This window comes from Anser anser (genome assembly GCF_964211835.1).
Source record: "Anser anser genome assembly, chromosome: Z".
In the NCBI taxonomy this organism is placed as follows: domain Eukaryota; kingdom Metazoa; phylum Chordata; class Aves; order Anseriformes; family Anatidae; genus Anser; species Anser anser.
The window spans coordinates 28,835,774-28,900,322 of NC_139723.1; the positions used below are offsets into that span (position 1 = coordinate 28,835,774).

Genomic DNA, 64,549 nt, shown 5'->3' on the forward strand with positions numbered 1-64,549 from the left:
GTAGCAAGTCTTTATCTTCAAATGCTGTAAATTGGTGTGCATTTAATCTTTATTCTTTTAGCATTGTATAGTAGCTACCATTTATGGAGAGTAGTAATGGCAAAACAGTGAAAAAGTGTTGCTGTTCATAAGCTCTGACTTGAAATAATTTGCAAGTCTGCTTTACTATTAAAGTAACTTTCATGTTTTTTTAAAATACATAAGCATTGAAATGGAAAGTGTAGTGAACTTGGGAACTTGTTTTGAAATATTGTTAACGGAGAATTTAGTGTATAGAATAAAAGCAATCAAAGTGAGAATTCACTGTGAATATTTTGAAGTAATTCACTGAAGAGGCACCCAAAGGAAACTGGTTTGTATGTTATGCTTTGTTGTATATACTTCATAATGGCTTTTTCAAATTCCTCAACCTTCCTAAGTGCAAGACCATGTTGAATTAAAGCTATATGCAAGAACATGGGTAAAATACTTGTTTCTTTTTTTTATTTTTCAAAAGTTTCTGTAAGTATGAAGAATGAGCCATATCTGAGAATCATCCAGTTTAGAAGGGATCTTGGCATGTCATCTACTCCAAGTTCCTCCTCTAAGCAAGGACGTCACTGACTTCAGACTACATTGTGCAGGCCCTTCTCTGTTTTTTAATTTCACCTTTTAATACATAAAAACAGCCTTTTTGAAGTTAAATTCAACTGATACCAACTAGAGTTGCCTTGAAGAAGTAACTAGGTGCATGTTGGAGACCAACAATGCAGATGTTTCTGTGAAATGAGGCAAGAATATTTTTCTAGGAATAAAATTTTAGGGAAGGCATTTTGTCATATGAAATGGAGGACATGCTGTTACGTATTCTGCAAGAGGGAAGATAGCGAATTCTCAGAAGATTACTATATATCTAATATAGAATATTAAATCAAACACTTATGCTTTTATTACCAAGAGTTTACAGCTCTAGTTCACATTGCCAGGCTGAGATCTGTAACCTTAAGCAGGGTGAGAAAGAGTGCTGTCAACTTTCTGCAGCTGTTCTGTGCTGGCAAAGCAATTTGCTTTGGGCTATTATTTTTGGCCCTCTTCCCATCAACTAGAATTAACATATTTTGATTCTTCATGTGGATGTGCTTTACCTTCCAAAAAACCTAATTCATTATGTTTTCAGAGTTGCAATTCTTGCCCATGCTAAAAAGGAAAATGAATGGGGGGGGGGGGGAGTCTCTTTTAGCCTTTTAATCATAAGTATATTATAAGTGTATTTCTATTTTCATTTGGTTCTTAAATCTAGGTTTAAGAGAACAGGTAAACGGTTTTAATCTCAAATGAGCAGTCATTCAGTGGCTTTAGCAGGATTTATTACTGAAAACTATAAAATACGGAATTGCTGTTGGAACTAAGCTTTTAAGTTTCAGGAATTTGAAACATTTGTGTGTGTTCTTTCTGTTACAAAGTTAATTACTTTTTTTGTATATTGTTTATCTTCATTTTTTTGAAGTGCTGATTTCAAGAAGATGAATACTTCTGAAGAATGACTCAATGTTCCCACCCAGTGAAGAATTTCTTGGCTTCTTACCTATACATCTTAAAAAGCAAATTTTGTTGTGAGGTAAAAGATAATAGATCAGGCAGGAAACTTTCAGAGGTTACGCCTGCTGGAAACCATTGCCTGTGTTGTTTCACAAACTGCCTTACTGATCAATCTTAATTTTTGGCTTTGTTGGAAGAGAGCTTTTTAGATGTAGTTTTGACGCTGGTACTACAAGTCATGGAAAAGTACTGTATTCTTCAGCAAGGTTTCAGCTAAACTCATTCCTTTTAGCAGATCTATTTTGCTGCATGTATGAGGTGATCTAGCTCTGTGTCCAATCTGTAGTACTTGAGATGTGGAGCATGTTTTACAGACCTGCAGAATTTGAGACTATCACATTACATACTTCTCTTAGCTCTTTTGGATCTAGCAGCAGGTTAATGGAAAGTACAGGACAGGTATGTAAACTAATGTTATTTTTGCTGCTTGTTCCGTCTGAGATGGTCCTTAAGTTGCATACAGTCTTTCAGCTAGTACACGAAAGCATAAATGAGGCTTGTTTTGCATTACTGTACAATTTCTTGTGTACAGTAAGATTTTTGTTGATATAATTAAGGGCTAGCAGTGGTCATTTTCAAACTGTTTACCCTTTCTATGAGTTTTAAGGAAAGTTACACTAAATTTTTAGACTAAATGTTTATTGCTGAGAGTTTCAAGAGCAGCACATAATGGCAGCATTCCCTCCCCTGTACAGGAGAAAAAGGTGCAAAACCTGAGTAAACCATTTGTCTTATTTTGTTTTAGGAGACATAATACAAATCTCCAGCAAGGATAGAATAAGGTAAGATCTTTATTTAATCAAGAACTGCTGTCATCTGTTTTAAAAGCAAATCCAATTTTAAGGAGTTGGGTAAAACTTCATACTTTCCGACTACTTTTTGATGGTGTAAAAACTATTTGCTCTTTATTCCTGTCTCTTCATAGACAGTTTGACAGATGATGAAAAAACCTGAGGGTGGGAAAGATGCAAAGTTGAAAATGGAATGTAAAAATTGCACAAAAATGCTGATTTAAGACAGGTGAAAATCAATGTTTGCAGTTTCACCTAATTAATAAAAGGTAGAAATGTCCAATGTCTGTTTCTTTAAAGTTTTAGGTTAAAATCACAAAACATTTTAAGCCCAACATACCTTTTTTTTTCCATGGTGGAAAAAGTTGAAATAACTGGCTTTTCCATATGGAACAAGCACCTACATTTTCCCTTATAATCAAAGCACCCTTTCAGTGAATGTAAATACCAACATATAACAGTATATCAGTCTAATACTGCAGTTACTGTTGGTTTTCTTTTTTTTTTTGTAAAAATGTTAATGAGTTGGCTGCAGTACACACTGCCTCTCGCAGCTTGTTCTGGATGAGATATTTTGTCTTCCCTCCCTGCACTTTGAAAACGGGAGAGAATATGACCTGTGCCCACCAACATAATAAAAGCATGAAGGATTGCGTAGCTGTTATCTGAAGTTCTGACTCTTGCTCTTGTTTCAGTTTCACACTTTGTATTAAAATGTGTCCTGGATGAAAGGACGTGTTGGGCAGGACTTTACTCCTTTACTCCTCTCTCATCTGGGGCCTTGCATCTTTGCCCAAGCAATTTTTGCAAGTATCAGTCAGGCTGTAGTGGGTTTATGTGGCAAGGTTTGGGTAGTGGGGGGCCGTTCTTCTGTGAGAAGAATCCAGAAGCTGCCCCACATTAGATAAGGGGCCTGCCGCTGTCCAGAGCCGATCCAATAAGCAATGTTGTTTGTGCCTCTGGGAGAGCAGTTTTAAGAAAGGGAAAAAAAAAAAATGCTGTGGAACAGCAGCTAGGAGAGCAAGGAGTAAGAAACATCCTTGCAGACCCCAAGGCAGATGCAGAAGGAGGGAGGGCAGGAAGTGCTCCAGGCATGCAGCAGCAGTTCCCCTGCGGCCTGTGCAGGGAGAGGCCCCTGGTGGAGCAGGCTGTCCCCCTGCAGCCCGTGGGTCCCGCATGGAGCAGATCTCCACGCTGCAGCCCCCCCGTGGAGGAGCCCCCGGTGGAGCAGGTGGATGTGGCCTGGAGGAGGCTGCAGCCTGTGGAGAGCCCCCGCAGGAGCAGACCCCAGGCCGGAGCTGCAGCCCGTGGACAGGAGCCCACGCAGGAGCAGGGGGTCTGGGGGGAGCTGCCGCCCACCCGGGAGGGACCCGTGCTGGAGCAGTTTGCTCCTGAGGGATGGATGGACCCCGTGGTACGGAGCCGTGTGGGAGCAGTTCTTGAAGAGCTGCTGCCTGTGGGCAGCCCCCGCAGGCTCAGTTCGGGCAGGATGGCATCCCGTGGGAGGGACCCCATGTGGAGCAGGGGCAGAGAGTGACCGTGAAGGAGCGGCGGAGACGAAGCATCATGGACTGACCGCAGCCCCCATTCTCTGTTCTCCTGCGCTGCTCGGAGGGAGGAGGTGGAAGAAGGTGGATGGAGAAAAGGTGGTTTTGGTTTCTTTCCTTTGTTTCTCACTTCTCTAGCTTGTTGGGAATAGGCAATACATTTTACTATCTCCCTACTCTGTTTTTCCTGTAACAATAATTGTTGAGTAATCTTCCCTTCCTTATCTCAAAGCTTGAGCCCTTTTTGTTGTATCTTCTCCCCCTTTCTCTTTGAGGAGGGGGAATGAGAGAGCGGTTGTTGTGGAGCTCGGCTGCCCACCCGAGTAAAACCACCACACAGGCTTAAAAATTGTTGTTCCTGATTCTCAATTTTAGGGTTCATCCAGAAAAGCAGTAAACTTGCACTTACTGTAGCAGTGAGTATAATTCACTGAAATATTTGATCTCTGAAATGGATCTTGAATTTGTGTATGCAATACATGAGCTTTCAAGCAGGTTATGTAGAAAGAGTTAGGTGCCTTAGGATGTGTTCCAGAAGCACCAACATGCACAGTTGACCTAATTCCTGGCTCCTAGCTGACAGTAGTCGTATTCAGTGCTATTCAAAGTCTGTGACACGTTTGATGTCCATTCAGATGTGTTTTGTAGCCTGTACAGGCAAGGTTATTAGTCCTGAAAAACACAAACACAGGACTTTTAGAGAGCTTTATCCATAGCCTAACTTTATGTATACAAAATGAAACAAGGGAAAAAACAAACATGAAAGGACACTAAAAATTAACTGTGTGCTTACCAATGTGAGCCCCTTGACAAGGATGTGCATGTCACTTTAAGTTATTAGCACATAGTGGAGGAAGGAGGCAACTTCTCATGTAGCTACATGTTTCAGTAACTTAAATATGCCTTCAGCGTTTTCTTTCCAGATACCCAAAGGTCCAGATGAAGTCAAGTGCATGCAGTGAAACCACATGGTGGAAGTCTGTATGAAGCACATCATTGTTGTATGCCAAGTCATGGGCAGTAATGACCTAGAAAGAGGGACAGACAGTGAGTAAATTGAGTGGCCAACTCAGAAAATATGAACAATCTCTCTTCCTCCCTACAGACCTGCATGTCAGTTGTAGAGAAACTGGTTCAGCAGCTTAGAGGGAGAGTAAGTTTTCTCCTCTACCCAAAAAGGCCAGTGTCTAAGCTATTAGTAGTAAGTGTTCCTCTGCTCAAGAGAGAGGATATAGTGGGTACACACCGCGTGCAACTGTGTGGTTTTATCTGTTTGGTCATAGGGAGGATATGAGGATGGAAAATCTACCTCAATGCTAGAGGCATAGGTACATGAGTTGCAAGGAAAAACAAGGGTAATAGGAGGTTCTTCCAGGAAAATGGCTGCTCTAGTTTCCAGTGAGAGGTTCTGCAGAGAGAGTAGGTGGGCTTATCTTATTTCTGACCTTAATGAAGGGATGTCTGATTCACACTTAGAAGAACTGAGTAATGAATTTGGATGCAATGAACAGGACTAGAGGAGCAGTGCCTCCAGCCAAGTGGAGGTAAGGCATAATCAGGTTTATTGAACTGTGTGGATTCGATGGCCTGGCACATCAGACCCACAGAATTACAAGGCTCTAGTGGACACCTGTGCACAATGTACCCTGATGCCATCAAGCTGTAAAGGGGCAGAACCCATCTGTATTTCTGGAGTGGCAGATTCCCCCCTAAGTGGGAATGAGCAGTAGAAGCAGCCCATGGTGACTGGCCTGGAGGCTCTGTGTATCCTTGGCATAGACTGCCTCAGGAGAAGTTCCTTCAAGGACCCAAAAGGGTAACAGCAGGCTTTTGGCATTGCTGCCTTGGAGATGGAGTGAATTACACAGCTGTCTACCTTGTTGGGTCTCTCAGAGGACCCTTCTGTTGTGGGCTACTGAGGGTTGAAAAATAGCAGGTACCAATCACTACCACTACAGTACGCCAGTGGCAATACTGCACCAACCGAGACTGCCCGATTCCCGTCTGTGAGCTGGTTCATTGCCTGGAGAGTCAAGGAATGATCAGCAAGACTCGCTCACCCTTTAATAATCCCATATGGCCAGTGTGAAACCCTAACGGAGACTGGAGGGTAACAGTAGACTATCATGGCCTGAATGAAGATACGCCACCACTGAGTGCTGTCATGCCAGATGGGCTAGAACTTCACTATGAGCTGGAGTCAAAGGCAGCCAAGTGTTATGACAGGACTGACATCGCTAATGCATTTTTCTCAAACCCTTTGGCAGTGGCGTGCAGGCCACTGCTTGCTTTCACTTGAAGGGGCATCCAGTACACCTGGAACCTACTGCCCCAGGGTTGGACACACAGCCCTACCATTTGCCGTGGACTGATCCAGTCTGCTCTGGAACAGGGGGAAATTCCTGAACACCTGCAGTACATTGATGATATCAATGTGTGGGGTGACACAACAGAACTGTTTGAGAAAGGGAAGATAATAGTCCAAATATTTCTGATAGCCAGTTTTGTCACAAGATAAAGTAAGCTCAAGGGATGTGCACAGGAAGTTTTAGGAATAAAATGGCAAGACGGACATCATCAGATCCCGGTGGATGTGATCAGCAAAATAGCAGCTATGTTTCCACCAACTAGCAAAAAGAAAACACAAACTTTCTTAGGCGTTGTCAGCTTTTGGAGAATGCACATTCCAAATTAGTCTGATTGTAAACCCATTCTGTCAAGTGACCCGGAAGAAGAATGACTTCAAATGGGGCTCTGAGCAACAACAAGCCTTTGAACAAATTAAATAGGAAATAGTTCATGCAGTTCATGGGCCAGTTCAGGCATGACGATGCAAAAACATGCTCTACACAACAGCTGTAGAGAATGGCCCTACCTGGAGCCTTGGCAGAAAGCGTCGGGGGACACTGAACACCAGCCCCTAAGTGTTTGGAGTCTGGGATACAGAGGATCCAAGACCTGCTATACTCCAACTGAAAATGAGACATTGGCAACGTATGAAGGGGTTTGAGCTGCTTCAGAGGGGGTTGGTACTGAAGCACAGCTCCTCCTGGCAGCCCGACTGTCAGGGCTGGGCTGGATGTTCAAAGGGAGGGTCCCCTCTACACATCATGCAATTGGTGCTACGTGGAGTAAGTGGGTCACACTGATCACACAACAGGCTCGAATAGGAATCTCGTCAACCACAAATCTTGGAAGTGATGGTGGACTGGCCAGAAGGCAAAAATTTTGGAATATTGCGAGAGGAGAAGGTGATGCCTGCTGAAGAGGCTCCATTGTATAACAAGCTACCAGAAAATAAGAAGTAATATGCCCTGTTCACTGATGGGTCCTGCCGCATTGTGGGAAAGCATCAGAGGTGGAAGGCTGCTCATGGAATCCTACACCACAAGTCATAGAACTGCTGAAGGAAAAAGTGAAACAAGACAATGTGTAGAAGTGAAAAGCCGTCTGGATGGCTTTAGGTAGTGCAGAATGGGAAAAGTGGCCGGTGCTCTCTCTATATACTGACTCTGATGGTGGCAAATGCCCTGTGGAGGTGGTTACAGCAATGGAAGCCAAGCAACTGGCAGTGCAGGGGCAAACCCATCTGGGCTGCCACATTGTGGCAAGATATTGTCACCTGGGTAGAGAACCTGGCTATAAAAGTATGCCATGTAGATGCTCATGTACCCAAGAATCAGGCCGCTGAAGAGCATCAAAGCAACCGGCAGGTGGATCAGGCTGCTAAGACTGAAGTGGCTCGGGTGGATCTGGCCTAAACATAGGGGTGAATTATTTATAGCTTGGTGGGCCCATGACACCTCAGGCCATCAAGGCGGAGATGCAACATATAGATGGGCTCACGATCAAAGGGTGGACCTGACCATGGACACTATAGCACAGGTTATCCACAGATGTGAAACATGCTGCAAGCAAGCAAGCCAAGCAGCTAAAGCCTCTCTGGTATGGAGGACGATAGCTGAAATACAAATATGGGGAGGGTTGGCATACTGATTATATCGTGTTCCCACAAACCCACCACAGCAAGTGACTTGTGCTTACAATGGTTGAAGCAGCCACTGGATGTCTGGAAACATATTCTGTGCTCCATGCCATTGCCCGGAACACTATGCTGGGCCTTGAAAAGCAAGTCTCATGGTGACATGGCATCCCAGTAAGAACTGAGTCAGACAACGGGACTCATTTCTGAAACAACCTTATAGACACCTGGGCCAAAGAGCATTACATTGAGTGGGTGTATCACATCCCCTATCAGGCCACAGCCTCTGGGAAAATCAAATGATACAACAGACTGTTAAAGACTACACTGAGTGCAATGGGTGCTGAGACTTTCATACATTGGGATACTTGTTTAGCAAAGGTCACCTGGTTAGTCAGCACTAGGAATCTGCCAACCGAGCTGGGCCTGCCCAATCAAACCTGTCTTGTACTGTAGAGGGGGATAAATTCCCTGTAGTGCACATAAATAATGTGCTAGGAAGACAGTCTGAGTTATTCCTGCTTCGGGCAAAGGCAAACCCACCCATGGGATTGCTTTAACTCAAGAACCAGGGTGCACTTGGTAGGTAATGTGGTAGTATAGAAAAGTCTCATGTGTACATGAAGGAGATTTGATGTTGGGTGAGAATAGCCAATGATTCAAATCCAGGCTTGATTTATTACGTATAGGGATGGAGAATTCTTGCACTGTAAGAAAAGTGTCCTTAAAGAGTTGCCAGCTCTGTTCAGCTTCTTTGTCTCTAAGGACAGTGTTCTGGGGCATCTCATCCACTACGTATTTAAACAGCTACAGGTTCACTCTTTGGAAGTTCAGGGTCCTTACTTTGCTCCTTGACAGGCCCATATTCCTTGAGATCACAAACTCAACCAGGGCATGGTTACTGCAGCCCACACTGCCTCTGTTCTTAACCTCTTTAATGAGTTCATCTGCATTGGTGAACACCAGGTCCTGTAACACTTCTCCTCTTGTTGGTTTGTCCAATACCTGGACCAGGACATTATCCTGAATGCATTCCAGGGGTCTCCTGGATGGCTTACAGCCTGCTGTGTAGCTTTCCCAGCAGACAATGAGGTGGCTGAAGTTCCCCCATCAGGATGAGAGCGTGCAAGTGCGATGCTTCCTGTAGATGAAGCAAGAAGGCCCCATCCACAGTCTCCCCTTGATCAGCTGGCCTGTAGCAGACCCCAACGTCAAGGTGTCCTTTATTGGTCCTGTCCTTAACTTTTAGCCACAAGCTTCCAACTCAACCATGGCTGTTTCTCAGAGGCATCTCTTCACAATTAATCCATTCCCTAACATAGAGAGCAACAACCCCACTCCTCCTACCCTGCCTATCTCTTCTGAAAAGCTTGTAGCTTTCCATTGCAGTGTTCCAGTTATGTGATTCATCCCACCACATTTCTGCAATAGCAGTCAGGTCATAGTTTTCTAACTGCACACTGGTTTCCAACTCCTCCTGCTTGTTTTCCATGCCATATGCATTGGTGGAGAGACTTCAGCTGGGCTATCAGTTGCATAACCTTTTCAGAGGAACCCTTCCTAATTCTTCTGGGACAGAAGAGATATTTCCGTCTTGCTTCCTAAAATGTGGTGGTCCCAGGTTCACTTCCATCACTCAGAGGTACAACCTCTTCCCCCACCACATCTAGTTTAAATCCCTATTAATAAGCCCAGCCAGCTTGCTGCCCAGAACACTCTTGCCCCACCTGGTCAGGTGCTCCCCATCTGGTGTCAGCATGCCCAGTCTCTCAAAAATGCATCTGAGATCACAGAACCCAAAAAACCCTGAGTGAGGCACCAGCCACACAACCACTCATTGACCTGATCTGTTTTGTCTCTTTCTTCTTTGGTCCCAGTCTCCAACTGGGAGGATGGTTGGACCAGATGATCTTGGAGATCTTTTCCAACCTTTATGATTCTATGATAAAGGAGAGCACTATCTGTGCTCCCAATCCCTTCAACATCTTTCTGAGGGACATAAAGTCCCTTTTGATATTTTGGAGTTTCTTTGTTGCAGACTCATTTGACCCTGCATGTAAGAGTAAGAATGGGTGGTAGTTTCTGGCCCCACCAGGCTTCTTAGCCTCTTCATGATATCACAAATGCAGACCCAAGGCAGGCAGCAAACCTCTCTGGAGAGATTATCTGTATGGCAATGGGTGCCTCACTGCCTCTCAGCAAGGAGTCTCCAGTTACTAACACCCTACATGTTTTTTTGGTTTTCGTTTGTTTGTTTTCTTTTTGAAGATGATAAAGTCCTTGTAGTACATGTAAACAACATGCCAGGGAAGACAGTCTAGGTTATTCCTGCCTCAAGCAAAGGCAAACCTATCTGTGGGACTGCTTCTACTCAAGGACCTGGGAGCATTTGGTGGATAATGCAGAAGGATGGGGAAGTGTGATGTGTGGACTGGATGAAGATATTGTCGTGGTTCTGGCTGAGATAGTTAATTTTCTCCTTACTGGTTTGTATGTTGCTGTGGTTTGGATTTCAGAGAAAAATAACGCTGATAACACACCAATGTATTTAGTTGTTGCAGAGCAGTGCTCGCACAGAGCCAAGGCCTTTTTAGCTTCTGGTGCTGCCCTGACAGTGAGGAGGCTGGGGGTGCACCAGGAGCTGGGAGGGGAGACGCCTAGGATAACTGACCCAAAGAGTTCAAAGGGATGTCCCATACCATGTGGCATCATGGTGAATAATAAAACAGGGGGGTTGTCTGTGTGCAGGGGAGGAGGGCAGAGCTCAGGGATGGGCTGTGCGTCAGTTGGCGGGTGGTGATCAATTGCACTGTGCATTAGTTGTTTTGTATATCTCTTAATTTTTTTATTATCTCTTCCTTTTCTGTCCTATTAAACTGTCTTTATCTCAACCAACAACTTTTTTATTTTCTGATTCTCTCTCACATCCCACTGTGGAGGAGTGAGCAAATGGAGCAAATGGTTGTGTGTTGCTTAACTGCCTGCAGGGTTAAACCACAACACTTTCCACTGCAAGCAAAAAACTGGCAAAAAGGCTGCTATTGTAGAGATAATTATTGTGTAACCAATCTGACATGCTTTGAAATGTACTGAATTACATTTGGTTTGGCTAGTATAAAGAGAAGCAACTACACCAACTTTATAAAGCCTGCTATTACCAAGAAAATGAATGTGTCCTGCCAACATATATATTCTGTGGAAATTTACTTGCATGTTTTTCCCCTAATATGTTTGTGTCTGATAAATATTCTCTAATAATGATGTTTTCTTTGTTATGCCTTTCAGCCTTCAGAAATAGACTGCCACTGAAAATTGTCTCTCTGGGTACTCCATAAAAATGAGAATAGTTGTGTATTTTATACCAGCTTCAGCACTTCTCATTGGAAATGGTAACTGACCCTGCTTGGGAAACTAATGCTACTGCATCTACAGTAAGAGAACCATAAGCAATTTGGTCATCTCATGCATGGAGGCAAAAGTAAACCCTGACTGTGATGGTTCTGCTGTGGAGCATGCCTGCCTTTGCCTTCTCTGTAGCTGCAAGTTTTCAGTCTCCCTGTCAGTTTGTTTGTTTGTTTTGTGTGTGTGTGTGTGTTTCCTTCTCTTTCAAATGAAATGTCAATAGCTACTTTCCAAATTTTGAAATTATAGGTAGACTGTAGGGAGTTAGCAGATCGGTTATTCCATGTTTAATAATAATCTGGAGAATGATGTAAGGTGAATAGGAGAGATTTCCTGAGATTGTTACAAAGCTGTGGGATGCAGTAGATGAGGTGGTATGTGCTGACACTTCTCTCCCAGTGAGGCAGAACTACCAGAGGTACCTTTTCTGTAATTTGCACAGATCCTAAGTTTTTTGCCATCTCCTTCCTGCATACTCTACCGAGTCAGAAGTTTGTGGCCTGAGTTCTTTACTGCGTATATGCAGTTATCATTAGTAACATCGTACTTGTTCTGTTTCATGAGTGTCAGTTATATTTCCTTTCTCCTTGGAGGCGTACAGAATGGCTTGTTATCAGATTTTGACTCTAGCTTGAATTTTTAGGGGGGAAATAAGAACCTGAAGTGTTAATTTTGATTTTTATAATTAAGATCCCAGGAAAATCTCTGTAAGTCTCAGATTTATTGAGCTACTGACTTCAAGTAACTCTTCTTTTAGAGGGAGTATTTTGTACTCGACAGGAGACAATTTTCACACAGAAGAGTTTTTCTTCTTTTTCTAGGATTACTTTTTCATTTTCTGCCTGATTTTGTATACCATTTCTGTGCTTATTTATTTAACATCTTGTCTACCTTCTATTTTAGTTCATGCCTACCACCTTCTCCTCTATCCCGTCTTTTCTTTCTCTTTGTGTTTTTTATATTTGCCATGAAAGTCTTTGTCATATGTCTCTGGTGAGATCTCCAGCCCTCCACTCCAAGTGTTACATTTTCTTTGTGCTTTCATAGCCATGAAATGCCTCACCTGTGTTGTATGAACAAATAGCTGAAGGTCATTCTGGGTACTCAAACATTTTCACAATGCTGTCCATCACATGCATAGAGTATGTGCCAAAATTTATCACCAGAAGATGCAAATTGGACTTTGCATTGAGACAGTAATGTATGCTTTGCATTGGTGAACTCACAGGGTGAGGAATCTTCTCTTACCAGATCAGATGGATGAGCTTGAAAGTTATGTAGCTCAATTAGTCTGAAATATTGCTCTGTTGGCAGCTCTTGTTATATTTTCAACATATGCATATATATGTATATAAATATACAAACTATAACAGACATTTTGTAGAAATATAGTATCTGTGTAGGGATAGGTTTGCAGATGGTCAAACTTAAAATGTTTGTTTCCCATTCTTTGTAGTTTATGAAGCAATTTTCTAAAAGGTGCCCAGCTTTATATTTACAGGATTTTTCTGTGATGGTTTTTATTTTCACTGCTGAAGCTAATGAACCATTCATTAGGAAAGGAATTAGCATTTCAAGAACTGGCTCGTAGCCATCAAAGCATCTCATCTGGGATTATAAAGATTTGACTGTGGTATAGAAATACTTGCTGTGCCTAAGTGACAAAGGTTCCCATCTGCCAAAAGTCGTTATACTTGCACTTTATTCTTAAAATCAACAGAAAGGTGAAAGGTTACTTTTTGTGTGACTGCACCTGTGAAAACAAGCATATGGAATGGAGTTAGAATGCTGAGTTTTTGTTTTGGTCTGTAGTTGCTTTTTCAGATCTACATGAGTTTCCTGCGAGGGTATCTTTGTAATGCCTTTGTACTTTACAGAGTCTCTTTTGGCTTACTGCAGCTGGCAGGGTATTCATACATCTCTTACATTCTTGGCTTTGCTGAAGCAGTGTTGTCTGTCCTCCATGTCCATTTCACTTTTTCCCACTGTTGCCGAACACCTTACAGCTGGCTACTCTTCAAGTACCAGAAGCAGTATGTCTCCATTAACAGAGCACTTTGTCCAGGCTCAGTCACTGCTGGAGAATTACCAGGGCAACTATAATAGTATAGTCAAATTAGGTTATTAGGCTAAGCAGAGCAATGTTGCAATGTTGCTGATAATTTTTGGCAACTGTTTCTGGCTAATTATGACATGACTAGTAATTAGATTTAAAAGTGATTTTAGCCTTGGTGATTGGTTTGTTACATAGCTAGTAATAAATTATCAATGCTAAAATTGAGTGAGATGAAATATTGCTTTTTTTGTTAAAAAAATGACATTTTTATGCAACGACTATATAACAGGGTGATTTTGCATTACGAAAAAGAATGTTTTATCGCTCAGTTACCTCCAAGCTCTTCAATGTTTCATTAATATAAAGTTTTTTGTGCATCCAGTATGTGTGTGGTACTGCTTTGCTCAATTCTCCAGATATGCATACGTCATCACAGAATCATAGAGTGGCATGGGTGAGAAGGGACCTTAAAGGTTATCTAACTCGACCCCTCCTGCCATAGGCAGGGATGCCACCCACTAGATCAGGTTGGCCAAGGCCCCATCTAACCTGGCTTTGAACACCTCCAGGGATGGGGTACCCACAGCTTCTCTGGGCAACCTGTACCAGTGACTAGCTACTCTCTGAGTGAAGAATTTCCTCCTAATGTCTAGTCTAAATCTATTCTCTTTCAGTTTAAAACCATTCCCCTTTGTCCTGTCATTATCTACCTGAGTAAAAAGTCCTTCTCCATCCTTTTTTATAAGACTTCTTAAAGTATTGAAAGGCCACAATGAGTTCTCCCTGGAGCCTTCTCTTCTCCAGGCTGAACATCCTCAGCTCTCTCAGCCTGTCTTCACAGGAGAGGTGCTCCAGCACAGATCAGAGGTGATCCCATCATCTTTGTAACCCTTCTCTGGACTTGCTTTAACAGCCCCACATCTTTCTTTTTCTTGGGGACCCCAGACCTGGACACAGCACTCCAGGTGGAGCCTCACGAGGGCAGAGCAGAGGGGGACAATCCCCTCCCTTGACCTGCTGGCCACCCCTCTGTTGATGCAGCCCAGGATGCAGTTGGCCTTCTGGGCTGCAAGCACGCACTGCTAGCTCATGTAGTGGTTTTCATGTGGCAGAACCCCCCAAGTCCTTCTCTGCAGGGCTGCTCTCAATGAGTTCTTCTCCCAGTCTGTTCTCATGTCCAGGATTGCCCCAACCCAGGTGCAGCACCTTGCACTTGGACTTGTTGAACCTCATGCGGTTCACATGGGCCCACTTCTCCAGCCTGTCCAGCTCCCTTTGAATGGCATCTCTTCCTTCTTCAGTATCAACTGGACCAGTCAGCTTGGTGTCATCTGCAAACTTGCTCAGGGTGCACTCAATCCCATTGTCTATGTCACAGATGAAGATATTGAAAAGCACCTGTCCCAAGACCGACCCCTGAGGACACCATTCATCACCAGCCTCCGCCTGGACACAGAACCATTGACCACTACTTTGTGGGTGTGGCCATTGAGCCAAGTCCTTGTCCACCCTTCAAATCCATATCTTTCCAATTTAGAGATTAGGATGTTGTGTGGGACCATGTCAAAAAAAAGTCTTACAGAAGGACAGGTAGATGATATCAGTTGGTCTTCCCTTGCCAACTGATGCAGTCGCTCTGTCGTAGAAGGCCACCAGATTGGTCAGTCATGATTTACCCTTGGTGAAGCCATGCTGGCTGTCCCATATCTCCTCCTTGTCCTGCATGTGCCTTAACATTGTCTCCAGGAGGTTTGTTCCATGATCTTTCCAGGCACAGAGGTGAGGCTCATCAGTCTGTAAATGGTCTTCCCTTCACAGTATCACACAGTATCACAGATTTCTAGGTTGGAAGAGACCTCAAGATCATCGAGTCCAACCTTCGACCTAACACTAAGTACTCCACTAAACCATATCGCTAAGCTCTACATCTAAACGTCTTTTAAAGACCTCCAGGGATGGTGACTCCACCACCTCCCTGGGCAGCCCGTTCCAATGCTTAATAACCCTTTCGGTAAAGAAGTACTTCCTAACATCCAACCTAAAACTCCCCTGTCGCAACTTCCGCCCATTCCCCCTCGTCCTGTCACCAGGCACGTAGGAGAACAGACCAACCCCCACCTCTCTACAGCCTCCTTTAAGGTAACTGTAGAGAGCGATAAGGTCGCCCCTGAGCCTCCTCTTCTCCAGGCTGAACAAGCCCAGCTCCCTCAGCCGCTCCTCATAAGACTTGTTCTCCAGACCCCTCACCAGCTTGGTCGCCCTTCTCTGGACTCGCTCGAGCACGTCCATGTCCTTCCTGTAGCGAGGGGCCCAAAACTGAACACAGTACTAAAGGTGCGGCCTCACCAGAGCTGAGTACAGGGGCACAATCACTTCCCTAGACCTGCTGGCCACACTGCTTCTTATACAGGCCAGGATGCTGTTGGCCTTCTTGGCCACCTGGGCACACTGCTGGCTCATATTAAGCCGACTATCAACCAATACTCCCAGGTCCTTCTCGGCCAGGCAGCTTTCCAGCCACTCATCTCCCAGCCTGTAGCTCTGCTTGGGGTTGTTGCGCCCCAGGTGCAGGACCCGGCACTTGGCCTTGTTGAACTTCATACAGTTGACCTCAGCCCATCGCTCCAGCCTATCCAGATCCTCCTGCAGAGCCTTCCTGCCCTCGAGCAGATCGACACACGCACTTAGCTTGGTGTCATCTGCAAACTTACTGAGGGTGCACTGGACGCCCTCATCCAGATCATCGATAAAGATATTAAAGAGGGCCGGCCCCAGTACCGAGCCCTGGGGGACACCACTAGTGACCGGCCTCCAACCAGATTTGACTCCATTCACCACAACTCTCTGGGCCCGGCTATCCAGCCAGTTTCTAACCCAGCGAAGCGTACACCAGTCCAAGCCCCGAGCAGCCAGTTTCTTGAGGAGAATGTTGTGGGGAACTGTGTCAAAAGCCTTACTGAGGTCAAGGTAAACCACATCCACAGCCTTTCCCTCATCCACCAAGCGCGTCACTTGGTCATAGAAGGAGATCAGGTTCGTCAAGCAGGACCTGCCTTTCATAAACCCATGCTGACTGGGCCTGATCGCCTGCTTGCCCTGCAAGTGCCGCGTGATGACCCTCAAGATAATCTGCTCCATGAGCTTTCCTGGCACTGAGGTCAAACTGACAGGCCTATAGTTGCCCGGGTCTGCCCTGCAGCCCTTCTTATAGATGGGCGTCACATTGGCTAGCCGTCAGTCAACTGGGACCTCCCCCGATAGCCAGGACTGCCGATAAATGATGGTAAGCGGCTCGGCCAGCTCCTCCGCCAGTTCTTTCAGTACCCTCGGGTGCATCCCATCCGGCCCCATCGACTTGCGCACATCCAAGTTCTGTAGCAGGTCGCCAACCATTTCCTCATGGATAGCGAAGGCCACATCCTGCTCCCCATCCCCTTCCACCAGCTCAAGGCACTGGGTATCCAGAGAACAACCGGTATTGCCGCTGAAGACTGAGGCAAAGGCGGCATTAAGCACCTCAGCCTTTTCCTCATCCTTAGTAACTAGGTTTCCCCTCGCATCCAGTAAAGGATGGAGATTCTCCTTAGTCCTCCGTTTCGCGTTGATATATTTGTAAAAGGATTTTTTGTTGTCTTTAACGGCAGTAGCCAGGTTGAGCTCCAGATGAGCTTTGGCCTTTCTAATTTTCTCCCTGCACAGCCTCGCTACATCCTTGTAGTCCTCCTCAGTGGCCCGCCCTTTTTTCCAAAGATTATAAACCCTCTTTTTTCTGGTAAGCACAAGCCGCAACTCTCTGTTGAGCCAGGCTGGTCTTCTTCCACGCCGGCTCGTCTTTGGGCACGTGGGGACGGACCGCTCCTGTGCCATCACAATTTCCTTCTTGAGGAGCGCCCAGCCTTCCTGGACTCCTCTGCCCTTCAGAACCGCCTCCCAAGGGATTCGGCCAACCAGCGTCCTGAGCAGCTCAAAGTCAGCCCTCCGGAAGTCCAATACAGCAGTTTTACTGGTCCCCTTCCTGGCCTCGCCAAGAATAGAGAACTCTACCATTTCGTGGTCAGTCTGCCCAAGACAGTTTCTGACCACCACATCTCCCACCAGTCCTTCTCTGTTTGTGAAGAGAAGGTCTAGCGGGGCACCACCCCTGGTAGGTTCACTGACCAGCTGCGTCAGGAAGCTATCTCCCACGCTCTCCAGAAACCTCCTACACTGCTTTCTCCATGCCGTGTTGTGTTTCCAGGATATGTCCGGGAAGTTGAAGTCCCCCACGAGGACAAGCGCCGACGATTTTGCAACTTCTGTCAGTTGCCTATAAAACTCCTCATCCGTCTCCTCATCCTGGTTCGGCGGTCTATAACAGACCCCGACCAGGATGCTAGCCTTGCCAGCCTTCCTGCAGATCCTAACCCACAGGGATTCAACCTTATCATTCCCAGCCTGGAGTTCCACAACATCGAAAGATTCTCTAATGTAGAGAGCCACGCCACCACCCCCTCTGTGCTGCCTGTCCCTCCTGAAGAGCCGATAGCCAGGCATTGCAGCACTCCAGTCGTGGGAGCGGTCCCACCACGTCTCCGTGATGGCAACCAAGTCGTAGCCTGCCTGCTGCACAATGGCTTCCAGCTCCTCCTGTTTGTTACCCATGCTGCGTGCATTAGTGTAGATGCACTTCAGCTGGGCCATCGCCTTCTTCCCCGGCCTAGCCATTGTTTCCCCCGGCACAGCTCCAACAAGCCTTGTTTGAGCCCCGTCCCCCTTCTTACCTAGTTTAAAGCGCTCTCTATGAGCCCCGCCAGCTCCTGGCCTAGGATCCGTTTTCCCCTTGGAGATAGGGACCCGTCTGGGGCCATCAGGCCAGGTGCCAAGTAAAGCTCCCCATGATGAAAAAACCCAAAATTTCTGTGCTGGCACCAGCCTCTGAGCCACCTATTAACCACATGAGCTTTCCGTGTCCTCTCCGTGCCTCTCTCTTCCCCCGTAGGGATAGACGAAAACACCACCTGCACTCCTGCTCCCTCCACCAATCGTCCCAGCCCCCTATAGTCCTGTTTGATAGCCTTGAGGCTTCTCTTTTCAACATCATCACTACCAGCCTGGACTATCAAAAGCGGGTAATAGTCAGAGGGGCGAACCAGGTTTGGAAGCTTCCTGGTAATGTCTCTGACCCTGGCCCCAGGGAGGCAGCAGACTTCCCTATGTGTGGGGTCAGGCCGACAAATAGGGCCCTCCATTCCCCTGAGGAGGGAGTCGCCCACAACAATCACCCTTCTTTCTTTCTTGGTGGAGGCAGTCCTGAGGCGTGGAGTCAACTTCCTCACCTCAGGCATCCTCCTGGGTAGGCTTCCTACCTCATCCTCACCCACCGGTCTCTCAAGCTCCAGGGCCTCAAACCTATTGTTCAAGGGCACCTGGGAAGGCGGCACCGGAAGGGGAGGGCATCTCCTGCGAGGTCGAGCAGGGACCTGTCTCCATTCCTCCTCAACTCGCAGGTCCCCTCCCTCTGCCCGATGGCGACAGGGCAGGGGGTCCACCCCCCTTTGGAGCGTCTCACCCTGGTCCCCCTCCCTCCGGTCCTGCAGGGAGTCACTCCACCAGTCTATCTCCCGCTCGCACTCCCTGATATCCCTCAACCTCTGCACCTCCTCCTTGAGTTCCGCCACCATGCGGACCAGGTCGTCCACCTGCTCGCACCTCACGCAAGCAGTCTCTCTGCCTCCCGCCGATGGCAGCAAGAGGCTCAGACACTCCCCGCATCCGGAGACCTGAACTGCCGCGTGTTTGGACGGGCAGTCGGTCTGGGTGTGTACTGACTTCCTAGAGAAAACACCGTGCCTGGTGGAGACCATCGCAGCCCAGCTGACGGGAGAGTGCCGTTGGAGGAGTTGTCCCTATGGGCGGGTGTGAGCGCTCCGCCCTTCCTGCCCGCGCTAACTGCCGCGCTAACTGCCGCGTCACTCCCCCCGTGTCACTCCCTGTTTGCCGGCCCTGTTAACTGCCGCGTCACTCCCCCCGTGTCACTCCCTGTTTGCCGGCCCTGTTAACTGCCGCGTCACTCCCCCCGTGTCACTCCCTGTTTGCCGGCCCTGTTCGCCGCGCTCCCTAAGGGCTGCCTTTGAACGGCCGGGGGGAGGAGCTGTCGCTGACGCTGCTGGCTCCGCCTACGTCTCGTCAGCCTCCCTCACGAGGGCTGCCGGTGCCTGGCGGCTCCCTCACGTAGGCTCGATGCCCGAAAAATAGCCCTGCCTGTCCCGATCCCGCGCTCCGCTGCAGCACGCGTCTGCCCCGCAGCTGGTCGCCTCGGCAAGTCAACCGTTTTTAAAAATGGGAGTGATGTTTCCCTTTTTCCAGTCACCAGGGAAAGTGAGTCATCTTCCTAAGTCCTTTTCTGATTGACTTTTTCCTTTATTCTATTTGTGTGGTTTAGGATCTTACAAACAAGTAAGACAACAGTTTGAAAATAATACAGCTGTATTTTCTTTGACAAGCCTGCAGAGGTTGTTTGAAACATCACTGACTTTTCAAGCTGTTCCATAAATCTGGTAATTCTTTGAGACATGAAAAGAACAGTAGAGTTTCTGTTTAGATTTTTATTGATCTCCACCACCTCCAAAAAAAGAAACCCCTTACTAACAAGACTGGAGAGGAATACATGACTTAAGGTAGCTCTTTAGTTCCAAACATACACAATCTTCAATGTTTCCTGAGCTTGAAGACATGCTAAAAAGACACATGCTGAAATACAGTAAAAAGCTAAATTAAGATCTCAAGAACTAAAATAGTAACATTAAAATACATAAATAAATTTAAAACTCCATTGAAAAATGCTGCATAAGTGTATGTCATGAAAATCTGGAAATAGTGTTATTTGCTAATTTTATGAGCCTTTGTGTTTTATCACAAAGTAGTTAAACCCCCATATTAAGATCTGGCAGCACTCATTTAGGCTTCAATTTTAACAGAAGTGCTTGGAAAAGTGATGCATTTGCATCTATACCATAGCATTTTCAGCTTCTCTTGGTGGCTGTTGTAGTGCTTATCTGTATCCACCGAAAAGTTCTTCCAATCATGAGGTTTTTGTTGGAGCAAAGAGCTCTGGATATTTGACATCCTGAAAACTGAGCACCATTGTAAGCATGATAATATTCCACGTAACTTGAAAGCTTTTGTCCCTTTTCATCCTTTCCTTCTAGGCTAAATAATCCAGACAATTCAATGGTCACATACTGTTGAAATATGATCATGAACAGAGATCTGTATCGAATGGAAAGACTTTCCATCAACAATGTTTCTTAAATATTCAACATTTCTTTCCATGGTCAAGCTAAGAATTCGACTAGGAGCTTTTAAGAATGTCCAAACTTAAGATAATATAAAGTGTGTACAATTTTTGTCTTCAAGTGACTGAACTACCAGTGATACTGACTTGCAATTTTAAAAGTTGAACTTGAACTCTACCAAGAAGCTAGGAGAAAATAATGGATGAAATGTCTGGGAGGCAGTGTTCACAATATCCATTCTTTCCTGTTGCTGCTTATTGATATATCCTGGGTAATGCCCCAAAATCTCACTGAAATGCCAACTATGTTTGATGATAAGTTTTAGAGTCAACTTGTGTACTTGCACGCAGTCCTGCATAGGTTCCTTCATACAAAAGCTGCCACTTGAACTGGGTTTCAAAATTTCTATCAGACATCTTTGAACTGAGGCTAGCACTGGCAGATTCTTGCTCAGATTGCCTGTGAGTGAAGAAAAAAACTTTTTCTGGGAAAATCTTGACTGCTTTAGGAGACTGTGACCTGCTTTAATGATCTTAATTTGGGTGTGCTCTTGCTTGTGTTTCCTAGGGAGAGGAATTGTGATGCTACCTTGACCTTTCTTTAACAGATAAAAGAGTGAGTTCAGATCTTAGGCTGCTAGATGCAAAGTGATCAGGTCTGTTGCAGATTTTTCTGATTAATCCTTTTTGCATTTCTCCTCAATAATAAACTGAGAAGGATATATTTCAGTATTCCCTCTCTCTAATCTTCAGAATGGGCGCCAATGAACTGGGCGCTCAACTGCTTTATAGGGATATTGCCTGGATCTACTTGTCTACTAAAACTGCGTCCCATGTCCCTCCTCCTTGGTCTCTTATGCACAATTTGACTTCTCCTACATGTCAAGACTGGCTCCAAACTTCACAATGCTAGGTAGGCAGAGCAGGCAGGCAAAGCTGGGAGTGGTGGCCTTCACAGTAAAATGAAGAGCAAGGGTAAATTTCCAGACAGCTGTTTAGTGTTCGTCATTTTTATGGTCTTTGTGCTCTCAACTGCTTGGAGAGAGAGTCTGAAGGGGCACATTCCTGCTTGTTGAAATTACATCTTCCTTTTAGGTCTGTGTTTTTGTGATTATCCTGTAACTAGATTCAAAAAGAGATTGAGACAACTGTTTTGTGATGCCAGTCTGTTGCCCTTGGCTGAGCAGATAATTTCATTTTCTTTCTGCTAAAGTGCCAGTTTTAAGTGCCAGGCTGCCCAGGTAGGCATCCAGACAGGCCTTGAATATCTCCAGAGAAGGAGACTCCACAACCTCCCTGGGCAGCCTGTTCCAGTGCTCCATCACCCTCACCGTGAAGAAGTTCTTTCGCATGTTGGTGCGGAACTTCCTGTGCTCCATTTTGTGGCCATTACCCCTTGTCCTGTCCCCACAAACTACTGAAAAGAGGTTGGCCAAATCCCTCTGGCTCCCACAATTCAGGTATTTATAAACATTAATAAGATCCCCTCCCAGTCTTCTTTTCTCCAGGCTGAACAGACCCAGGTCTCCCAGCCTTTCTTCATAGGGAAGGTGCTTCAGGCCCTGTATCATCTTTGTGGCCCTCCACTGGACTCTTTCCAGGAGATCCCTGTCTTTTTTGTACCAGGGAACCCAGAACTGGACACAGTACTCCAGGTGAGGCCTGACCAGGGCAGAGTAGAGGGGGAGGATCACCTCCCTTGACCTGCTGGCCACACTCCTTTTAATGCACGCCAGGATCCCATTGGCCCTCTTGGCCATGAGGGCACACTGCTGGCTCATGGTCAACCTGTCATCCACCCGGAACCCCAGGTCCTTCTCCTCAGAGTTCCTCTCCAGCAGGTCATCCCCCAGTCTGTACTGATACGTGCGGTTGTTCCTTCCCAAGTGCAGGACTCTACACTTGCTCTTATTAAACCTCATTTGGTTTCTTCCTGCCCATCTCTCCAACCGGCCCAGGTCTTGCTGAATGGCAGCACAGCCTTCTGGCATGTCAGCCACTCCTCCCAGCTTTGTGTCATAGGCTTACTTGCTGAGGGCAGACACTATTCCCTCATCAAGGTCATCGATGAAGATGTAGAACAAGACCGGACCCAGCACCGACCCCTGGGGAACACCTCTAGTCACAGGTCTCCAGCCGGACTCTGTGCCGCCAATCACCACCCTCTGAGCTGGGCCAGTCAGCCAGTTCTCAACCCACCTTACCATCCACTCTATCCCACACTTTCTCAGCCTTGCTAGCAGGATGTTGTGGGAGACAGTATCAAAAGCCTTGCTAAAGTCAAGGTAGATGACATCCACTGCTCTCCCCCAATCTACCCAGCTGGTGATGCCATCATAGAAGGCAACGAGATTGGTCGAGCACGACTTCCCCTTGGTGAATCCATGCTGACTACTCCTCATAACATTCTTCTCTTCCAATTGCTTGGAGATGGCATCCAGAACAAGCTGTTCCAACACCTTTCCAGGGACAGAGGTGAGACTGACTGACCTGTAGTTTCCTGGATCCTCCTTCTTGCCCTTCTTGAAGACCGGAGTGACATTGGCTATCCTCCAGTCTTCAGGCACCTCTCCTGTTCTCCAGGACCTTTCAAAGATGGTAGAGAGCGGTTCGGCGATCACCTCTGCCAACTCCCTTAGCACACGTGGATGCATCCCATTGGGGCCCATGGATTTGAGTGCATTGATCCCATTCAGACGCTCCCGAACCACTCCCTCATCAACCAGGGGGGAGCCCTCCATTTCCCAGACCCTTTCTTCTCCCTCCAGGGTCGAGGAGTCCCAGGGGGGAGTCCTTGAAGCAAAGACTGAAGCAAAGAAAGCATTCAGTATCTCCACCTTCTCGGCGTCTCCCGTTACCAGGACACCCCCCTCGTTCAGCAAAGAACCCACATTATCCCTAGTCTTCCTTTTACTGTTTACATACTTTAAAAAAAAAAAAAAAACTTATTATTATCCTTTATCTTTTTTGCAAGCCTCATCTCTAGGTGGGCTTTAGCCTTCCTCGTCACATCCCTGCAGGCCCTGACAACACTTCTATACTCCTCCCAAAAGGACAGATCCTTTTTCCACATTTCATAGACCTTCCTCTTCCTTTTGATCTTGTTGATGATCTCCTTGCTCATCCACACAGGTTTCCTGCCCCCCTTCCCCAATTTCCTACTCTTAGGGATGCACCAATCCTGAGCTTGGAAGAAGTGCTGTTTAAGTGTTGCCCAGCTCTCACAAGCACCCTTGCTTTCTAGTAATCTAGCCCATGAGATACCCCCAAGCAGATCCCAGAAGAGGTCGAAGTTGGCTCTCCAAAAGTCCAGGGTAGCAATCCTGCTACTAGCCTTACTTCTTCCACCAAGTTCCATCTTGAACTCCACCATCTCATGGTCACTGTGTCCCAAGCTGCCCCCAACCTTCACATCCCTAACAAGCCCATCCTTGTTGGTAAGAACAAGGTCCAGAAGCACCCCCTGCCTCATCGGCTCCTCCACCACCTGCGTCAGAAAATTATCTTCAATGCATTGTAGGAACCGTTTGGACTGTGCGGTGCCTGGCCGAGTTGCTTACCCAACAGATGTCTGGATAATTGAAGTCCCCCATGAGAACCAGTGCCCAGGATCGTGAGGCTAGTACCAGCTGCTTGTAGAAGGCCTCGTCGACCTCCTCCTCCTGATCTGGGAGGGTTTCAAGAAAACTGTCTGGTCTGTTATGACTGTTGGCTAGTGCAATTTGTGAAAAGGGAGGCTGAAAACAACCATCAGCGCTCCAAAGGAGATGAAATGGCCTCAGCATCACTCTAGCAGGACCTGAATGCGATAGCAGTGGCACAGGCCTGAGCAGTGAGAGCGTGAGCCTGCACTACCGAGGCAGGGTCAGACAGGAGGCTGAAGCAGGGAGTGCTGTCTGAGTCCTGCACACCTTCCTGGTCACCAGCCTGGCAGCCTGGCATCAGGGGGACAGCCGAAAACTCCTGCGTGGGAGTGATACCCAGCTTCTGCAGGGATAAAGCTGCACCATGCACGTGGGTGGTGGGCTTGTTTCCACTTACCCTTGTGTAGGATCTCCCATTTACAGATACTGCAGAGCAAGCTGTACAGCCTGTCTTCTGACTTTTTTCTTTTTCTTTTTTTTTTTTTTCCTGCATTAAGCTTCTCTGTCTCATACTCCTTTTATGGTCATTTTTACCCCTGAATTTGTTTTGTAGGTGAATTGTTTTCAATGATACATTCTGGGCACAGCTAAATCAGCAAAGGAAGATCACGTTCTCCAAAGTCACAACTGACTCAAATAGTCCTTTGATATGTTACCCCTGTCTTGATTCCTGCTCTCTGTGGGCATCAATACTCATAGACACTGGCACTTTTACATTATGCTGGATGACATTCATTTTCCAGATTCCCTGACCAGAGAGTAGTGTGTCTTTTGTGTGTAAAACTTGATGATACAATTAGTGGTAGGACTTTTTGGAATTAATTTTTTAATAATTTGGAACCAATAAAATGGGAACTGAGAAGGTCCCCAAAACAGACCTAAGAGATGCTGAAAATATATCCAAAGACTTGTATTATTTTGGAAACACTGATGCTAACATTATATAGGTCAGTAGCATCTTTCTTTAATAAGAACAAGAAAAACTGATTTGAAGCCTGCATACTCATAGCTACCCATGTGATTACCTATAGAGGTAAACATAGTTTCACAGTTCATCATAATGTATGGGTAAAATACGAAACAGTAAGGACTAGCTTTTTCACAGATATCTTTGACAAGACAGCGCCTTACCCTCTGATATTCTTGAAGCGTACCTTTGAACTATGTTCAACAATCTTGAACAGAGATTCAATTGGTTGTCTCCAACAGAAATCTGCAGCTTCCATCCTATGTTGCTGTTTAGTCTGTAGCCTCTAGCAAGTACAGTGGTTTGTGAAAAAACACTGTATGGTATTCTCAAGGCCCTTTGAACCAGGCTGTAGTTATGGCAGCTTCTGAAAAATATGGATACCAGGCATGTCTACAAAGGCAGACAAAAGCAGGTGCTCAGGGAAGAATGGGGCAAGTGTTACTGATAAGTCCCGTAAGTATTTTCTCAACTTCTATCAATTAATTCTGGTTCTGCCTAAGCCAGAAGTGGCTTCTGTGGATTTCATAACCTTTGTTGAACTTCTCTCCCATGGACTAGTCTGTCACTTTGCATGTATGTACAATGGCGTATTCATATTTTCACTCCATATGCCATTTTTTAATTACATCACTGTTCTGAGGCAATCCCTGAATGTACAGATGAAGATGGTGGGCTTGGAGGACAGAATATCTGTGAAAGAATCTGTCAAAACATCAAGATGAGCCTATGTAGGTGCCAATGTACAACTTTTCTTTAGAGCTTTGCAACACCTTAAAAAAACAGTAGTAATGAATAAGAAAGAGATGCTCATATTGTGAATTTTATACAAAGCGTCCGGCCTCTACAAAGATAAAGCATACTGCTTGCAAGAACTTCTCATTGCTCCATCAAAAAACATAGAAATGACTTGCAAGTGGAGTTCTTGAAAGAAAACCCACCAATAACTACTAGAAATTGTGCAAGTTTGCTTCATTTTTGAATTGTGAGTCAATATATATATATATATATTTTTCTAATATATCAAAGTGGATCTGTCTGGTTCTATTTACAAAACAGTCCAAGGTTTCTAGGGGAAACAAACAAACAAACAAACAAAATAAGTCAGTAGCATCTTAAAATACAGTCAAATTATCTAGTGTTCCTAAATAAACTGATGAAAATATTGATACAGCAAACAGTTTATAGTGCATTGATTAATGTTAAGTCAACATGCTCTCATGAGTTTCTTACCTGGTGAAGGTCATATGATTCCTCAAGCAAAATTCCAAATGTAAATGCTACAGAAATCATCAGTCTGGTATTGAATTGCTAAGGCAAGTGACATACTCCCCTCTGCTCCCACTCCCTCCTATTCTAAAAACCTTTCTGAGTTAGCAGCATATTGACTGATGCAGATGACATCCAATGAATTAGAAGCTAGAATCACCCTGAAAATCAACAATAAATATATAAAAATGTAAAAAACAAACAAACAAAAACAACAACAACAGTATTTTATGCATTTGCCCAAACTTTTGCTAAAAATCATAATAGCATAATAATTTCAGGTCAGTCAAGGAGTGATAAGCAATTGGAAAGTTGCATATGACTACCATGTATACTCTTGTCCAAAGGTTTCTGTGAGCCAGAGTGTAGCTATTTCTCCCTCTCTCTCCCTCTCCCCCCCACCCCCCCTTAATCTCTTTTACTAATTGTATTCACATAAAGTAATTGCAGTAACTCCTCAGAATGTTTGCTCTTCTGGTTCTTCTCTTCTCTTCTCTTCTTGCCCTTCTCTCCAAGATACATAGTGAGAAACTTCGTTTCCTTAAAGTAATATACCTTATTAAACTTACTAGTGATTCAAGAAAAAGATCTCAAAGTTAGATTGTAGTGGATATTAAAAGGAACAAAATTTGAATGTGCAAGTATTTGTTAAAAAAAAAAAAGTGCTAGATTTCTGATTAATGTATAAGCCAGGCAAATTAATTTCAACACTACAAGAGGTTATTTCTAACAATGTGTCTTCTGGTAATTTAATTTTATTACATAGGATATTAGTAATAAAATTTTGGCACTGTTATGAGTATGTTTTAGAGTATTTACTCTAAAACCTTGCATCTTCCTTTTCAGGATAGGATTTGGAGAGTCTCCCTGGACTATTTTGTTATTTCCTTCTTAATTAAAACCTTTCAGCAAGTCATTATGTCACTTTTTCTCAGTCTTTCATATTTTTCCTAGTGGTGTCTTACCAAGACACCTTGCTGTCTTACTGATATATTTTCTATGTAAATTGTGAGATCAATGTAAAATCAGAAATGTCATATAACCCATAGCTGAAATTCAGTGTCTTCCCTTTCCATCAAAGATCAGAACTACGTGGGTTTCATTTCACTGAGCAGGATTGGGGGTTGAGTTCGGGGTTGTTTTTTGTTGTTTGTTTTTCTTTTCAATTCACTGAACTTCTGAAAATCATTGTGAGTAATATTGCAGACAAAAGAAGTGCTATGACAAAAGGTAACTTACCATAAAGCAAGCAAGCTACATATCCAGTGGAAGACAGGCCAATAGCAGAAGTATAAACCTTGCTGTTCTTGCATTTGGGACTACATTTTGAGCAGAGAACAGCTGCTTAAACATTAGAAGCACCAAAGACAACGTGACCTAAAGAAGTGGAAGAGCATCACACAGCAAGCAGACTGGCTGGATGCCTTCATGGGGAAGAGAACCAAAACTCCAGATAACACTACAATTTGGAAACAATATGTGAATCAATGAAGGGAGAATTTGTCTTAGTCTATTAGCCTTTGTCAGCCACACGGTAGTTGCTGTGTAGCCTTATCCTTCCACAGTGGTTACCCAAAACAGTACTGTGGTTTTGTCTCTGTTTCCCCAGCCAGCTGCTATGAATCCTGGCCATGACCAAGAGAGTTGTCTTGCTGACCAAGGCATGTTAGCTCAGCTCACCTATCTGGTCATATTTCTTTTTAAAACAGGATTTAATACCAATCAAGCAACTCTTCAGTGATGTCAGTAGCTTTGGCATGATAAGACTCAAAAATGTAGCATCTTTTACTCCATGGCTTGAGAGTTTTTTGTTAGTTTTTAAGTTGGAAGTTAAGAGGATTTATGCTTATTCATTGTTGTGGTTTAACCCGGCTGGCAGCTAAACACCACACAGCCGTTCGCTCACCCTCCCCCCTCCCTCTCTGGGATGGGGGAGAGAAACGGGAAAGTGAAGCCCGTGAGTTGAGATAAAGACAGTTTATTAAGACAGGAATATAATAATAACAATAATAATAATAATAGTGATAATGATAATAGTATTAATAATAATAATGTGTAAGAAAACAAGTGATGCACAATGCAATTGCTCACCACCCGCTGACTGATGCCCAGCCTATCCCCGAGCAGCCGGCCCCCCACCCCGGCCAGCCACCCCTATATGTTGTTTAGCATGACGTCAGATGGTATGGAATACCCCTTTGGCCAGTTTGGGTCAGCTGTCCTGGGTCTGTCCCCTCCCAGCTCCTGCTGCACCCCCAGCCTGCTCGCTGGCAGGACAGAGGGAGAAGCCGAAAAGTCCTTGGCCTGGTGTAAACACTGCTCTGCAACAATTAAAACATCAGCATGTTATCAGCGCTCTTCTCATCCTAATCCAAAACATAGCACCCTACCAGCTACTATGAGGAAAAATTAACTCTGTCCTAACTGGAACCAGGACAGATATCCACCCCTTATTCCATACCATTTATGTCATGCTCAGGTTACACTCTGTCCAATACATTCTAATTAATCACCATTTTCATCTATGATATATAGCAATTATGGTAGTGATGACATACAGTATTATATAATAATTAACATACTACAATTCAACTCATGGGCTATTCTCACCCAGTATCAAATCCCCTTGAGGTACACACCGGACTTCCCCATTCTTTTGCATTACCCACCAAGTGCATCCAGGTCCCTGAGCAAAAGCAATTCCACGAATGGGTTTGCCTTTTCCTGAGGCAGGAGTAGCCCAGACTGTTTTACCCAGCATGTTTCTTACGTGCACTACAGGAACTTTACCCCCTTCTACAGTGCGTAACAGGTTTGATTGGGCAGGTCCAGCTCGGTTGGCAGATCCCCTAGTATTGACTAACCAGGTGGCCTTTGCCAAATGTGTATCCCAATTTTTGAATGTCCCAGCACCCATTGCTTTCAGTGTAGTCTTCAACAGTCCATTGTATCGTTCAACTTTTCCAGAGGCTGGTGCGTGATAGGGGATGTGATACACCCACTCGATACCATGTTCTTTGGCCCAAGTGTCTATAAGGTTGTTTCGGAAATGAGTCCCGTTGTCTGACTCAATTCTCTCTGGGGTGCCATGTCGCCATAGGACTTGCTTTTCAAGGCCCAGGATAGTGTTCCGGGCGGTGGCATGGGGCACAGGATATGTTTCCAGCCATCCAGTGGTTACTTCCACCATTGTAAGTATGTGGCGCTTGCCGTTGCGGGTTTGAGGGAGTGTGATGTAATCAATCTGCCAGGCCTCTCCATATTTATATTTCAGCCATCGTCCTCCATACCAAAGAGGTTTTGACCGTTTGGCTTGCTTGATTGCAGCACATGTTTCACAGTCATGAATAACCTGTGCTATAGTGTCCATGGTCAGGTCCACCCCTCGATCACGAGCCCATCTGTAGGTTGCATCTCTACCTTGATGGCCTGAGGTGTCATGGGCCCATCGGGCTATAAATAATTCACCTTTATGTTGCCAGTCCAGGTCCACCTGAGCCACTTCAATCTTAGCAGCCTGATCCACCTGTTGGTTGTTTTGATGTTCTTCAGTAGCCCGATTCTTGGGCACATGAGCATCTACATGGCGTACCTTTACAACCAGGTTCTCTACCTGGGCAGCAATATCTTGCCACAATGCCGCAGCCCAGATGGGCTTGCCCCTGCGCTGCCAGTTGTTTTGCTTCCATTGCTGTAACCACCCCCACAGGGCATTTGCTACCATCCATGAATCAGTATAGAGATAGAGAACTGGCCACTTTTCTCGTTCAGCAATATCTAAAGCCAGCTGAATGGCTTTTACTTCTGCAAACTGACTCGATTCACCTTCTCCCTCAGCAGCTTCTGCAACTCGTCGTGTAGGACTCCATACAGCAGCTTTCCATCTCCGATGCTTTCCCACAATACGACAGGACCCGTCAGTGAACAAGGCATATTTCTTCTCATTTTCCGGTAGTTTGTTGTACAGTGGGGCTTCTTCAGCACGAACCACCTCCTCCTCTGATGATATCCCAAAGTATTTGCCTTCTGGCCAGTCCATAATCACCTCCAAGATTCCTGGGCGACTGGGGTTTCCTATTCGAGCCCGCTGAGTAATCAGTGCAACCCACTTGCTCCATGTAGCATCAGTTGCATGATGTGTAGAGGGGACCCTTCCTTTGAACATCCAGCCTAGTACCGGCAGTCGGGGTGCCAGGAAGAGCTGCGCTTCAGTACCGACCACTTCCGAAGCAGGTCGAACTCCTTCATATGCTGCCAATATCTCCTTTTCAGTTGGAGTATAGCGGGCTTCAGATCCTCTGTATCCCCGACTCCAAAACCCCAGGGGTCGACCTCGAGTTTCCCCAGGTTCTTTCTGCCAGAGGCTCCAGGTGGGACCATTCTCTCCGGCTGCGGTGTAGAGCACATTCTTTACATCTGGTCCTGTTCGGACTGGCCCGAGGGCTACTGCATGAACTATTTCCTGCTTAATTTGTTCAAAGGCTTGTCGTTGCTCAGGGCCCCATTCAAAAGCATTCTTCTTACGGGTTACTTGGTAGAGCGGGTTTACAATCAGACTGTAATTTGGAATATGCATTCTCCAGAACCCCACGACACCTAGGAAAGTTTGTGTTTCTTTTTTGCTAGTTGGTGGAGACATAGCTGTTATTTTGTTGATCACATCCATTGGGATTTGACGACGTCCATCTTGCCATTTTATTCCTAAAAACTGGATCTCTCGTGCAGGTCCTTTAACTTTATTCTGTTTTATGGCAAAACCGGCCTTCAGAAGGATTTGGACTATTTTCTTCCCTTTCTCGAAAACTTCTTCTGCAGTGTCACCCCACACAATGATGTCATCGATGTACTGCAGCTGTTCAGGAGCTTCCCCCTGCTCCAGCGCAGACTGGATCAGTCCATGGCAAATGGTAGGGCTATGTTTCCACCCCTGGGGCAGCCGATTCCAAGTATATTGGACTCCCCTCCAAGTGAAAGCAAACTGTGGCCTGCACTGTGCTGCTAGAGGGATGGAGAAAAATGCATTAGCGATATCAGTTGTGGCATACCACTTGGCTGCCTTTGATTCCAGTTCATACTGGAGTTCTAGCATGTCCGGCACTGCAGCACTCAGTGGTGGCGTGACTTCGTTCAGGCCACGATAGTCCACTGTTAGTCTCCACTCACCATTAGACTTTCGCACTGGCCATATGGGACTATTAAAAGGTGAATGAGTCTTGCTGATCACTCCTTGGCTCTCCAGTTGACGAATTAGCTTATGGATGGGACTCAGGGAGTCTCGGTTGGTGCGATATTGCCGCCGGTGCACAGTTGTGGTAGCGATCGGCACTTGCTGTTCTTCAACCCTCAGCAACCCCACAACAGAAGGGTCCTCTGAGAGACCAGGCAAGGTAGACAACTGTTTAATGTCCTCTGTCTCCAAGGCAGCTATGCCAAAAGCCCAGCGGAACCCTTTTGGGTCCTTGAAATATCCTCTTCTAAGATAGTCTATGCCAAGGATGCACGGAGCATCTGGGCCAGTCACAATACGGTGCTTTTGCCACTCATTACCGGTTAGACTTACTTCAGCCTCCAATACAGTTAACTGCTGGGATCCCCCTGTCACACCATAAATACAGATGGGCTCTGGCCCTTTATAGCTTGATGGCATTAGAGTACATTGTGCACCGGTGTCTACCAAAGCCTTATACTTCTGTGCGTCTGACGTGCCAGGCCATCGAATCCACACAGTCCAATAAACTCGATTGTCCCTTTCCTCCCCCTGGCTGGAGGCAGGGCCCCTCTAGTCCTGGTCAGAATCTTCATTTCTGTGTTTAAAGGACTGCCTGCTGGAAGTTGGAGCAGCAAACTTTTCAGAGAACTCCTTTTTCCCAATTGTTTTCTTTTGCAATTCACGTACCCGTGCCTCTAGGGTCGCAGTAGATTTTCCATCCCATTTTCTCATGTCCTCTCCATGGTCACGTAGGTAAAACCACAGGGTGGCGCGGTGTGTGTGCCCACCATATTGTCTTCCTTGCACAGATGAACGTTTACCCCTAATAGCTGAGACACTGGTTTGTACAGGTGGGGAGGAAAATAATCTCTCTTCAAGTTGGTGGATCTTTTCAGAAAGTTTCTCCAAAGTATTCTCTTTTAGCTGGTGGACACTGGTTCGTTCAGGTGAAGGGGAAGATAATCTTTCTTCAAGTTGGTGGATCTTTTCAGAAAGTTTCTCCAAAGCATTCTCTTTTAGCTGGTGGACACTGATTCGTTCAGGTGGAGGGGAAGATAAATTCTCTTTAAGTTGGTGGACCTCTTCAGAGAGTTTCTCCACAGCTGAGACACAGGCCTTTAGGGAAGAGGAGAGATTTCCTTCGTACTGCCGGAGTATTTTAATCACTTCATTCACTGTGGGATTCTCCTCCGCTTTCCAGGCTAGTGTTGCCAATGAGCTGGCATATGATGATGGTGCACTCTGTACAAACTTCCGCCACATGGGTAGTGTACACCGGACTGCATCTTTATCTGCGGATGTTTGTGCGTCGTCTAGGTCCTTATAAATTACTTCCCGTACGGCCAATTCCCTCAGGTACTGAATTCCCTTCTCCATGGTGGTCCATTTGCTTGGTAGACATACAAGTTCTTCCTTGAAGGGATACCTTTCCTGCACAGCTGACAGGAGACGCCTCCAGAGGCTGCGAGGTCGTGCTCCATCTCCAATTGTTTTGTCAATGCATGCGTCCCTAGCAAGGGATCCCAGCCGCCTGGCTTCCTTGCCCTCTAATTCCACATAATTGGCTCCCGTGTCCCAGCACCGGAGCAGCCAGGTGACAAGCTGCTCGCCTATACAGCGACCAAAATCTTTTCGCACATCTCGTAGCTCACGCTGGTATAGAGTCCGGGTAGTTACTGTTGATTTTTCGACATCCTCATCCTCATCTTCAGTCTCCTGCACCTTTGATGGCTGGTGTAGAGTCCGGGTAGTTACTGTTGATTTTTCGACATCCTCATCCTCATCTTCAGTCTCCTGCACCTTTGATGGCCCAGCCTCGTCTTCACTATGCCCAGCCTTAGCAGAAGACTGTCTGCGTTCTAAACGACCTGAGCCTCTATACCATTTTTTCACCTTGTCTACAGGGGCAACTTGCACTGCTACAGCTCGTTTCTCTAACCCAGACACAGGGTCTGCCACAGGGGTTGGAATACCCTCTGCGGGGTCAACTTGCACTGCTACAGCTCGTTTCTCTGACCCAGACACAGGAGTGGGAGCAGCTGCAGGAGCTGGAGCTGCTGCAGGGGCTGGAGTGGCTGCGGGAGCTGGAGCTGGAGCGGCTGCAGGGGCTGGAGCTGGAGTGGCTGCAGGAGCTGGAGCAGCTGCAGGAGCTGGAACTGGAGCGGCTGCAGGAGCTGGAGCTAGGTTGCTATTAGCATCAATTGCAGCTCGATAGGCACAAGCCAGACCCCAGCACGCTACAGTGGTTTGTGTCACTTTGGAACTGCCAGAGTCATGACACCTTTTTTTCAAGCATTCTGCCAGCTTTTTAGGATTTTGCAGTTGTTCAGGGGTGAATGTCCAAAACACTGGAGGTGACCACTGCTCTAGAAACCTGCCCATATCCTCCCACACTCCCTGCCACTCGCAACTATCCCGCCTCAAGACAGATCTCCGGATGAGATTCCTAAGTAGTTGTTTAACCCTCAACAAAACCGGAAGCGCATTCAGGAGACATAACAACAAGAGCAGGCTGGTCTGAGTATCCCAAGGATATTCAACATCTCGGAGAACCACCATAACTAGCTCGGGGGATAAGAGGGTGGTGGTGAAGGAGAAAGGGAGAGTGAACAGGTAGGGAAACATGTCTTCCCCTGTCCCCTTCACAGATTGGCTCCCTAACGAAAACAGGCAATAGGTGTAATTGCTAATAGTTTCCGAGATACGGGTTCCAAAGTATAGAGTCGACGACAGTGCTGAGTACAAATACCAGGTTAAAGTCGTGACCAGATATTTCATCATTTCATAAGCCATTGTTACACCGCACAGTACCATAACAATCTTAAACCAGGGCCCGGAAAGGATAAACAGTGCAAGAGGGAGCACATACAGAAAGTAACGCACCATAAAACTCAATTTGGAATACAGGTACAGCAGACTGGAGATTAAGGCAATCAACATCGTGACTAGCAACTATTAAGCAGGTCCAATACTTATACCAATTTTAGTTTAACACACTCTGGTCAAATCTGTCGATATCTCAACCCTTCGTGCTCCACGTTGGGCGCCAAAAGGGCTGTTGTGGTTTAACCCGGCTGGCAGCTAAACACCACACAGCCGTTCGCTCACCCTCCCCCCTCCCTCTCTGGGATGGGGGAGAGAAACGGGAAAGTGAAGCCCGTGAGTTGAGATAAAGACAGTTTATTAAGACAGGAATATAATAATAACAATAATAATAATAATAGTGATAATGATAATAGTATTAATAATAATAATGTGTAAGAAAACAAGTGATGCACAATGCAATTGCTCACCACCCGCTGACCGATGCCCAGCCTATCCCCGAGCAGCCGGCCCCCCACCCCGGCCAGCCACCCCTATATATTGTTTAGCATGACGTCAGATGGTATGGAATACCCCTTTGGCCAGTTTGGGTCAGCTGTCCTGGGTCTGTCCCCTCCCAGCTCCTGCTGCACCCCCAGCCTGCTCGCTGGCAGGACAGAGCGAGAAGCCGAAAAGTCCTTGGCCTGGTGTAAACACTGCTCTGCAACAATTAAAACATCAGCATGTTATCAGCGCTCTTCTCATCCTAATCCAAAACATAGCACCCTACCAGCTACTATGAGGGAAAATTAACTCTGTCCTAACTGGAACCAGGACATTCATTAAGTGAAGTGAATAATCCAATCTAAATGTTATAGTCCTGTAAACTAGAAAAAATAATGAAAGGTGTAAGTATGACAGCTGAATTCAATAGCAGTGTATTGCTAGAAATTTTTTTTTTAATTTATTTATTAGGTTGTATTTTAAAAATTTAGAATTGCTGATAAACTAGATTTTAGCCACTCATTTACACAATTAATTACAATAGAAAAAGAGGTCTTGTGTTACAACAGCAGACATGGACTCATCTCTCTGGATTCCCTGTCTGACACTTCAGAAACCACAGCAATTTCTCCACGTGTTGTGTGTCCCCACAAACAAGTGGCAGCTGGCTGGATGTACCAGTGTGGCCCTGGAATGAGGGCATGCTTCTCCTCGGCCCTCAGCTTGTGGAGGGCACGCCAACCAGGTGGTGGTGGGTCAGTCTCCCAGGGCAAGTGAGTTGCTAGTGTGCTAGTGCACCTCAATACACTGCATGTCAGGAAGATGTTTGTGTACACATCTAATTCCCATGCATTGCTCTATCTGCATGCTGCAGGCAGCGAAAAGCTCGGCTCTTGTTCTATTCTATTCTATTCTATTCTATTCTATTCTATTCTATTCTATTCTATTCTATTCTATTCTATTCTATTCTATTCTATTCTATTCTTTCATGCATTACACACAGATGTTCTATCCTTCTCTGAAGAGCCGATGGATGTGGTGGATGATGTCATTTGCTCTTAGCACCTCTTCTCCCCAGTCCCAGAGGATGTGTTTTTTCCATCTTCTCTGTCTTTATCACCTCCTATTCAGTGACTGCCCCTTGTCACTCCTGAAGGCTGGTGGTGGTGGCATATTGCAATAGTTTTTGCATGCTGCAGCCTGCCCAGATTGCCAGATCAATGAAGGCAAGATGCTGGATTCCACGTCTACTGTAAAAAGTCCTAGTTGTTTTTTGGGGTCCTTGGAAGGAAGTGAGGAGCTGTAGACAAAAGAGAAGAAGGAGCTAAAAAAAAAAAAAAGAGAGAATGAGAGAGAGAGAGAGAGAGAGAGAGAGAGAGAGAGAGAGAACCAATACGTTTTATTAAAGTCTGGTGAGTGTTTGTGCCCTGAGAGCAAAAGAGGCAGTTCCGTCTTTTTCTACTGCCTTGGCAGTGCTCTGCAGGCAGACCTTGTTATTCTGGAACAGTTGCTTGCATAACAAAGACAGTCATGGAAGTCACCTTGCATTCATGGCATATTTTTATGCTGGTAAAATACAAATATGGTGATATTTGAAGAGTGGGAATCCACGTGGAGCCTTGGTACCCTAGAGGTATCAGCTGTGGTGGAGGTGTTGATGCCACAGTTTATTCTCTTAAGGCAGCAGTAGTCTTCCTGAAGGATCCTGGAGGCAATGTTCAATGTGCACACCAATTGCAATGATGCCAGGCTGCATGAGCAAGCCTTTACCAGGCAAGGTTATAACCTGTGGTCAGGCGTGGCGTAAGACTGACAGGCAAGAGAAGTGGCTTAGATGCTGAGGGACATTCAGACATCTAAATGCAGAGGCCAGTCAGCTGCACACATCAAGTGCATGGCTGAGTGTGGGAAATGAATCACGGGTGCTCCTCTATGGGCTCTGTAGTGTGTAATACAATGAGGTGATTCTGGTCATTGAATCATGGAATCATAGAATCACAGAATATCCCAAGTTGGAAGGGACTCATAAGGATCATCAAGTCCAACTCCTGGCTCCACACAGGTCTACCCAAAAATTCAGACCATGTGACTAAGAGGACAGTCCAAACACTTCTTTAAAAAGCTGTTTCATTTCAACTGTCCTGATACAGTTAAAGCAGTACAACCTCCACACTGTAGTGATTATAGGACATGATTATTTTCCTACAGAAGTTCTGGTATAGCTTCAGCTTCACAGGACAAAAAAGAGACTGTGCTGTTGTAGCTGTACATGCAGCTAGAAGTGGGGTGTTTCTGCTGCCTTTCACCAAAGGCAGTTCTCATGCATGTTGTTCTGGACTCCTTTAGTCAGTCCTCATGGGGGCTAGTTTCCTAGGCATTGGAAAAGTTTTGTTTTTTTTCCCCCTCTTGTTGACTCCTAGATTTTTTTTCTTAAGAATTTGGAGCAATTTTAAGTCTAGTTCCAAGTGGCACATGTTATCAATAAAAAATCGTAATATAAATTTATACACAATAACCAAAGCATTGGTGATAATAAATAAATTTATCTTTTAGCTGAGAGCCTTGCAATCTGTTAATTTTTATCTTTAGCATTTGTTTATGAACAATCTTAGGAACTATTTTTGAGAAGCTGACAGCAAGCACTTCTCAGCCTCATGCTGTCCCACACAGAAAATATGAAGTTTTGTTTTGTCTTTTTTTGGCATTTATAACATAACTATGTGGTTATTAAGGGAGCACTTTTGTAATTATTTTGAATTAAAACATCCTGGGTACTGAGCCAGAGCTTCAGAAGTCCTTTTTATTGTACGCTAACATTTCACCATTACTGTTTTGCTCACGTTACTATTTGATCACATTGCTTTGTGTGTTTTGGAAGAACTGAAAGGAAAAAAAGGTCACTAAAATAATCCCAAATTATGCAGTTATCAGAAATCGTTTATCGTATAAAATGTACTCCCATGTGTCTTTTTTAAGTGCATAATAGTCCTTCTGAAAAATCTTAATTAAAAAAAAATGTTGCAGGTCTTTAAAAACTCGTTTATTAAAATTAAGACACTTTAGGGTTAAAAATCTGAATTAAAAAACCAAAATTAAATAAATAAATAAAAAGTCGAACACCTGAGATGGAGATAGTGAGAACTATGGAGAATATTTTTATTAATAATAAAAAAAATAGATTTCATTTGGTTAATGCTTCTGACAGAATGATCTGACAAAGGGAGTCGTTCTAAAAAACGCTGCACAGTAGAGTTCTGTTCAAAAATAAGAAATACCTGAAGTAACCTTCCAAAGTGTCTGTTGGAATTCTCCAAGGGCAAAGCAGAAATCAGAAATTTTCTAAATGAAACAAAAACACAAACTGAAACAGAACAACAGAATGAGTACTAATAGAGTGCAGTTTTCAATATCTGACGTCTTTGAGAAAAGATTTCTTCAAGCAATATGTAAAATTGTTCAGAATTTGAAGCAAACTGGAATTACACTTTCATCCTGGTGATTACTTAAAATGTTAATTGTGAAAAAATGCTGATGCTAATTCTGTATGAATTAAACTAGCCACTCAAAACTGCTATAAAAGAATCTTCTGTGTAAATATCAAGTTCTGACCATTTGAATCTTATTTTATATCCCATGCAAGATTCAGGAGTTGTATGTAAGTTTACATGTAGAAGGTGTTACCAGATGGAAACAGAACTTTAAGACAGAAATCTTTTTTATTTTGTGTGAGCGATCTGATTGTTAAAGGTGGTGTCTGCTTTCCTAATGTGTTAGCAAAGCTACTTCTGGGACCATTTTTAAATAATTAGTGAAAAACTGATAAAAATGTGCAATGAGTATATTTCTTTAGATGAAAGTGTCTCTTTTTCACTAAAAAACAATTTTGGAATTCTGCCTGGTTCTATTACCATATAATCTTGGAAGTTTTTATAATGGAAAACCTACCTACCCCAGAAGTACACATATATAAACATACATATATATATATATATATATCAGTAACTGATTAATAAATATATATATATATGTTTTACAGGTGCTAGGGTTTAATATTTTGTATTTTGACGCTCTTCGAGAGAAAGGACAAAGGACAAAATTTCAGATTTCACCATTTGGCAGGCAGGAATTTTAGTATAGGAAAAGGGTTACTTTGTTGAAACATCAGCATTTTGTCATCTAAGCTTGCCCAGAGCAGTAAACATTTCGAAATCTGTGAGACTGAGGCTTTCCCTGCCCATGCTGTGCCAAACAGGGATATGAGGAACCACAAGCATCTACCTGTTTGAGCTCACTCTACTCTTCTGGGCTCTGGACAAAAACATGTTACAAAGTCATTTCACAGCTTTGCAGAGACCAGCATCATACTCAAGCATTCATCCTGTAACCTTCTGGGAGCCACTACAATTGGTGGCACAGAGGATATGGACCCAGCAAGGTGCACGACTGGCACTCAGCACTTTGTGGCTGTTGCAGAAAATGCAGGAATCTGCTCTGGCAGGTGATAGGGATGCATCACTTTGATGAAGCTAGCAAAGTATTCACAGAGTTATGGTAATTCTTGTGAGACCTTTCACAACCAGCCACAAAATAAAGTCAGCACTGTAGACCGGATGAGTGAAACTTCACAACATGATCAAGCTGTAATTCTTAGGGGACTGGCAGCCAGCCACACTGAATAAATACATCAGGACTTGGAATTACACAACACGAGCACAAATCTGTGGGTGGAATCCAGTGCATGGGACTAAAACAAGGATTAGGTTAAATGGACACCTGCATGTTGGATGTTTACACCAGAAAAAAAGAAAAAAAAAAAAAAGAAAGAAAAAAATGCGGAAAATAAAAAGCATCTCAGACTGATTTTTAATATCTTGGTAGAGTGACAAATTTCAGCTTTCATGCTCCTTATCTGAATATGTTTAGGTTTCCCTTCAGAATCAGGACAGAGATCAGAGATACCACGCTGTGAGGGTGAGTAAGTTTCTCCCTGGCAAGTGTGTGTTTCCTTTCTCTCATTTCTCATTCATTTCTCTCATGTGAGTTGAGCATGTTGTGATTGTTTGATTGACTTTTCACTTAGTTTTCATCATAGACTATTGTGAAAAAGAACAAAACCCTTATCTCCTGAACTGCTCATGTGAAACAGTGCCTTTTTCTTATCTGCTGAAATCTGCTTGGTATTAAATGGTGGCTTACAGTGTCACCAGTGCTTATGTGTGCACAATATATGTGTTTAGATGTCCAGCTGCTATTCCGGCAAGCTCTCTGTCTGAACCACTCCCACAAAAATCATCTCCCAGCCATGTTGTCATAACCCAGCATATTGACCTTTTTTTTCTTATTCAGATGTTTACTGAAGCACTCCTACCCAGTTCTGTGGACAATTATTTTTGTTCTACAACATGATTCACTGACAATAAATATAAATGTGTCATAGGTCTGTTCTGAGGAAATCGCCTCATTATCCGGTTCTCTTTAAGAGATCGTAAAATCCTTTTACCCGTTCAATGGTTCATTGCCCTTTTTATAAATAATAAGATAACAAGGCAAATTTGGAAATATAAGCAAAGTGGCTATGGTAAAAAAACTGAGAATCCTAGTTTAAAGTTAGAGCCAGTATGTATAAATATCTGCTGAAAGACTTTCACTTTTGAAGTCTCTGAACAAAGCTTGGATGCAAAGCTGAGAGAAAAAGCCATGTTGTGTAATTAAAGGTTTTTATTGCAAATTGAAAAAGAGAAACAAGTCCAGACCAAGCCAGTCTTAGTAGTGATAACAGTAGCTGCCATGACCTAGTACTAAACCAGGAATGACACACTGCATTTTTTAAATGCTGGTGATGATTAGAAGTGAGTCAGTACATGACAGTATTTGTACTGATATTGAATTACCAAGTAATTACATTTCACAAAACCAATAGGCAAGTAAAGAAGCATATGATAGTAATACATTTTAATCTGAAAAATTCAGAAATACAGATTCTGCTGGATTTTAAACATCTCTTAAAGGTCATAATGACAAAGAGTCAGCAGAGGTGACAGAAAGTGACTCATGGAGTGTGACTCGACCTATTTCAGCTCTGAAAGCAAATGACTTCTGTAGATTCCACATGTTATGCTTCCAGGTATCTTGTGTTTTCTACATTTTTTCTGGCTGTAAGTTTTCCCACGTGGAAAATGGTAATTGTTGCTCAATGCTCTTATCACAGGACTGGTAAGGCGTTATATTTGAAAAAGGTTAATAACTCATTGTTAATAAGAAATAACATGTCTATGTTAACACACAAATATGCACACATCTATACTCACTGTTTGACAGGGAAAAAGGCTCTGGTGAGACCCTATAACAACCTTCCAGTGATTAAAGGGGACCAACAGGATACACAGGGAGGAACTCTGTACCAGAGAGCATACTGATAGGAGAAAGGGTAGTGGTTTTAAACTGCAATAGAGTAGTATTAGCTTAGATATAAGGAAGGAATATTTCATCCTGCTTATTGTATTTTAGTATCTTTTGTTTTAAGACTATGTGCATATAGAGTATTTGAAGATCAAGGCGAATTTCAGTTTCTCTTCTCTCTTTTTTTTTGTTTTTGTTTTTGTTATTTGGTTTGTTTGATTTTTGTTTTTTTCCTTTGCCTAAAGATAGAGTATTTTGGGCTGAAAAAGCAAAAGATATGTTTTCAACCAGAACTATTATTGTGTGACTATTTGTACAGTGCAGTGAGCATGTGAAGTAACTGCTTGATATGGGATCTCAGACAGCAGGGTCCCTTCCAGTCCTACAGACTGCAGCTTTGCTGCTTCTTCATCTTTTCCAAGCACAAATACAGGCTGGATGATGAATGGATAGGGAGTAGCTCCAAAATTTTAACAAAACAACACAAAGGCATAGCTTGTCAACACCCTGCTTCAGTCAGGCATGGCAAGAAACTGTTTTGTTGCGAGCTGTTCCTAGGATTAAAATTAGGGTGCTCCCCATAGCGAATGTGATATAGCAGTATTATTATTACTTAGCTTTGAGCTTATCTTCTCATTCAGTCACTAGTGATCTAGATCATCTACTTTTTTTACTTATTCCTGTGAGAAAAAGTCTTACAAATTCATCTCTCTCTTTGCAGTTGCCTTTAATTACACTGGCAATGTCAAACACAAAGCAAGTTTTGTCCCTGATCCTGTTATATTTAACAGAAATATGTTCCTGTTAAAACATTGTATGATTCTGTGATTGTATGAAAAATGAGTGCTCGGGTCGCTCCCAGGGAGGTGTTATTCGGGTGACCAACTGACAGACACAGTGTGTAAGTGCTGTCAGGCTCCCTTGAGCAAGTGGGCTTAGGAAGGAGAGAGTCTGGCAGAAGCTACCAGTCAGCCCTATATTCTTCTGCAGTGGAACAAACATCGGAAGATTTTTATTTCTCCTGTTTTTTCCTAGTTCTTTGGGAGCCCAAGAGGATAGCACAATTTCTCTTGAAACTTTGAAATTAGGGTTTTAATTTTCTATGATGTAATCCTCAAATAAGAGGCAACGTGTCTTGATGTCCATGAATCTGTTCACCTTTGGCAAGCAACTTGGCAACCATCACCCACAGTCAATTAAGGAAGTGTCTTAAGTTAAGCAGCCTTTACCTCTCTAAGCCACAAAACCTCAAGCAATGAACCCCAGGAATGTCAAGGAGCAGAAGGAAGCTGGAGTTTTTGTAAGAACTCGTAGAAACGTTCTCTGGGTTGGCTGGAAATGTAATGAAATACCTAGATCATATAATAGGCAGGGAGGTCTTTAGTAAGCACAACCTTACTTGTGAGCAATACCTTGAAAATAAATTCTCAGTATGTAGCCTCAGGACAATGGGAGAGATAAATGTAGACGAAGAAATTAATAATCCTTTTAGGGGGTGGATAATTGTCCTTTTCCTCCCAATACATTGTAAAAGCTACCTTATAAAACCTTTCTTAGAGTCAATACATAGAAGTAATGATTTTTTACAAAAGATAAATTGGACAGGCGAAATATATTTGGGTGGGAGCAGTAAAGAGGAAGGACAATTTATTCAGAAATCTGAGCAAAGTCTGTAGAGAAAAAGAGAAATCAGACATATTAATGCATAAGAAATGGTGAATATTTTTTATGCTGCTACAAGACCCATGTTTTAAAACAGGCTTCCAAAGTGCTTTTGGCTTGCAAAAATTAAGTGTGTGGTTGTCCTACAGAACTTGTTTTCCTGTTTATTCCACCACATTACAATTCTGAGATACCCTTTAGAAGAAACACGTTATACAGTGCTCTTGCAGTTATATTTGTAATAGATTTCATGAAGGAAATGTTTAAAATCTTTTTTTCCTGTAATAATTTCATAAAGTAAACTCTACTAACAGTCATGTTCCAGAAGAATAGACATTATTTATCCCCTTGATAAGGAGAATAACATTTGGCTTAGATTAGGAAAAGAGGAAGATTAGAAAATGTTTATTATGCAGCTGATAGTCATTATTCGTGTTGCTGTGATAAGAAGTCCCTTGGCTGGATTTGACAGGTAGATCTATCAGCATTTTCCTCTTAAAGCAAGTGAGCACTCTGATACCTCCAAGCTCAGTTTTGCTAGAACTCAAGCTGGAGAAGATTTTAACTACAGATGCCTTGAAGTGTGAGAGACTGGAAGCACTGGCTTTGCAAGTGAGTCTCCACACCTGTGTCTTCAAAGGACAGGTTGTTCCCAACCCATATGTCCTTACATCCAACAGGGATTTCTTCTCCTTGTTTGTGCTGTCACTGTTTTCTTCCAGGCAGACTCTGCATCCCATGGACAACGGATCATGGAGCAAGATACTGTTGGAGCATTTGTCCTCAGGTTGATCCTTCTGAAGAGTGAGCCTTTGGCAGCGCAGAAGCCACATGACTTCCAGGTAATTCATATGCTTGATTTGTCCCAGGAGGGCAGAACGAAGTGCTGCAAAAATCATAAACCATAAGATCCACAGGCCAGGGAGCTCCCCCTTGTGTGTCAAGACATTCCTTGTCCTCTAGTGGTGTGTTAAATATTTTATTTTATTCTTCCTTTCCTCCTCCTTTTTGCTTCAGTAGCTGAGAGATATTAGCTCTTTTGATGGTGATAATCAATTTTTTGTTTTCTAGTAGTTGCCTGTTACACCCTGCACTGCCAGGCCAGCTCAGATGCAGTGCATTTTGTTAAGCTAGACAACCTGTGTGCAACTTTCATGCTCCCAGAGCCTCCCAAAGCAAGAGAAGGAAGGAAAGCTCCTGCTTTCGTTGAATGCTGGGAGAAATTACTACAGCAGGCATGTTAGCAAAGGGCTCATCGGATTTGATGACCTGCTGCAGCCCCCTGCTGAGAAGATAAGGAAGGTGAGTCTAAGCTGCAACTGATGGGAACTGAAGGTGTTAGCCCTGTGGGTCCTGCAGAAAGGAGTGCTCTGTGCTCTGTTTTATGGAATATATTTGCTGCTACATGTTGCAGGAAGGTTGATTTTATCAGCTGGCTCTGGCAGCAACTATTGGACCAAGTCCTCTGTGGAGACAGCTGGAGGATCGCTTTCTCTGTGGAGGGGAGTGAGGTGTTTTTATGGTGATCTTTGCTGAGATCAAAGTGTTCCCAGGAAAACACAGAAACTGAATTTTAGATGAATTTGTAGCAAAATGTAGAGTGCCTGTGAAGCTCGTGTGCCTCTGACTCGGTTAGCAGCTAAAGGTTGGTTTTCTCAACAGCAAATCATTACTCACGTGCCTCAGATCTGGTTTGCATCTGAGGTAAGCTGCTTGAATTAAATGCTTGAATTAAATGAAATGGGGGAGAAAGGTTCCCTTCAGAATGCTTAACCCAATGTTGATATGCAGCCATTTAAACTCCTTACAGCTTGAGTATTTCTTCCCCAGACAGCAGTTTGCACTCCTTTGTAACTGTTTCTTAGAGAGAAGTGTTTACTTAACCTGTGTCTATAGACCATTTGCAAAGAAATGTGCAGTTGTAGACAGGAAGGATTATGAGAAAAAAATGGGCTTTGCAGGCAAGGGGTTAGTTCAGCAGACCAGCAGGCAACTAACAGGGCAGCAGGGCTCAGAGTTTAGTGTGTCCCTCTGGTGCTGGCTCCCTGTGCAACCAGCAGGGTAGCTAGGTGGGAGGGCTTTTATTAAGGCATATCACCTAGCCTATACATTTCAGAATTAAGTAATATACTTTGCTGATCTCATTTTAACTTGATTTTTATTAAATACAATGTGCATGTTTAAACTAAATTACCTTAATTTGATCAAAATTTTTGAGAGTTAAACACTTTCCAGAGGCCAAACCATCAGCCAAACCATCTAAGATCCTGATGGGCCTGACTCATCAGCCTCTGAGTCACATGCTGTTACAGTTCATGTTTACATTGTATTGGAAAGTTGTGCAAGGTCTTTTGTTGCTTTGCTGACTTTTAATGTAATTAATCAGTTGGGGGGATTGTGGAGCAGGTGCCATGAAATTAACCAATGCTCTGAGGACAGACAACATGGAGAATATCTGATGTCAAACACCTGGGAGGAAAGACGTGTTGCACATACCAGCAAGCAGTCACACAATTTTCACAGCAATCAAATGTTTTCCACAGCCTGTTTTCTTTTCCTTGGGAAATCAGTCTGCAACTGTGATTTCAAAGTCCCTTCAATGTATGTGGTTAATTTTTCTCTTCTTTGCACTAGAGGCATTAAGGATATGACTGCTTGGCTAATTACTCATGATGTTCTATTTACTTTTAAACCAGGGCAGAAATAGATATTTCTTCAATGTCCAAAAAGCACATAGGGCCACTTTAATATGGTTCCAACATTAAAAAAAAAAAAAAAGGTTCTAGTGACAAAATACATACAAAATATAGTCTGAGAAGTTCCTTTTAAGACCTCAGCATCTTGAAATGGTAGGTGTAACTGTTCATACTTCAAAGACAAGATTCTTCCAACAGTAATAATTTCTGTTGATACCCAAACACTGCATTGATTTATGATACAAATTGTAAAATAAATTAAAAAAAAAATGGTTAACAGTTGGCTTGTATACAGGGTTTTTTTTATTTCAATCTGTGTAGAGCTTAGGTTTGCAGGGAATTTAATATGGTCAGCTTTGTTTTACTACAGATGTCACAAAAAGTCAAATTTAAAGAAAACTAAGACAAAATGTGATTTCCTTTTCCAGACTTAAGATCTTGGATAAAGTTTGTTAATCAGGGCTAAAACAGTGGCTAATATACCTCTGACTCCTCTACGAAATATAGAGTATAGAATAATAAAGTATGAAGAATATGGAAAAAAAATCACATTTGAAGAGTATACTATATTATTGTATGAAAAGTACAGCTTGAAATGCTTTTCATTTTGATGCAGGAGATTTAGAAGCAAGCACTCAAAGAACTTTTCTCCTTCCTTATGAGGAAACTTCCTTATGAGGACTCTGAAAACTGCTCCATATCATCTGTTTAAAAAGAAAAAAAAAAAAAAAACTTGTGACAAGAAAAATGTCAGATATAGGGAACCAAATATCCACGTTCTATTGAAAAAAAAATAAAAAAATAAAAATTCAAGTATCTCTTTAAATTAAGGTAAATAAATGATCTTAGCAATTTGATCTAACTTTTTTTTTTCATGTTCAAGACAAAGTGCTGAGAATGGACTGTTACATGTGCTGAATGTCTTCCTTTAATGAGAACTCTCAGCAGTTCATAAGATCATAAGAGGAAACTTTTTTACTGTGGGGGTATTGATCAAATACTGAATACCTGGAGAAACTGTGGCATTCCTGGAGATATTCAAAACTCACCTGGATACAGCCCTGGGCAACCTGCTGTAGTAGCATGGAAATTGGACTAGATGGTCTCCAGCAGAGCCTGGCAGCCTCAGCCATGATGTGATTCAGTTATAATTAGGAAAATATTATTTTGTCCTTTGGTTGTAACACCAAGAGTGATACTGATCTTGACAATAAAATGAGAAATTTTGCTTGATTTTTTTCATCTCCTTGTGTACATTGATAGAGATGAAAAACACACACACTGCTTCTTTGATAGAGTTTTCCTCTCTCCTTATTTTGACACTCACATTAATTTCTTATTTCTTCAAACTATTCCATCAGTGTACAATGATTCTCCATATTTAATCACTGATGTAATGCATTTTGTCCCTATCTCCAACCTCTTTTGCAACTTGTCATTTGTGACATTGTAGAAGTGTTTTATCCATGTATATAGTACAAATGTGCACCCAGCACCATCTAGGACCAATTGCTGCAATTCTGACAAGAATAGTTGCTGTTAGTATATTATTATACATTATACACTGTTATAAGAGGAAGATGACAGGATAAAGCTTTTTGTTTACGCAAAGCTTTTTGTTAAAGAAGTGGTGGAGAAGGCTTTGATGCTTTGATCCTGAAAATGGCAACTTAAGAGTACAGTATAATCATACTGTGCAGGAAGAAAATCCCTACTTTTGTTCAGAGCAAGAACTTGGGGTCATCAAAGAAAGTCAATAGGAGCCAAGTTTAAAGAAAGTAAGTGGAGGTGGTTCTTCATGCAATGGTTAAGCATTTCTTGTTCTGATAAATGAAAGTTACTGTTGCATATACTGACTCTTTCAAAAATTAATTTTTAAGCAATGTACTAAGCTGCTCAGTTTCTGCACTTAGGATATTTATCACCTAAAATAAACAGTACTATATCCAAATTACATTCTTTCTTTTTCTATTTATCCCATTCATTTCTGTCCTCTATTCACTGGAACAACTCTTTAACTCTTTGTCAGGTTATAGAATTAACCAAAGCAAAGGGAAGACATACTTTAGCTACTATAGGTGTATTTTCTATTGTCTCCACATCTGCAAGGGGGGAAACTCTCACTATCTTGGCAAATTTGGCAAAGAGGAACCATTTTGCCTCACAACTGCAGATGAAGGACTAAAAGAAGTAATATCATATTCATTATATTTCCAAGTTAATTAGCAATAGGGCCAGATGGTATCAGAGTGGGAGGGGTTTTTTTGCATGCTGCTGCCTTTCTCTTGTTTTTATCCAGGTCCTTAGACAGTAGGTTCATATTTCAAACTTTTAAATTGTCATTTAAATTTTAATTAAAATACTAATGATAGTGTTACAAAGTCTCATAGTGTTTCGTTGTGAGTTGTTCTTATTACAGTTCTGTATACTAACCTATATTCAATAATTTTAGCTTCATGGTATCTAAATGCCTAATCCCCTATCTACAATAGCAAAGAAAAATGCAGCAACCAAACAAGTATTCTCAACACTTGGAAAACAGTTCACAAGTGCTACAAAAACAGTTTGTGAAGTCATAAAGAAGAAGCCAGTAAAAGCAAGAAAAAAGTCCCAGATAATTTTGGAATATTCAAAAGAGTTTTTTCCGGCTGTGTGTTAAACAGTGTCTGCTTCAGGTCATTCAACTTCTATGTTATTGTTAAAGTTAATTTGTACTACAAGAGTACCACAAGACCCCGATCAAAAAGAGGGCTCTTCTGGTTTTGCTTCTGTACAAATACAGAGTACAAAGATTGTCTTCCAAAGGAATTTATCACTGTAGTGTAAGAAACAAACAAAAAAGGAAAAGGAAAAGGAAGAGGAAATAGGAAAGAGGAAGAGGAAGAGGAAGAGAAGGGGGAAGGGGGAGGGGAAGGGAGGGGAGGGGAGAGGGGAGGGAAGGGAAGGGAAGGGAAGGGAAGGGAAGGGAAGGGAAGGGAAGGGAAGGGAAGGGAAGGGAAGGGAAGGGAAGGGAAGGGAAGGGAAGGGAAGGGAAGGGAAGGGAAGGGAAGGGAAGGGAAGGGAAGGGAAGGGAAGGGAAGGGAAGGGAAGGGAAGGGAAGGGAAGGGAAGGGAAGGGAAGGGAAACGGAAAGGGAAGGGAAACGGAAAGGGAAGGGAAACGGAAAGGGAAGGGAAACGGAAAGGGAAGGGAAACGGAAAGGGAAGGGAAACGGAAAGGGAAGGGAAACGGAAAGGAAAGGGAAACGGAAAGGAAAGGGAAGGGAAGGGAAAAGGAAAGGAAAGGGAAAAGGAAAGGAAAGGGAAAAGGAGAGGAAAGGGAAAGGAGAGGAAAGGGAAAAGGAAAAGGAAAAAAGAGAAGAAAAGAGAAGAAAAGAGAAGAGAAGAGAAGAGAAGAGAAGAGAAGAGAAGAGAAGAGAAGAGAAGAGAAGAGAAGAGAAGAGAAGAGAAGAGAAGAGAAAAGAGAAGAGAAGAGAAGAGAAGAGAAGAGAAGAGAAGAGAAGAGAAGAGAAGAGAAGAGAAGAGAAGAGAAGAGAAGAGAAAAAAGAAAAGAAAAGAAAAGAAAAGAAAAGAAAAGAAAAGAAAAGAAAAGAAAAGAAGAGAAGAGAAGAGAAGAGAAGAGAAGAGAAGAGAAGAGAAGAGAAGAGAAGAGAAGAGAAGAGAAGAGAAAAGAAAAGAAAAGAAAAGAAAAGAAAAGAAAAGAAAAGAAAAGAAAAGAAAAGAAAAGAAAAGAAAAGAAAAGAAAAGAAGAAAAGAGAGGAGAGGAGAGGAGAGGAGAGGAGAGGAGAGGAGAGGAGAGGAGAGGAGAGGAGAGGAGAGGAGAGGAGAGGAGAGGAGAGGAGAGGAGAGGAGAGGAGAGGAGAGGAGAGGAGAGGAGAGGAGAGGAGAGGAGAGAGGAGAAAAGAAAAGAAAAGAAAAGAAAAGAAAAGAAAAGAAAAGAAAAGAAAAGAAAAGAAAAGAAAAGAAAAGAAAAGAAAAGAAAAGAAAAGAAAAGAAAAGAAAAGAAAAGAAAAGAAAAGAAAAGAAAAGAAAAGAAAAGAAAAGAAGGAAAAGAAAAGGGAAAAGAAAAGGGAAAAGAAAAAGAGAAAAATTGAGAAACTAATTCAGGAACGCAGGTGTAAAGGTAAAGCAACATGGGTCTGTAGCATCTGCAATACCCACAATGTAAGAAATGATGAACTCTCGAAAAGACACCAAAGATTTGAGCACAACAGTGTGCATTCAGGACAGGGAGGACTTGAATACACACTGTATATAAATTCAGGCATTAGTTTCCTAGTGAGCTATCTGTATCATTTTCAACCTGAATGGCAAACCCTGGAGGCCATTGGCATTAATTTAATAGAATCATAAAATCATAGAAATTAATATTGGAAAAGACCTTCAAGATCACCTGGTCCAACCATCACCCTGCAACCAATATCACCCCACTAAACCATGTCCCTAAGTGCCAGGTCCAACCTTTCTGTGAACATCGCCAGGGACGGTGACTCACCATCTCCCTGGGCAACCCGTTCCAACACCTGACTACTCTTCCTGAGAAGAAACGTCTACCCATTTCCAACTTAAACCTCCCCTGGCACAACTTGAGGCCATTGCCTCTTGTCTTATTGCTAGTTGTCTGTGAGAAGAGGCCTACCCGCAGCTCCCCACAGCTTCCTTTCAGGCAGTTGTAGAGAGCAATGAGGTCTCCCTTGAGCTTCCTCTTCTCCACACTAAACACTCCCAGTTCCCAAGGCCGCTACTCATAAGACTTGTGTTAGAAATCCTTACCAGCTTTGTAGCCCTTCTCTGGACATGCTCCAGGGCCTCGATGTCCTTCTTGTAGTGAGGGGCCCAAAACCGAGCACAGTACTCGAAGTGCAGCCTCACCAGAGCAAGGTACAGGGTGACAATCACCTCCCTGGTCCTGCTGGCTACACTATTCCTGGTAAAAGCCAAGATGCCGTTGGCCTTCTTGGCCACCTGGGCACACTACCGGCTCATGTTAAGCCAAACATTGATCAGCACCCTCAGATCCTTTTCCTCTGCACAGCTTTTGAGCCACTCTGCCCCAAGCCTCTAGTGCTGCATGGGGTTGTTGTGACCAAAGTGCAGGACCCGGCACTTAGCCATGTTGAGCCTCATCTCACTGGCCTCTACCCATCGACCCAACCTGTCCAGGACCCTCTGCAAGGCCTTCCTACCCTCTGGCAGATCGACACTTCCCCCCAACTTGGTGTCGTCTGCAAACTTACTGAGGGTGCACTCAATTCCCTCATCCAAATCATCAATTAAAATATTAAAGAGGATGGGCCCCAGCACCGACCCCTGGGGAACACCACCAATGACCAGTCACTGGCTGGATTTCACTCTGTTAACCACCATTCTCTGGGCCCAGCTGTCCAGCCAGTTTTTAACCCAGCAAAAAGTGTACCTGTCCAAGACATGGGCTGCCAGCTTCTCCAGGAGAATAGTGTGGGAGACTGTGTCAAAGGCCTTGCTGAAGTCTAGATAGACTACGTCAACAGCCTTTCCCTCATCCACCAGGCAGGTCACCTGGTCATAGAAGGAGATGAGGTTGGTCAGGCAGGACTTGCCTTTCATGAACCCATGCTGACTGGGCCTGATGCCCTGGTGGTCCCGCATACATTGCGTGCTTGCATTCAAGATGATCTGTTCCATCACCTTTCCTGGCACTGAGGTCAGGGTGACAGGCCTGTAGCTCCCCAGGTCCTTCTGACAGCCCTTCTTATAGATGGGCATCATGTTAGCAAGTCTCCAGTCATCTGGGACCTCTCCGGATGACAAAGGAGAACAAGATGATGGAGAGTGGCCCAGCAATCACATCTGCCAATTCCTTCACCACCCTTGGGTGGATCCCATCTGGCCCCATGGACTTGTGACAGTCCAGGTAGAGCAGCAGGTCTCTAACTGTTTCCACCTGAACTGTGGGGGGAGTTCTTCTGCTCCTTGTCCCACACTTCCACATTGCGAGGCTGAATACCCTGAGGATAAGTGGTCTGCCTAGTAAAGACAGACGTAAAGAAGGCATTAAGAACCTCAGTCTTTTTCTTATCCTCTGTAGTCCTGTTCCCCCCTGCATCCAGTAAAGGATGGAGATTCTTCTTGGACCTCCTCCTGCTGTTAATATACTTATAAAAACATTTTTTCTATCCTTGACCATAGTGGCCAGCTTGAGCTCATACTGGGCTTCAGCCTTCGTGATTTTGTCTCTGCACATTCTGGCAACTTCCTTGTACTCTCCATGAGTTGCCTGCCCCTTCTTCCACTGAACGTAAACTCTCTTTTTCTCTAAGACACACAGCAGAAGTTCCTGTTCAGCCACGCTGGTTTTCTTCCCCACCAGCTCATCTTACAGCATGTGGGGACAGCCTGCTCCTGCACCCTTAAGACTTCCTTGAGGATCGTCCAGCCTTCCTGGACCCCTTTGCCCTTCAGGACTGACTCCCAAGGGACCCTCCCTACCAATGTCCTGAACAGTTCAAAGTCTGCCCTCCAGAAGTCCAAGGTAGCAGTTTTACTTACCCCACTCCTGACTTCACCAAGGGTAGAGAACTCTGCCATGTCATAATACATATTGTTAGCAGTGTGAATAACTGTATGATTGAAGGCACACTTTGTTTTACCTGGTAAGACTATTTTGTCCTAACAGCCATTGTCTGAATTTCTCTACACTCTGTTTATTTTTCATTGTTCTATATCATTTTTACTTACTGCTAACTGATAGGACAAACCACTTCTCATCAGCTTTGAAGTGAGTTACAATATGTCCTCCAAATTATTTTTGTTTGTATGCTAGTATTACTTGGTCTGGTCATCTCTATTACTCAGATGAAATTTGTTCTAACATACTTTTCTTAACTATTAGATTTTGGTGTTCCTTATTGCCAGGGAGCATTTACTCTGGAAATCTTTTATTATACTCATATGTAAAATACTCTCCTGAAATTTGTTGATCTGATGTGAAAGTAGCTTGATCTTTGCTTTTACACTCCTAATGACTGGAACATAGCTTTAGATTGCATAATGCCCAAGAGACTGTTAGGATAATTATAGAAAATAACATGGCATTGATGTAAGAGCTTATACACATTTGTTGCAGTTATCAACTCTTGGAGCTTCTCACTGACAAAATATTAAGTTCTGGCAAAGTCTCTCTCAGGTAATTAAAAGCTTCTTGTTTAAATTCCACCTGAGAATTTAAATGGAATAATTAGTGTTTCCCCTTTTAAATTAGTGATGAGAAGAATCAATCTATGCAGGATGGATGTCAAATATTCATAGAGAATATTTTTATTAACTCCTTTGTTTCTCTTCTTCATTTCAAACTTGTCCCTATTGTATATTTACAATTTGTTTCATGGGTCAGGAAGGAAATGAAGACAGTCAGGACTTCAGCTACATTCTGATTTGTACTGTTTACATAGTCTGCATCTGTTATGTCCTTGCTTCTCAGATACAGTGGTAGTGACAGATACCTTTTACAGATGAAACACTATGCATTTTTTGCTTTTTTGAGAGATTCAGAGGGAGAAAAAGAAATAAGGGTTGCTATGAACTATGCTGTGAGAAAGACATTTCACCCAGTCTCAGTCAGATGAGTGTCTAATTTTCAACAATTAAAAATTAAACAACTAAACACGTAACAGAACAGATACAGATCTATGACTTCTAGGGGCACTGCCCAATGATGGCTTTTATTAAAGGGCAAACGTGGATTAGAATTGGTGCATACATATTTAATATATATACATATATATATATATGAGTATATGTATATATTCACAACCTTCTGAGCATCTCTGGTCTGTCCCTATGGACAAATTTTGCCATGGGAAAGAAGGAAACTGCCATATCAAGGGTGCTTCAGTTGAACATTCATACATGTCTTGCAGATGTACAGGGAGCAATGTCTGTGTGTTGTCTTTGCAATATTTCTATAAGAAGCTCCCAAAGTAATGCAAGTATTGTTTGTTAGTTTTAGTTCTGCCACTTGGTGTAGATTAAGATATGAGTGATTTTAAAAAAGCAATTTGAAGTCTTTTACTATTTGCTTATGAATCTTGCTTATCTACTAAAATCAGACTTCAAGTTGGGAGCTTGGCAAATGCTCTGGGTGTGCTTTAGCGTTATTGCCAAACAACAGCATGACTGTATCCCTCAGAGAGTGTCTGCCCTTCCTGAGGTTATAGTAAAATATCTCTCTTAACTGTCAAAGGGAAAAGCAGTGTCCTTCACAGACATGGTTACCCTCCTACTCTTTAATGAAATTGAGCAGAAATGGCAAGAGATTTTGCCACAACTCTTTCCTATCTTCTTCTTTCTCTGTGCCATGGACCTCATGCTGCTGGGTGCAGCAGGATGGGACCAGACACCAAACACCAGCAAAAAAAGAAGTCAGCAACTGCCTGCTCTAAGCTAGCAATTAGGAAAAAGCTGAGAACCGACATACTTGTTAATAATCCTATTCCCAAGACTCCTGAGACAGAGGACACCCTCTCCTCAAGTGGATGCTCACCACCTTAAATGCAGATTTGAGCTGAACTGGAGACACTTCTTAAGAGCAAAACAAATGCACCACTTGCCCTGCTGTCCCTTTCCAGAAAATATTCACCTGAGCATTTGAGAATCATAGAATCATGGAATGGTTTGGGTTGGAAGGGACCTTGAAGATCATCTAGCTCAACCTCCCTGCCATGGGAGAGGACACCTTCCACTAGACCAGGTTGCCTAAAACCCCATCCTGTCTGGCATTCTACACTTCCAGGAATGAGTCATCCACAGCTTCTCTGAGCAACCTGTTCCAGTGCCTCACCACCCTGAGTGAAGAATTTCTTTAACTAATAAATAATAAATAATAACTAAAATAGATCTACCCTCTTTTAGTTTAAAACCATATCCCCTTGTCCTACCACTACACTCCCTGGAAGAGTCCTTCAACTGCTTTTCTGTAGGCTCTCTTTAAGCACTGGAAGTCCACCACAAGGTATCCCTGGAGCCTTCTCTTCTCCAGGCTGAACAACCTCAACTCCCTCAGCCTGTCTTGATAGGAGAGGTGCTCCAGCCCCCTGATCATCCTCATGGCCCTCTTCTAGACTTGTTCTAACTTGTCCATGTCCTTCATGTGCTGGGGGCCCCAGAGCTGAACACAGTGCTCCAGGTAGGGTCTCACAAGAGCAGGGCAGAGGGGGACAATCACCTCCCTCGGTCTGCTGGCCACACTGCTTTTGGTGCAGACAAGGATACGGTTAGCTTTCTGGGCTACAAGCACATATGCCTGTTCATATTCAGGTTTTTTTTCATCCACCAATACCCCCAAGTCCTTCTCCTCCAGGCTGCTCTCAATTCACTGATCACTCAGCTTGTATTTATGTTTGGGATTGCCCCAACCCAGGTACAGGACTTCACACTTGGCCTTGTTGAACTTCATGAGGTTTGCATGAGGGCCCACCTCACAAGCCTGTCAAAGTCCCTCTGGATGGCATCCCTGGACAGAGGTTGTTTTCTGTCCTTCTTGATAAAGCCATACATCTGCACAAAGGAATGATTCGTTGAACTCCTGAAAGATAGTGAAGAGGGACCATGGCTTTACTTTACATTGGTTTCATTTGGGAGAGAACAAGTGGGGTGCACTTGTTTTCCAGACACAGCTTACATAAAAGTATTAGACATCTTACATGAAAATAATGAAAACGCAGTATTTCCCATCATCTTTCTTTCAGCTTTAACAACTTGTTGTCCCCATCTACAATCTGTGAGGATCTGAGACTCCATGAGTGCTAAGTCTGAGACTCCATGAGTGCTAAGCGGAGTATATGTACAACAATCAGTCTCATCTTCTCAGGGGATTTGGCTGGGAGAACATCTTGTCTCTGGATTGAGATGAGGGTTAAGCACAATTTCAGCCTACAGCTGCCAAGTGCAGCTAAGACTGGGACAGCAAAGGGGAGCCTGCATAGGAGCACCACCCCAGATGCTTGCAGAGGGTCTGTCAGTAAAAGAGGGTCTCACAGAGCAGTAGTACCTCAAGGGTAAAGTTACACGTGTTTTCAGTTTTTAACTATCTTGACTTTATGTCTTTAAATTCTTCTTGTGTCCTATTTTCTGTCTTAGGTCTGTGCTGAATCTGAGTTTGTTTCAATGTCAGTCCACTCCTAAGCAGCAATAAAGAAAAATTGAACTGTTACTATCTTTAGCTCTGGCTTTAAGCAGTCCAGACTTCCAGGATCACCTCTACACAAAAGTTTGTTAAAATATTTATGCTGAAATTATTGGCACAAAATGCTGTTTAAAGTTTGCAAACCTTACAATTTAATCCAAAGCATTATAATTACATGTCTTATACACAGTTTGTGTTTGTGACTTACTGCAAGATAAATTAATGGCAAGCTTAGTTTTTACGACTCTTCATGCTCCTTAAGGACATTGAAACATAAAAATTGAGCCAAGGATAGCTTCTGAGAAACTTCTGCAAAAGATATGAAGAAGAGCAGGCAACATCTGAATCTAAACAGAGTGATTCATGTACTACTTTGTATATTACAGGTTCTTTTCTACTGGAATGGACAAGTGAGTCAAAACTAACAGTTTTGTTACGTGTTCTGGTATTTGCTGGGCAAAACAAACACGGGAAAATACAAGTATTTAAGAAAGGTATTTATTGTCTTGGTTTTAGCTGATAAAATAAGATTACACCCATAGTTGTAGTCTCTATTTACAAAGAACAAACACTACAGATAACACCTGGATTTTTTTTCTATTTCCACAATATTTGCTGTGTTTTTATTTTTTTATGTTTTAATTAAAGAACTAGATAGTGGAATTGCAAGACTTGTATTTTCACAGTGCTCATGACTACAGAGAACAGACTCAGAGAAGGATTAAGCTAAAACAGACCTCTGGAGGCTATGTAGTCCAACCAGCTTGTAAGTTAGACCAGGTTGCTCAGGGTTATGCCCAAGTGAGTTTTGAAAATGTGCATGGCTGGAGGTTTTGGTATATTGGTATATTGGACGTTATGGTATATGGACCACCTTTGCCAGCATTCAGCCAGACTTACTCCAGAAAGCTTGCATTATACTCCCACGCAACAGAAAAAATATTTCTTAGGGTAGACTAAACGGTAAATTGAATGAATGCAAAATAACACTATCCATTTATTAATTCTTATAAAAATAAACAAGCAAAAAAACATAACATTTAGAAAACATGGAGACAGGAAAAGAAGGTATCAGCAGAAGTCAAGGAACTGTGTAATGCGATGATTTTCATAACATTAGCAGAAACATTTGAAACATCCACCCAGCTGGAAAGCAGCTCTGCAGAAAAGGCACCAGGGACCCTGGTAAACACCAAGCTGAACATCAGCCAGCAATGTACCCTTACTGCTGAGAAGGCTGATGGTGTTCTTGGTGGCATTAGGCAAAGTACTGCCAGCAGGTCGAGGGAGATGATCCTTTCCCTGTGCTCAGCTCTAGTGAGAGAGGGCATAAAGACCAAAGTATGCACTCTCTTGTGAACTCTCATGTATCAAAAGATGTTCGGCAATGAGTCAGTACCTGCAGGGTGATGAACACAGAAAATAAAAATTTTAAGAGCAGAGGAGGAAACATATCCATTTTCACAACACTAAGCAGCAACAGGGTATGCCCTTCAGTGAAAAGAATAAATACACAATCTCTGGAAGTTGGTAAATAAATAGTAACAAAATCTTATGAGACTTTAACTAAAAAGAAGGGATACATTTGCCTCTTGTTCTCAAGAGGTAAATATGCCCAACTGAAACCAGTGCTTCAGTTGCTCCAAAAGCAGAACCTCTGAGAGAAGATAACCAGAACCTTCTGCTCCATGCTAGAAGGACAGGACTAGGCCTGAAACTGGATGAAAACACTGAAATTGCAACTGATATCAGTACAGTACATGGCCACTTCCTTACTGATATCACAGCATAGCTAGCCCATAGGAGGGAAGAGCAACACAGAACTATTGATGACTAAGAAATTTAAATTATCTGAATTTAAATTATCTTGGACTTAAATTATCTGAAAATATTTCTTCTAAACATCACAGATGTGGAGGAAAATAACTCAAAGGAAATTACAACCAAAATAATCCATGCAGGCATGGCTTTTCCAGCATTGTGTCAAAATACATCTCCAGAAGCAGCTTGCTCTTACTGTAATGCTAAGGATATGCAGGTAAATATAAATTCATTCATGTTACAGCATGATAGCAAGGTATCAGATAAAATCTCACAGGTTTACAAAATAACTTAATCTGCAAGAGACTTCCCAAGATCACACAGTCCAAGCACCCTGCTCAAGAAGGGTCACCTAGACCCATGGCCATGTCTAGTTGGGTTTTGAATATCTCTGTGAATGGAAGCTCCACAAGCTCTCTGTGCAACCTATGACAGTGTTAGTCCACACTCAGAATGAAAAAAAATGGGTTTTGTGTGTTCAGTTAGAACATTTTTTTGTTTTCATTTGTGTCCGTTGCTTCTTGTCCTGTCAGTGGATGTCACTGAGAAGAGTCTGTCTCCCTGACAATATCTAAAAAGTATCAAAAATAATTAATCTTGGGAACATTCATCATTCTGAAAGGATAAGACTGTCAGTGAAAATTGTATCCAAGATACTTAATATGCAAGCATGCAAGTTTGCCTAGTATCAGCAAATCAGATTAGCAGGATTATTGAGAAAAAGTATTCCCTTAAGAGTCCCTGTTATGGAAAAGAGACAAGTTTCTGAACATTAAGGTTATCATATACTAGCCAAATATGAGTTAGGACATTCAAAACTTAGTGTGCAAATATGATGCATATAGAAAACTGCAAAGAACCTTTTCCTGTAAACCAGAAATCCTGCATGAGCTTCTGCTTATTCATGGAAACTACTCCATGGAAAAATAATACACAGCCACGGTTAGACAGTGTCCAGTGCCCTACACAACCTTGTAATGCCTAGAGTAATTGCTAATAAATCTAGTCAAAACATCATCTAGAAAAATCTCCAAAACTTGTTTCATTACTTATGATTACCTACTTTTAGATTTTTCTTTGTGGTGTTGTTCTTTTGTTTCTGGTTTTGTTTGTTTCTGGTTTTGTTTTTCTAACAGTCATCAGTTATTAATACTTTTTTCTTTCTTTCTTTTTTTATGGTGCTTTTATCACATGAACAATGCCTTAAGTTCTTAGCATTTGCCTAGTGACTGTCAATTTTATATCAACTAAGTTGTTTTCCATTACAGGAATATTTATGCAAATGCTAACATGCTTATGTTTTATTTTCTTTCTGACAAATTTAATTAGAAAAAACTTTCTTCATCTGTTCCAGACTAATACAGCTGGCCCCAGCTTGTTCACTTATTTAGTCTTTTAAGCCTCACAACTTATACAACATGGATAATTACATTTGTTATTGACTCTTAGATTAGTGTTCTCAGATTTGGGGGGTTAATGTTGGGCAGAATTTGTTGCACCAGTTCATTCAAGAGAGGAAAAATCATAAAATCTTTGCTTCTTAATGTTCTAAGAAAACACATTCAATAATGGAGAAGATTTGTTCAGTGAAGAAAAAATAACCTTGTCATTTAACAGGGAAACCTTAAGTGTTCTGAGGCAAGAGATCACAAGTCAAATTGTGAGTGCTGTGTTGTGGCAAATGCTCCTGCTCTACCTCCAGGTCTTGGGGGTTCCTGCAGGAAGGTTCATGCACATTGATGACATTTGCTGACATTTTCATTTCAGAGAGGCATGGATATGTTTGCTCGTTGTGCTTGTTTCATTTTTCACCACCAATGTAACTGTGTGGTCTATCTCCCCTCTGACTGACTCATGTTCTAGGAGAAAAGAAAATGTATCACACAGCTATGTTTTCACATTTAGACTTTACGGTGAAACAATGACTCATCAGTGTGGCAAAAATGCCACAAATTTGACTCATCAAAGGACAAAAGTTAACACAATGTGTTAAATATTTTCTTATATTCAGACACATTTTGAGCAAAATATGTGTCTTGTTTCTTCTGACTATAACTCAGAGTGTGATGGCCCTTCTTTTGCATTTGGTTGCTCTGAAGTTTTGCTTGGGTTGTAATGTTGCTCTTTGGTTCTGCTCAAATACTTATTTTTCCTTAGTTGTATCCTGTATTCCTGATTCCCCAAAACCGCGAAACTAAAAGAAAGATTGAATCCATCCTCTTTCCTGGATGCATCCTATGCACTCAGAATGTCTGTGCCCCACTTGCATTAACTTGGTGTCAAGCAGCACTTCTGAATTGCCAGACCAAAATGGTGGCCATCAATCAGGAGCTCCTGCTGGAAATGTGGCTCAGAACAACTTGTTGACAAACTGTTGAGAAACTTCTAGCTTTTTCCCTGACTTGAAATTCAAAGGTAATTATTTGCCCTCCAGGTCACAATTGCCAGTTGCCTAATGCCCAGCAAAGAGTTGCTGCGGAGTCCATTGGGAGGCACTCCTGAAGGGCAAAGGAGTCCAGAAAGGCTGGACACTCTTCAAGAAAGAAATCCTAAAGGCACAGGAGCAGACCGTCCCCATGTGCCCAAAGATGAGCCAGTGTTGAATAAGACTGGCCTGGCTGAACAGAGAGCTGTGGCTGGAGCTTAGGAAGAAAAAGAGGGTTTATGACCTTTGGAAGACCACTCAGGCCACTCAGGAGGACCACAAAGATGTCGTGAAGCTGTGCAGGGACAAAGCTTGATCTGGCTACTGCTGTTAAAGACAATAAAAACGTTTTTATAAATACATATACAAGAAAAGGAGGACTAAGGAGAATCTCAATCTCAATCCTTTTCTTTTTTTTTTTTTTTTTTTTTTTTGGGTGTGGAGGGAAACATACTGACAAGAGATGAGGAAAAGGCTGAGGTACTTAATGCCTTCTTTGGCTCAGTCTTTAGCAGCAAGACCAGTTGTTCTCCAGGTACCCAGCCCCCTGATCTTGTAGATAGGGACAGGGAGCAGAATGAAGCCCTGATAATCCATGAGGAAATGATTAGTGACCTGCTACTCCACTTAGATGTATGCAACTCTATGGGGCCAGATAGAATCCACCTAAGGATACTGAGGGAGCTGACAGAAGTGCTCACCAATCTGCTTTCCATCATTTATCAGCAGTCCTGGCTATCAGGGGAGGTCCCAGTTGACTAGCAAATGTAACACCCAACTAACGCCATTCCGCCCGCTGGGGGAACTACAGGCCTGTCAATCTGACCTTGGTTCTGGGGAAGATCATGGAGCAGATTATCTCCAGTGTTATCACGCAGCAGTTACAGGACAACCAGGTAATCAGGCCCAGTCAGCACGGGTTTATCAAAGGAAGGTCCTGTTCGATGAACCTGATCTCCTTCTATGAAAAGGTGACATGCTCAGTGGACAAGGGAAAGGTTGTGGGTGTGATCTACGTAGACTTCAGTAAGGCTCTTGACACTGTTTCCCACAGCATACTTCTGAAGAAGCTGGCTGCTCAAGGCCTGAAGTTGTGTACAGAATATTGGGTTAAAAACTGGCTAGGTGGCTGGACCCGAAGAGTTGGGAGTGAATGGAGTTAGATCCAGTTCAAGGACAGTCAGTAGTGGTGTCCCACAAGGCTCAGTACTGGAGCCATTTCTCTTCAACATCTTTGTCAATGACCTGGATGAAAGGATCAAGTAAGTTTGCAGATGACACCAAGTTGGGCAGGAGTTTTGATCTGCTTGAGGGTAGGAGGGGTCTGCAGGGGAATCTGTATAGGGTGGACTTATGGGCCAAGACCAACTGTGTGAGGTTCAACAAGGCCAAGTGCTGGGTCCTGCACTTGGGGCACAAGAACCCCATGCAACACTACAGGGTGGGGGAAGAGTGGCTGGAAGGCTGCCCAGCAGAAAGGGATCTGGGGTTGTTGGTCAATAGCCGGCTGAATATGAGCCAGCAGTGTGCTCAGGTGTCCATGAAGGCCAACAGCATCCTGGCTTGTATCAGAAATAGTGTGGCCAGCAGGACGAGGGAAGTGATTGTCCCCCTGTAGTCAGCTCTGATGAGGCTACACCTCGAGTACTGTGTTCAGTTTGGGGCCCCTCACTACAAGGCCATTAAAGTGCTAGAGAGTGTCCAGAGAAGGGCAACAAAGCCAGTGAGGGGTCTAGAAAACAGGTCTTATGAGGAGCAGCTGAGGGAGCTGGAGTTGTTTAGCCTAGAAAAAAGGAGGCTCAGGGAAGACCTTATCAAGCTTTACAATTATCTTAAAGGAGGCCATAGTGAGGTGGGCTTCAGGCTCTTCTCCCAAGCATCAAGTGATAAGATGAGGGGAAATTGCCTCAGTTGCACCAGGGGAGGGTTAGGTTGTATATTAGTAGAAATTTACTTACTCAAAGAGTTGTGCAGTTTTGGAATAGGCTGCCCAGGGAAGTAGTTGAGTCACCATCCCTAAGGGTTTTCTAGAAACTTGTGGATTTACATCTTACTAGCATGGTATTGTGGTAGACTTTAGTACTAGGTTAAAGGTTGGACTAGATGATCCTAGAGGTCCAGCCATTCCCCCACCACCAATATTACCCACTAAACAATGTCACTAAGTACCACATCTAACCTTTCCTTAAACATCCCCAGGGACAGTGACTCCACCACCTCCCTGGGTAACCTGTTCCAAATAGCACTTCTGTTTTGGATCATGACATTTATCATAACAGGAATTGAACTCAAATTAATTTGAAATACTTTTAAAAATTTGTCTAGGAGTTGGCTTACCTAGTAAGAAATTTATTTAGTTTTATTACATTCCCCAAGGGCCTTCCTGAGATACGATGCTGGTGCCATGTGGCTCTGCGTTGCACCTAGATGCTGATTGGTACTTCCCTTAACTGTATTTTTTCCTCATTTAATGAGATGTTGAATTGTACTGAATTATCCTTTTTACTATGATAAGCATTGTTCAAATAATTAAAAACTTACATATGTATACCAGCAATGATAATGGCTTTTCATTGTATACAGTTTGTTTGTCTCATACCCTTTCTGCCAATAGATTATTTTACCAATTTCTACTTCCAGTATTTTGTTTCATGAATTTGTTGTGATGGAGTTATGTCCTAGTTGCCCACTTATTAAGTTTCTTGAAATTTCTTAAGCTGCCCTGAAGACACTAATTCTTACTTCACTGTACACTTTCGGCTCTTCAACAGCACAGTGAGATAGGTCAAAAATCACAGAACTGATCCTAATTCAAAATACCGTTTTTCATTTTTTTAGTCCAGATTAATTTCTTGAATCAGTTCACTATAAATCCTCTTCGAATAAATGTCTTTAGGTCCTTTTTTTTTTTTCTTTTTTTTTTTTCAGTGCAACATTAATGCTGACATTGGATTTCTTACGTAATCTGCTTGTTTCTGCCAGATGTAGAACAATTTCCCACTTCTTCCCACATATTTCTGAAGATTTGCTGGTGAAGTTCCATGAAGATGACTTTCTCTCTTACAATATTAATCAAGCAGTCCTGCCCTGCTTGGTACAGAATAAAACACAAGCACCTACAATAGCTTCTGTATTTCATTAAGTAGCCACTTTCAGACATTCTACTGCAGAATCATTAATTAAAAATATGAAGCTTTAATTTTATGTTAGTAGTTCTAATTAGTTCTTTTGATATAATTCAAATGAAACAGTGTCCAATCTTGCCCAGAGCAGGAAAGGATAGACAGGATATCTGTCCTACCCAGAAAAAGCTCATAGACAGAATATGTTGGTTCCTCCGGCTTTTTTCCAGAAAGAAGTAGTACCTGACTTCCCATTTTCCAGACTGCAGGACTTACATTACATCAGATTTTCTGTAGTTACTGACTCTGATATGGAAGTTGCAATACCTATTTATATGTTTTATATAATTTCACTCTTGATTTTCCATAAAGACAATATATCTCATAACAACAATATTGATGGTTGACTCAGAAATTGGGCTGTCTCATTTTCTCCTTTCTAGAAATTTGGAGTCTTGTTTGACTGCTTCTCAAAAAGCGACATTGCATTCTTCTATTCAAACCAAGTTTAAAAACCACAATGTATGAACTACTAGAAAAAAGATTAGGAGTATCCATCTGCAGGTAGAATTGTCAGAAGAAAATGTACACTGCTCTCCCCTCATCCATCCAGCTAGTCATCTCATCATAGAAGGCTACAGGGCTGATTAAACATGACTGCCCCTCGATGTATCGATGTTGACTGCTCCTGATCACCTTCTTTTCCTCCACGTGCTTAGAGATGGCCTCAAGGATGAGTTGCTCCATCACCTTTCCAGGGATGGAGGTCAGGCTGACTGGTGTGTAATTTCCTGGGTCTTCCTTCTTGGCCTTCTTGAAGATTGGAGTAATGTTGGTTTTCTTCCAGTCCTCAGGCACCTCTCTTCTTCTCCAAGACCTTTCAAAGATGATAGAGAGTGGCTTAGCAATAACACCCGCCAGTTCCCTCAGCACCCTCAGGTGCATCCCATTGGGGCCCATAGATTTGTGGGTGTCTAGCTTGCCTAAATAACCTCTAACCCAATCCTCTTCAACCAGGGAAAAGTCTTCCTCTCTCCAGGTTTTCTCTCTTGTTTCTGGGCTCGGTAGTGTGTGTGGAGGGCGGAGCGGGGGGTTAGGCTTAACAGCGAAGACTGAAGCAAAGAAGGCTTTCAGTAACTCTTCCTTCTCTGTATCTGCCATCACCAAGGCACCCACCTCATTTAGCAGGACACCCACATTATCCTTAGTCTTCCTTTTGCTGCTGATGTATTTTAAGAAG

At 43.2% G+C, this 64,549-nt stretch overlaps 2 protein-coding genes across 8 annotated transcripts in view; both read left to right on the plus strand.

Annotated features, from left to right (window-relative positions):
* The window catches only part of SLC25A46 (solute carrier family 25 member 46), a 13,706-nt gene extending 13,240 nt beyond the window's left edge, over nt 1–466 (plus strand). Inside the window, exon 8 of the mRNA XM_083817587.1 lies at nt 1–466. This exon is cut by the window's left edge and continues 1,772 nt beyond it. The gene's annotated coding sequence lies outside the window, so the exon portion shown is untranslated.
* A 19,108-nt stretch (nt 467–19,574) lies between these two features.
* On the plus strand, nt 19,575–60,638 carry LOC310889708 (uncharacterized protein). Of its 7 annotated transcripts, none has more exons than XM_083817588.1 (5): nt 19,580–19,713; nt 39,948–39,995; nt 43,808–43,927; nt 44,250–44,387; nt 60,197–60,638. In XM_083817588.1, the coding sequence occupies exons 1-5, from the start codon at nt 19,675–19,677 to the stop codon at nt 60,407–60,409; spliced, it is 558 nt and encodes a 185-aa protein (XP_083673714.1). In that variant the 5' UTR covers nt 19,580–19,674; the 3' UTR covers nt 60,410–60,638. The 7 variants fall into 7 exon arrangements, 4 of the variants coding, with proteins under 4 accessions (XP_083673715.1, XP_083673714.1, XP_083673717.1 ...); XM_083817591.1 differs by lacking the exon at nt 60,197–60,638 and adding an exon at nt 46,398–47,009; XM_083817590.1 differs by lacking the exon at nt 60,197–60,638 and adding an exon at nt 46,665–47,009.
* Nucleotides 60,639–64,549: the final 3,911 nt, after the last annotated feature.

Coding starts and splice junctions, on each gene's coding strand:
- LOC310889708 (XM_083817588.1), top strand. CDS start 19,675: ATGGGAGTGATGTTTCCCTTTTTCCAGTCACCAGGGAAA. Junction 19,714..39,947: donor TTTTCCAGTCACCAGGGAAA/GTGAGTCATCTT, acceptor GAATATGTTTAG/GTTTCCCTTCAGAATCAGGA. Junction 44,388..60,196: donor CTGCTGAGAAGATAAGGAAG/GTGAGTCTAAGC, acceptor TTTGCCCTCCAG/GTCACAATTGCCAGTTGCCT.